The sequence below is a fragment of the Triturus cristatus genome, chromosome 7 (genome assembly GCF_964204655.1).
Source record: "Triturus cristatus chromosome 7, aTriCri1.1, whole genome shotgun sequence".
NCBI classification, from domain to species: domain Eukaryota; kingdom Metazoa; phylum Chordata; class Amphibia; order Caudata; family Salamandridae; genus Triturus; species Triturus cristatus.
The window spans coordinates 121,789,357-121,861,445 of record NC_140590.1 but is presented as its reverse complement, the minus strand read 5'-3'; the positions used below and the strand labels follow the sequence as shown (position 1 = coordinate 121,861,445).

At 47.2% G+C, this 72,089-nt stretch overlaps 1 long non-coding RNA gene across 1 annotated transcript; it reads left to right on the top strand.

Annotated features, from left to right (window-relative positions):
* The first annotated feature begins 21,096 nt into the window (after positions 1–21,096).
* LOC146809002 (uncharacterized) lies at positions 21,097–62,485 on the top strand. The gene is made up of 4 exons (XR_014965517.1): positions 21,097–21,159; positions 59,406–59,495; positions 60,941–61,066; positions 62,053–62,485. It is a non-coding gene; the product is annotated as an uncharacterized LOC146809002 (long non-coding RNA).
* The last annotated feature ends 9,604 nt before the right edge of the window (positions 62,486–72,089 follow it).

Here is a 72,089-nt window from a genome sequence, read left to right as displayed (position 1 = left end):
TGCTTCCTACGTACATATAAGTCTTTCACAAGCATGAAACGAACTGAACAACGACAAATGTCTTTAACTTCTTCTATCTGATCAAATTTTATTTTTAAACATTCAATTCCATCTTTTTTCTGATAATTAATAAAACCCACAACTCTTCCCATAGCTCCATTAACTAAACCTTTTTCAACATCCAAATTTCTCCTTAAAAATACTCTACAGTTCATGCAAACATATAGATTTTTTTCTAATCCAGCTGTTTTGGAAATGTTCTTCTCTAGTGAATCCAATTTATTTTTCAGTGTGCCTGTTAATTTGATAGTAATTCTTCCATCCTCAATTTTGTCCACTGCTTCCAATTTCCTGATATCTTCCTTTTCCAATTTCAAAAGCTCCTCATTGAATATTGAGCATTCACGTAGAGTTGGCATTAAGCAGATGACACTTTTCTTTTCTGCAATGTTCTTGTATATCTTCTCTGCAACTATTTCTTCCTTTGGAAATAAATTATGTAGCAACCGACTCTGTAATGCTTTTGTGCCAGCTTCAGTGAGTAGTCCAATTCTGATATCTTTCAGAATACTTCCATATTCTTCATCGTTTGCTTGCCTCATATTAGTAGTAAATTCCTTGTACTCAAAGAAGGACCAAATATTTGCATTACCAATGCTTCCCAATGACTTCTTTGTGTCTTCATGTGTCACAGTATTAAACACTGGTTGTCCTTTAACTGGAGTAAGCTGTAGAAGATCCCCAAAAACTATGACATGTTTTCCACCAAATAACACGTCATAGTCTGTCCTTAGAATTTGCTGCATTCTTAAATGCACAAAGGCAAGCATTAAGTTTGATACCATGCTCACCTCATCAATAATGAGAACTTGCATCTTCTTCAATACTCTTGAAACTTCCAAGCATGCTTCTCCAGTTAGCTTGTTGTATTGTATTTTGTTCTCATGCTCCACTGGTAACATTAGCAAACGATGTAAGGTGATTCCTTTTATGTTATAGGCTGCTAACCCAGTTGGAGCAGTAGCCACACAAGACAAAGTAGAATCCGTTTTTTGCTGTAGGTAGCTTCTGATGACTTTTATTAAGAAACTTTTTCCAGTTCCAGCTTGTCCACTTACATACATCCTGATTGGTTGAAATGATGTGCATGAGCACTCTTTTTTTTCATGTAGAAATCCGTGATCAATTTTGTTTCTGATCTCTTCATAAATTTGTTGCTGCTCTTCGTTCAGTTGTCTTTCCAAATTTTGTAAGTCTATAAATTCTTCTTGAGCTTGATTCATAGCCGTTTCCACTTCATTCATGGCTATTGATGCTTCATTTTCAACGATTGGTTGTCCTAGGGGATCTTGACTGAGTGTTCCTAAACTTTGGCTGTCCTGAGAACTGTCTCTAGCTACTTCTGCTGCAATTGTAGTTTCCTGTTCAATTTCTTCATTTAACATTTGCAGATAAGTTGAGAATGTACTGCATTGTATGCTGTCTTTGCAAGCATTAAAAGAATCTTCATAGCTTTGAAATTCTCCCAGTAGTTCATCCTCTGTACGCCATGGTTTAAACAGCTGTAAAAGAGCCAAGTAGTAAAATTCCTTTTTGTCAGTACTGTCGCAACTCAGCTTCCTGTGATTTATCAAACTTCCTTTTGTTTGCTTCACCAAACATCCTTCCTCACCAATGACTTTATATTTTCCATTGTTGATGTCTTCTGCGGCTTTCCGTGAATAAATGTAGTTCTGCAGCACTTCATAGAGACACATGTCCTCCAGATGATGACTTCTCTTGGGATAATATGTGTCCAACATGTTTGATTTCAAAATATCTGTACTTTCTGGGTCATTCTCGGCCAAATATTCAATTTCTCCAACAGATTTCAGTACCCGATTTCTCATTGCTGCAAGGCCTAAACTTGCCCAAATTATTCTTCTTGATTTCGAGTAGAGACTTGCAGAAGATAACCTATCTGAACATTCGTAGGATCCAATTTCTCGATGCGATAACATCTTTAAACTGAAACTGTACAGCTTCTTACTGACAGTTTTCTCGTGAGAAATCTCTTCCCACATTTCCTTCAATTCTGTTTTTTCTGATTTCGTAATGTAAGACGTTACATATCGAGCAACAGCAATGGAATTGTCAGCTACATACTGTATCTCCATGTTAGCATTCCACATGGATAAAATGACTGGGTTGTAGTCATTTATATGTTTTGATTCTTCTTTTCTTTTAAGGTTGTAGGTATTCTTAGGTGATTTTCTTGTGATAGTATGTCTCACAGATGACATAAAACTGTTTACTCTTCCATTTGAAAGAACAGGTCTAGGAAATCTAAATCGACATTTAGTGTAGTATTTATCTTTGCTCTTGTATTTCCGTCGACAGTATTTTCCACACCGATGACTTTGGAAACGTAAAACTTGCTCCTTTAACTTTTTCTCTTCTGTGCTTTTTGGTTTAGCACATGTTGCATATTCTTCAATGTAAGATAACACTGCTTCATCAGCATCTGTTCCAAACTTTGGGGCATCCTTGATCCACAACAGCATATGAATATGAGGAGCACCTCTTGCCTGGTACTCTTTTCTCCAAAAGAAATCCACTACTTCTCCTAGAGGTGGATTTTTTTTATTGCAGATGAAGGACATTATAGCCTCAAATCTATGATTGAAATATCTGCAAACATTAACCGGATCCAATGAGCACAGTTCTCCTGCTGTCTTGTATTCGATGTTTTTAATGTTTGAATTTGCCTCTCGTAGAAAATCCAGTAAATCATCCCAAGCGTACTCAGCACAGCTTAGGGTAAGGAACCATGTTGGTGTTCCTAAATTCCGTAACATGCATTTTAATTCACCATGGCGTCGGTACCAATATTCATTTGTCCCACGCTGACAAGCCATCAGATTGATCAGTTGTGTTTCCAAATGATCATCTCGGTGCTGCACTTTCTCCATAAAATCCTTAGCAGACACATTTTGTAAATGTACTCCACTTTTTAAAATGTGATTTACTGCATAAGACAGTGCAGACAAGTCGCTTTCAAATAAAAGATGGAACAAATAAGGAATACTTTGTCGAAATCTGGGATCTTCAGCATATAGTCTTGTAGTCCGATACTCAGATGCTGGAATCTGTTCTGGACGTTCAGCGTATCGTCCTCCTTTAGGAAACAGCTGGGGAAAACATCGAGCTTCCAAGCTCTCCTCCCATACACTCACGGGAGTTCCTTTTGCTTTCTTCATCTGAAACAGATCAATATTGTCTCCCATAACTTCTTTTGAATGAAGAGGATGTATGCTAAAATGTTCATAAATTTCTTCTTCCTTTGACTTGTCCACTTTTTCAATTTGTCCAGTTGGTGTTTCTGTGTCTTCTTGTAAATCTTCTTCTTCTTCTATATAAATTGATTCATACCATTTGTTATTCCTTTTCAAATACAAATTTGCTCTTTGTACTTTCCGTACATCTACCAGCTCCTGCCAAATCTTCTTATTCTTTGTAGGTACACCATTATCCAGAATAATTAATGGTTCAGTTTCCAAAGTATCCGCATCAATAGTTTCCATATTTTTTTTCAAATCCAAGGGCAAATACACCACTCTACCTTTTAAACCTCTCAGTAAATCTGAAGGAGGTAATTTACCAGTTTTGGGCTCCATACGTACTATGGTCTGGAACGGATGAACACATTAAATGAGTATAGACTCATATGTATTTAATTCAGAAAGTTCAGCAGGAATAGCATCCAATTCTAAATTATTATGTACAGCTCTGGTCGGCATTCTATTTTCCTCTAACGTGTTGTAACAGTATTTACAAATACGCTGATCTTCACCCAATTCAAAACAATTTTCAAGAAATATATATGTGGCAAAATCCTTCCACTTATAATTATCTTCATTTTCACTCTTTCTGTAGAGATCAACATTCCTAGTTTGTTTTCTATAATGAGTTCTGCGGCAACAAATACAAGTAATATTTGGTCTTTCATTAGAGATTATTGCAAATTTTGTTATGTGATCATTAAATGTCTTACTTACAGAGGGTTCTACATTCTCTTCCACTTCTTCCTCATTTACTGTGTCCTTTTCTGCATTGTTTTGTTCAGGACCAAAGTAACAAAACTGAATTTCATCAACAACCTTCTCTACATCTGATACCGATCCACGGAACAGAGCCATATTCAATTCATCTAACTTTATTGCTGGACTTTTAGCAAAATACAACCGTCTCACAAACTTTCTCATTTCAGTATGATGAACAGCCAGCATCCTAAAATATCGAAAACACTATTACACACTTTTCTAGATAGACAAGCCAGAGAATGACCCTGCAAACCAGTATTCTCTCTCACTCTGCATGGATCTAGACTTTGAAGCACCTTAATCTTCTGTTTTACACTTTTTTTACTATATTCTCTTAGAAACTCACGAAATTTATCAATAGATTCCTGACGCACAGTGCAAATACTACTACAATTCCAAGTGTACACTGGGGCTTTAGGACGTCTCCCCATAGCCTCATCCGCCATCACTTGTACCTCATCTCTTGGAACCATTATCTCCTTCTCCATTATGCAACCATTTTTCACTTCGTAAGCACGACCTCTGGTGTCAACTGCATGCAGCAAACTATTACTTTGAAAATAGCTCTCTTCCTTAAAAAAAGGTTCACTACTTGAACTATGCATCCATTTTCCTAAAAACACTTTACAAAAGTTTGTTCTGTTCACTACTCTTTTCCTTTTGCTTTGTGATTTCAGTACATTAACCATTTTATCTAATGTACGCATCCTATTCAAAATTAAAATGAATAGTTTCCTTTTTAATTCTAATGCCTTTGCTGCAATGGCTTCAATTTCTTTTTTTCTCTTGTAAAATGTTGCCTTTTGCTTATATTTCTTCACATCCTTTATCAAATTGGACATAACTCTTCTCTGAAACATTTTTCTACGTATCTCTTTAAACGCTGTTTTTCTGTTTAAGTTAATCTTTATAGTTACAGAAGGTATATTTGCATTAACTAAATTCTCAATTTTTTCCTGTCCTTTTCTATTGAAAACATTCTTTCCAGTACAGATATTTTGTACATTTTTCCTTTTTTTGAATATGTTCTTTAAAAAATCTTTTGTTTGCTTACCAGAAGATTTTTTCTTTTTCCCAACATGAGCATCTCCAACTAACTTAGGTCCTCCAGTTGTCTTCAAATATAGGTTTTTTTTTATGGTCTTTCTTTAGTCTGGATTTTGTAGGCATCCTAAATTTTGTTCACTGCTCTTCAGCAATACCTGAAAAAAACTACAAAAAAATTCCTTTATTTTATTTAAATATATTACTACATTTTTTATGTTCTTTAGAAATCTTAAAATACTATAAACCCCTTTCCTATAAATGAAAATCACAATAACACCTTCACAAATTAAATATCTAAAAATAATTCCTGTGTGCACACAAAGTCATGCTTTGAAATTAGACAGAAAACGAAATTTCTTTGCCAATTGCAAAGCATACTTTCTACTACTTTTTAGGCAAGTGAAAAGTATTTTACAGACTGACACATTTTTAATCCACTTTTCAGATTCTTAAAAAAGCACATGTCCAAACTGCTTTTTCAGACCAGCACCATCTGTAACCTGGGTGACTGACTACACTCCAGCAAGGGCAACCAGCCTTAGTGATGCTGAATGTATTTGCATTACTGACTGAAACCTCAAACCCCACTCGGTTGTGAATACTGTGCATGATTCCACAGGATAAGCAGCTGGGTGTGTGCTAAGAGTCTGTTTCTGCACAAAAAAATGGCTCCCCCTTTCCATCTAATGCAACTGTGAAATCACCAGAGCAATACGCAATAAATCTCTGCCTGTAATTCCTCTTTGCACACAGAGTCATGTTTTCATATTAGTCACAAAACGAAATTTCTTTGCCAATTTGAAAGCACACTTACTACTCTTTTTTTTGGCAAGTGATAAACACTTTTACAGACTGACACATTTTGAATCCACTTTTTAGATTCTTAAAAAAGCACATGTCCAAACTGCTTTTTCAGACCAGCACCATGTGTAACCTGGGTGACTGACTACACTCCAGCAAGGGCAACCAGCCTTAGTGATGCTGAATGTATTTGCATTACTGACTGAAACCTCAAACCCCACTCGGTTGTGAATACTGTGCATGATTCCACAGGATAAGCAGCTGGGTGTGTGCTAAGAGTCTGTTTCTGCACAAAAAAATGGCTCCCACTTTCCATCTAATGCAACTGTGAAATCACCAGAGCAATACGCAATAAATCTCTGCCTGTAATTCCTCTTTGCACACAGAGTCATGTTTTCATATTAGTCACAAAACGAAATTTCTTTGCCAATTTGAAAGCACACTTACTACTCTTTTTTTTGGCAAGTGATAAACACTTTTACAGACTGACACATTTTGAATCCACTTTTTAGATTCTTAAAAAAGCACATGTCCAAACTGCTTTTTCAGACCAGCACCATGTGTAACCTGGGTGACTGACTACACTCCAGCAAGGGCAACCAGCCTTAGTGATGCTGAATGTATTTGCATTACTGACTGAAACCTCAAACCCCACTCGGTTGTGAATACTGTGCATGATTCCACAGGATAAGCAGCTGGGTGTGTGCTAAGAGTCTGCTTCTGCACAAACAAATGGCTCCCCCTTTCCATCTAATGCAACTGTGAAATCACCAGAGCAATACGCAATAAATCTCTGCCTGTAATTCCTCTTTGCACACAGAGTCTTGTTTTCACATTAGTCACAAAACGAAATTTCTTTGCCAATTTGAAAGCACACTTACTAGTCTTTTTTTTGGCAAGTAATAAACACTTTTACAGACTGACACATTTTGAATCCACCTTTTAGATTCTTAACCCCTTCGATGCTGCGCAGATTCCGCCGCTGTGCTGACGGAATCTTGCGCGGGCGTGGTCATGACGGAACGGTTCCGTCATGAGCACAGCTCAACCGTGGCTCATGACGGAACCGTTCCGTCATGAGCACCGAAGGGGTTAAAAAAGCACATGTCCAAACTGCTTTTTCAGACCAGCACCATGTGTAACCTGGGTGACTGACTACACTCCAGCAAGGGAAACCAGCCTTAGTGATGCTGAATGTATTTGCATTACTGACTGAAACCTCAAACCCCACTCGGTTGTGAATATTGTGCATGATTCCACAGGATAAGCAGCTGGGTGTGTGCTAAGAGTCTGTTTCTGCACAAAAAAATGGCTCCCCCTTTCCATCTAATGCAACTGTGAAATCACCAGAGCAATACGCAATAAATCTCTGCCTGTAATTCCTCTTTGCACACAGAGTCATGTTTTCATATTAGTCACAAAACGAAATTTCTTTGCCAATTTGAAAGCACACTTACTACTCTTTTTTTTGGCAAGTGATAAACACTTTTACAGACTGACACATTTTGAATCCACTTTTTAGATTCTTAAAAAAGCACATGTCCAAACTGCTTTTTCAGACCAGCACCATGTGTAACCTGGGTGACTGACTACACTCCAGCAAGGGCAACCAGCCTTAGTGATGCTGAATGTATTTGCATTACTGACTGAAACCTCAAACCCCACTCGGTTGTGAATACTGTGCATGATTCCACAGGATAAGCAGCTGGGTGTGTGCTAAGAGTCTGCTTCTGCACAAAAAAATGGCTCCCCCTTTCCATCTAATGCAACTGTGAAATCACCAGAGCAATACGCAATAAATCTCTGCCTGTAATTCCTCTTTGCACACAGTCATGTTTTCATATTAGTCACAGAACGAAATTTCTTTGCCAATTTGAAAGCACACTTACTACTCTTTTTTTTGGCAAGTGATAAACACTTTTACAGACTGACACATTTTGAATCCACTTTTTAGATTCTTAAAAAAGCACATGTCCAAACTGCTTTTTCAGACCAGCACCATGTGTAACCTGGGTGACTGACTACACTCCAGCAAGGGCAACCAGCCTTAGTGATGCTGAATGTATTTGCATTACTGACTGAAACCTCAAACCCCACTCGGTTGTGAATACTGTGCATGATTCCACAGGATAAGCAGCTGGGTGTGTGCTAAGAGTCTGCTGCTGCACAAAAAAATGGCTCCCCCTTTCCATCTAATGCAACTGTGAAATCACCAGAGCAATACGCAATAAATCTCTGCCTGTAATTCCTCTTTGCACACAGAGTCATGTTTTCACATTAGTCACAAAACGAAATTTCTTTGCCAATTTGAAAGCACACTTACTTTTCTTTTTTTTGGCAAGTGATAAACACTTTTACAGACTGACACATCTTGAGTCCACTTTTCAGATTCTGAAAACAGCACATGTCCAAACTGCTTTTTCAAACCAGCACCATTTGTAACCTGGGTGACTGCCTACACTCCAGCAAGGGCAACCAGCCTTACTGATGCTGTATGTATTTGCATTACTGAGTGCAACCTCAAACCCTGAAAGTATTCCTTATTTTTACCAGTACACCTTAATTTATCATGAAAACATAGTCCATATTATTTTACATGTTCCTCACATTTAAGTTTCTCCCAAAACAGAAAATGATAAACACAACTTCAACAAAAGGAATTCCATTTCTATTATTCATTTCTTAATTTACCATATACATCCCCTCTCAAACTCTAAACTCACCTTTAAAATTAGTTAGCTGTGAAAGAAATGTGGCACCCAAACAGCAGATTATCAGAGCCAGGATCTCTGTTCTTTACAACTCTCTCCTCTCAGCAGAACCAGATAATGGCAAACTTTCCATCTCTTTTTCCACACATATACATGTTAATTTCAAATCTCAGTGCTTCCCCCTTTTTTTCAAATGTAATCACACATTTCTATTGGTTGAAAACCAACCCTTTTACAAAAGTACCCTTCCCCCAACTTGACTTCTGCCTAGTACCCTTCCCCCAACTTGACTTCTGCCTGCTACCATAGCAACAGCTCATGGAACACTGCTGTGTGGAGTTAGGTCAGAAGTTCACCAAACAATGTTTCAATTCCACAGAGCAAGAGTGCTTGACTTTTCAAACCTAACAGCAAATCCATAGTACTGTTCTTTGGTAACACATTTTTCTGTACCAATACAAAACATGCTTCTATTAATTTACACATACAGCCTAGTTTTTATTCTAGAATGGTATGAAACAGCCAATCAGTTCTTTTTTTTTATAAAAAAAATATGTATGCCTCCATTTCCAAACTGTCTTTCATTTCTTTTTTACCATTCTACTGAATTACACCTCCTGAGTGCATCCAGTTCTCCTTTGAAGATGTTCACAGTGTGGATTGTAGGGCACAGCTATGTCTTCTGGAGTGAAAAGTATGCAGAGAAAACAGATATGGTGAGAGACCTTGCTTTGCCAAATGTAGACATTAAATGGATTGGTCAGAGAGGGTTAAAGTGGCACCAATTGATGCCATTGGTGAAATCCTTCATGCAAATCCAACACCCTGACCTCATAATAGTGCACTGTGGTGGCAATGACCTAGGAACTTTGACTGGGGTAGGTCTGGAAATGCTTATGAAGGACACCTTTGCACAACTGTTTTCACTTTTCCCTAAAACTGCCTTTGTGTTTTCTAACATATGCCAAAGGCAAAAATGGAACTGGTCCAATCATTTCTGTCCGCAGATTGACAAAGCAAGAAAGCACGTCAACAAATCTGTTTCTGCTTTCCTCCGTGACTATGGTATGGGTTCCATTTACCACAACAACTTGCGCTACGACATGCAAGACATTTATAGAGGAGATGGTGTGCACTTCAATGATGAAGGGAACAGAGTCTTCCTCTTGAACCTTAGAATCTGCATCGGTACTTACTTGTAGGTACCACTAAAAAATCACTTAATAAACACAACGGCTCTTTTTAGAGCCCCCTAATATCTAAACTCTTAAATCTGCATTTCATTTCTTTTTTTATTTTTTTTTTCTACCGTACGCGTACGGTAAGCTTACCGTAAGCTTACCGTACGCGTACCCCGCGATTTTTTTTTAAAATCAATAAATGTTTTCTTTGTACTTTTCTGTCCTTCTTTGACCCCCTTACAAATGTTAGGGGGTCTGTAACTCTCTCCCTTGCCCCCTTTTCAAGATATCACTCTTTTTTTTCTGAGTGAAACACACGAAATGGCGGCCGCCGCTTCCTGGTTTCGACCGATTCGAATGTTTACTAAGATCTAACAGCCAATCAGAATCGCGCTCGCGCACGCCACCGTCCGCGTACGGTAAGCGCACCGTAAGCGCACCGTAAGCTGGCTCAGATATATATATTGATTTAAAGGCTATTTTCTCAGAATCTACTGAACAGATTTACACCAAACCTACAAAAGGCACTTCCTTGACCTGAGGACTACCTCTGCCAAATTTCAAGTAATTCTGTTCAGCCGTTCGGGCTGTAGCTGTGTCTAAAGGTCCTATGGAAAAATGCATGGGAAAAACGCGTTTTGGGACCCCCCTTTTATCTCAGCCCCCGCTTGACGAATCCCCTCAAGACTTTCAGGGTAGGAGCGGAGCGTAGCGCCCCACCTATTTTGAAAAATTCGCAAGGATTCGTCAACCGGCGCCAAAGTTATTCAAAATAGAATGTTGCGGATTTCCTATGGAAACACGGTCCTAACTATAACTACCTACTGGCGACCGCCAGTAGGTAATATATATATATATATATATATATATTCACTGAAAAAACCATAGGTTTCACACACGTTATAGTTAGGAATTAGCATTTAAAAAACCTTGCAAATTCACTGAAAAAACCATAGGTTTCACACAAGTTATAGTTAGCTGTACATTTCACTCGTAAAAAACCAATGAAATTCCACGTTATAGTTAGTGCAGGCAACTATAACTCACGCGACCGCAATCCTCTGCTGATGACATATGTGTCTTTATGAAAAAAAAATATTTGTAATATATGTATAGCTAAAATTTAATGGAAGAAGACATGGGCAAATAAGTGTCTAAATACAGTATTAGCATCAGCAGAGGATTGCGGTTGCGTGAGTTATAGTTGCCTGCACTAACTATAACGTGGAATTTCATTGGTTTTTTACGAGTGAAATGTACAGCTAACTATAACTTGTGTGAAACCTATGGTTTTTTCAGTGAATTTGCAAGGTTTTTTAAATGCTAATTCCTAACTATAACGTGTGTGAAACCTATGGTTTTTTCAGTGAATTTGTACGGTTTTTTAAATGCTAAGTTACTTTACGCCATTCGTGGCGTGCGTGCCCACTTCACGTAGTTCGTTCCGTGCGCGCACAGTGAGCACGGTCGCCAGTAGATAGTTATAGTTACAACCTAGTTTCCATAGGAAATCTCAAAAATCTATTTTGAATAACTTTGGCGCCGGTTGACGAATCCTCGCGAAATTTTCAAAACTAATGGGGCGCTCCGTTCAGCTCCTACCCTGAAAGTCTCGGGGCGATTCGTCAAGCGGGGGCTGAGAAAAAGGGGGGGTCCCAAAACACGTTTTCCCCATGCATTTTTCCATAGGACCTTTAGACACAGCTACAGCCCGAACGGCTGAACAGAATTACTGGAAATTTGGCAGAGAGGTAGCCATAAGGTCAAGGAAGTGCCTTTTGCAGGTCTGGTGTAAATATGTCCAGTAGTTCCTGAGAAAATCAAAAGTAAAATCATATATATATGTGGGCGGACAACTACAGCGCTAACAGTCCTACTTATGATAAACGTATGGCACACCTGAAGCCATCTTGCTTGAATTAAAGTGGTAACTCTTAAAACATTTAATTTAAAAAGGAACAAAATGAAGGGGTTCATTTTTCCATAAAAAGCATGATTAGTGCTGCAGAAAGAAAAATTAGGGCACATTTTGAGTGACTTCTCAAATTCTGACATGCAGACTGAAACATGCACTTTCAATACCAGCAGCAGTTTTCCCTGGTGAGCAGTAGCTTTACTACAGTGATCTAATGAGCAAAAAGAGTGCTAACATTCTGAATTTATGGCAAATGTGTGACACATCTGAATGCCTTCTTGATGGAATCAAAGTAAAAAACTGAAAGTATTTCCTACTGAGGAGACTGCAGTAAATGAGGAAATTAGGAAACTTCATAACAAATAAGTCTCCCAAGATGGCCACCAGAGACAAAAGAGCCCAAATGTAGCCCAAATATCACCCAGATGTAGCCCAAATATAGCCCAATGACAGAAGTGTGCAAAACATTATTTTGTGTTTTTGCAGTGTTATATAGTGCAGACTTGTCAGGTATTGGAGTGCTTTACATGAGCATTGGTTACATCACACAAGAACAAATTCATTTTGGTTGTAGACATGGGGAGACTAAGTGATTTGACCAGAATCACAGAATGTCGAGCTGAAGCAGAAACTCCAACCTGGTTCCCCAGTTGCAAAGTCTGCAGTTCTGGAAGTAACACCACATCCTCTCCCCTAAGTGCAACATTTAATCAAGTGGTCAACTGGATAAAAAAACATAAAGATAACAAATAATTTAAAAGTGCTTTGTCACTATTTGAAAACTCAGAAAATATGTCCTTATTTTAGTCTTTTAGAGCACTAACCATAATTTTGATGCCAATAAGACCCTCTCATATATGTAATTTCTAAAGGAAATGCTCTAGGTATTACAGTTTTGATTACATCAAGATGATGTCAGGCGTTCCACACTTTTGTAATAAATATAGAATGTTAGCAATCTAGTTGTTCATTAGGATACTGTTGAGAGGCAGAGGCCAGGAGCACAGACTCTGAAAATTGAAGGCAGGTAGGAGGGTGAAAGGCAACAATTTAACCACACTGAGCAGGCAGGAAGGGCCGTGGAAGCACAACAGACTATGGAGGGCAGTGGAAAGGGGGGCAGGGGCAACAAACCAACAATACAGGACGTGCAAGAGAGGCTGTGGCAATGTAATAGACCATTGTAGGCAGAAGGAAGAGGCAATGGTAGTACAACCATACATGCCAACAGACCCGATTCAGCCAGGGAACGTCCAATGTTTTTAAGCTCAAAATGGCTTTATTTGATCTGTCTCCTGTCTACAATCTCCTCTTTTTCAATGTAACTCAAAGGGGAAAATCAATACCCCAGTTTTTTTTCAAAATCTCCCTCTTACCAAGTTCAAAATGTTCGCAAGTATGGTACATTGGATCATGGAAGGAAATGGGGTAGGGACATGGACTTGGATAACAGAGGACAGGAGGGACATGGAGAGGTGCACCAAACTGACCCTGCAGAGCAGGCATCAGGGTTTGCAGCAGCACAATACACCACACAGGGCATGCGGGACGGGAGTGCAGCACAACAATCCATAGAAAGCAAGAGGGAGGGGACAGGACCATGCACATGGACAACAGAGAACAGAGGGGCAAGAGGCAATGGTAGCTAGCTGACCATAATGGACAGACAGGAGAGAAAGCTGCAGCATAACAGACCATAAAGGGCAGGAGGGACGGATCAGGGGCATTACAATGGAACAGACAAGCCAGGAGGGAGGGAGTAGGGGTCTGCACATGTAAACAGAGGGCTGGGGGCAAGGGGGCATGGCAGGAGCAGCAAGATAGCCATGGAGGTCAGGCAGGATGGGCACTAGAAGCAAGACACACCATGAAGAAAAACAGTGAGACTGTAATGGCATACACACAGACCATGGAGGGAAGGTGGGAGGGGGTCAGGGGCAGCTAACTGACCACACAGGGAAGGTGGGAGGGGCCATGGCAGCACAGAAAACCATGCATGGCAAGTGGGAGGGTTAGTGGCAGCACAATGGCTATGATGGGCAAGAAGGAGGGTGCAGGGGCATGCACAAAGGACGATGGAGGATAGAAGGGAGGGTCAGGACCTGTGCACAGACAAGAAAGTTCAGGGGAAGGGGCCTCACAACAGACCGCACGGGGCAGGCAGGAGGAGCAGTTGCAGCTCAACAGACCAGGGAGGGCAGAAGGGTGTGGCAGTACAATGGACCATGTAGGACAGGAGGAAGAGGATAGGGGCATGGCATGTGGACAGGCAGGGTAGAGGTGGCAGGGACAGGTTACAGTCATCTGACAATGCTAGGCAGGTGGGAGGGGAGTGGCAGCTCAACAGAACACTCAGAGTAGATAGGAGTGGCAGGTCCATGGAACATGGTGGGCAAAAAGGATGGAGCAGCGGCATGCACAAAGACATCGTAGGGCAGAGGGAAGGAGAATAGGGGCAGCAAGCTAAGCACAGAGTTTAAGCAGGAGGTCAAGATGGGGCATAGAATTGGGTAATGGAGGGCAGGAGGAGTGGACTGGTACATCATACTAAATTGAGGGCAGTGGCAGCACATCAGACCATGCATGGCAGGAGGGAGGAGGCTAGTCCATGGATTCACACAACAGAGGATAGGGAGGAGGGGGATGGGGCAGCAAGCTAACTGTTCAGAGAAGGCGGGTATTAGGAACTTTATTGTTTTTAAATCGTGTGTCTGTGCAAACTACTTAAAATATGAACAAGTATGCAGCATAATCTCACTTTTATTCAGGAAGAAGAGGACGTTTGTGACTGTGACTCCGGGCTCACTTGGCAGAAACACCCCCTGAGCCTCCACCCCCTATCGCAAAATGTAATGCCCGTGAAAAGGGTAGGTGAACACAGTGCTATATAGAACATAGTCCTGAGAGCACGATTGAAAATGAAAACTAGATATAGTGTATGGTATAAACTATGCACCAAAAAGTGTTATATAAGATGAACCGGGCGTGAAATATAATATGCAATACATTGTGCGCAATGACAGATTCATTGGAGAGCACGAGATAGCATAGGCACTAGCGTGTGCTATGCGATATGCGCCTTGGAGTGTAATATGCACACGGCAGTGTTGTGTAACCTAACTAGTCTCTAAAGTTGTAATATAAAATATGTGCTGGGGAGTGTAACGTTGCATATGCACTGTGACAAAGATATGGATCCCAGATTGTAATATGTATGGCATAGCACTGTGCGTTATAACATAGGCATCGAGGAAGGCATGTTAGATGGGGCAATATAACCCATGCGAAGACAAGTGTGGCATGACATATTCACGGGGTGGTGTTACAGTGCACATGGGCTAGAGAGTGTCATAGCATATGCACTAGCTAGTGGAATACAACACAGAGGTGTGTGGCACTCAGCAGGCAATGGTGGGTGTAACACAGCATTGGGCTCTGCCAGGAGCGCGCTGTGACTCTCAAGTGATGTTCGTCCCCTTCCAGAGAGTAAAATAAAAAGTATTACACATCCGGCAGTGGATGTGTGTTTTATTAACCGTGAGGGGGGTTTCTTGCATAGTTTTGGTCGAATTTTTGTCGAATTCCCTTTTGAATGGCTTGGTGTGCATATGTATTAAATGTGCCCGTCAATAGCTACCCATGTTTGTATAAATAAACGACAAGGGTGTCTACCGGGATTAGGCACGGTAGGGCATCAGACATGTCAGAGCTTCGCTAGTGGTGTAAATACATTCCACGTGGATTCATTGTATGCATAGTCGCCTTTTAATGAATATCACGCAAATCGTCATGGTGATAGGTACGTACGGTTTGTCCAGCATGTCCTAGGTGTGTCTATAAATATATATTTTTTAAAAATAATAAAAAAACAGTGGCCGGCCCTGGGGATTGGGGTCAAAAAAATATAATTAGGAGACAGGCCCTGGGGGATGGGGTCATCAGGGCCAATAAATTAGAATAAGAAGGGGAACCACACAGCCCCCCTTCTTAAAAATTAAAATAAATAAAAGACTGGCATCGTGCCGGAGGCCACGCCCCCTCCTTGCAGCACTCTGCAAACGCGCCCCCTGGCGAGTTGTAAGTTGGGGAATTAATTCCTCTTCAATACTGAGGGTCCCTGAGGGCCAACTAGCCAAACGGGCATCTCCAGTATGCGCCAGGGAGCTGCGCTGCAGACAGGTGTTCTGAGGCCAAGCCCCTTTTTACACCTCTCTGTAACGCAGCTCTGTGGCGCTTACTGGAGGTACCTAGTGGTCTAGTTTGACCCTAGGGACCCTTAGGATTCAAGGGGACTTAATCTCTCAACTTAGAACAGCCACAGGGCGCGTTTACACAGTGGTGAAGGGAGGGGACGGGGCCTGAGGTGACGTGGGGAAACACGCACTATGGCACGTTTTAAATTGGGAATATAATTTCCCTTCAAAACTGAGGGCCCCTGGGGGCTAACTAGCCGACCAAGTGCTTCCAGTAAGCGCCACTGAGCTGCATTGCAGAGAGGTGGTCCAGGCCGTGCCACTTTTTACATCTCTCTGCAATGCAGCTCTGTGGCACTTACTGGAGGTACCTAGTGGGCTAGTTGGACCCTAGGGACCCTCAGGATTCAAATGAACTTGTTCTCCCAACTAAAAACGGACACAGGGCATGTTTACACAGTGGTGAAGGGAGGGGACGGGGCCTGAGTTAACGTGTGCAAAAACGCCCTGTGGCCTGCTTTAAGAGGTAGTTTTAATCCCCCTGCCCTATTATATACTAGGGGCTTACAGAGGAGGTCATGCTAATCACAGGGGGACCCCAACGCAAAGTGTTCCCTAGTGTATTTAGGTGTTTTCACTGTATTCTAAGTGTCTTTTAACATAGCACTGGCTCTAGGACTGGTTAGTCAGACTCAGTTACCACCAGTATCCGTCTGAAAAAGTTGAGGGTACAGGATGATTTTGCAACAAGGCTTCTTTCAGCTCTTCTTTTTGTTCTTTCTGCACGTTATCCTTCTCCCTGCACTTTTCTTCGTCTTTGAGGACTTCTGTTGCTTCTTTCTGCACTTCTTTTTTTTCTTTCTGTGCATTTTTTCTTCTTTCTTCACATGTCCTATCTCTGTAGGCATAGTTAGAAATTAGCATTTAAAAAACCTTTGAAATTCACAGAAAAAACCATAGGTTTCAGGCACGTTATAGTTAGGAATTAGCATTTAAAAAACCTCAGAAATTCACTGAAAAAAACATAGGTTTCAGGGGTGTTATAGTTAGCTGGACTTTTCACTTGTACAAAACCATTGAAATTCTCCCGTTATAGTTAGTTCAGCTAACTATAACTCGCGCGCCCGCAATGCAATACTGATGACGTCACATATTACATCACTCATGACATGGTCAGTGACATCACTCATGACATCACTGATGGGACTCTTGCTGACAGCTGCGTCAGGCATTCGCTGCATACCACCTACCTGGGCGCCTGACTTGACCTGGCATACGTGGGTTCATTGCGCTGTATCTCCCCCGTGCCTAATGACATCAGAGGCTCCTGAAGGGGGAGACTACAGCTACCGGCATCCCCCGCAGCAACGCCCATTTCCGCCGGAAAGCGCACCCGGAGGCGCTATTTCACCTGCGGCTCCCTCGGTGGAGCGGGGGGACTCTTGCTGACAGCTGCGTCAGGCATTCGCTGCATACCACCTACCTGGGCGCCTGACTTGACCTGGCATACGTGGGTTCATTGCGCTGTATCTCCCCCGCGCCTAATGACATCAGAGGCTCCTGAAGGGGGAGACTACAGCTACCGACATCCCCCGCAGCAACGCCCATTTCCGCCGGAAAGCGCGCCCGGAGGCGCTATTTCACCTGCGGCTCCCTCGGTGGAGTGGGGGGACTCTTACTGACAGCTGCGTCAGGCATTCGCTGCATACCACCTACCTGGGCACCTGACTTGAGCTGGCATACGTGGGTTCATTGCGCTGTATCTCCCCAGCGCCTAACGACATCAGAGGCTCCTGAAGGGGGAGACTACAGCTACCGGCATCCCCCGCAGCAACGCCCATTTCCGCAGGAAAGCGCGCCCGGAGGCGCTATTTCACCTGTGGCTCCCTCGGTGGAGCGGGGGGACTCTTGCTGACAGCTGCATCAGGCATTCGCTGCATACCACCTACCTGGGCACCTGACTTGACCTGGCATACGTGGGTTCATTGCGCTGTATCTCCCCCGCGCCTAACGACATCAGAGGCTTCTGAAGGGGGAGACTACAGCTACCGGCATCCCCCGCAGCAACGCCCATTTCCGCCGGAAAGCGCGCCCGGAGGCGCTATTTCACCTGCGGCTCCCTCGGTGTAGCGGGGGGACTCTTACTGACAGCTGCGTCAGGCATTCGCTGCATACCACCTACCTGGGCACCTGACTTGAGCTGGCATACGTGGGTTCATTGCGCTGTATCTCCCCAGCGCCTAACGACATCAGAGGCTCCTGAAGGGGGAGACTACAGCTACCGGCATCCCCCGCAGCAACGCCCATTTCCGCAGGAAAGCGCGCCCGGAGGCGCTATTTCACCTGTGGCTCCCTCGGTGGAGCGGGGAGACTCTTGCTGACAGCTGCATCAGGCATTCGCTGCATACCACCTACCTGGGCACCTGACTTGACCTGGCATACGTGGGTTCATTGCGCTGTATCTCCCCCGCGCCTAACGACATCAGAGGCTTCTGAAGGGGGAGACTACAGCTACCGGCATCCCCCGCAGCAACGCCCATTTCCGCCGGAAAGCGCGCCCGGAGGCGCTATTTCACCTGCGGCTCCCTCGGCGGAGCGGGGGGACTCTTGCTGACAGCTGCGTCAGGCATTCGCTGCATACCACCTACCTGGGCACCTGACTTGACCTGGCATACGTGGGTTCATTGCGCTGTATCTCCCCCGCGCCTAACGACATCAGAGGCTCCTGAAGGGGGAGACTACAGCTACCGGCATCCCCCGCAGCAACGCCCATTTCCGCCGGAAAGCGCGCCCGGAGGCGCTATTTCACCTGCGGCTCCCTCAGTGGAGCGGGGGGACTCTTGCTGACAGCTGCGTCAGGCATTCGCTGCATACCACCTACCTGGGCGCCTGACTTGACCTGGCATACGTGGGTTCATTGCGCTGTATCTCCCCCGCGCCTAACAACATCAGAGGCTCCTGAAGGGGGAGACTACAGCTACCGGCATCCCCCGCAGCAACGCCCATTTCCGCCGGAAAGCGCGCCCGGAGGCGCTATTTCACCTGCGGCTCCCTCGGTGGAGCGGGGGGACTCTTGCTGACAGCTGCGTCAGGCATTCGCTGCATACCACCTACCTGGGCGCCTGACTTGACCTGGCATACGTGGGTTCATTGCGCTGTATCTCCCCCGCGCCTAACGACATCAGAGGCTCCTGAAGGGGGAGACTACAGCTACCGGCATCCCCTGCAGCAACACCCATTTCCGCCGGAAAGCGCGCCCGGAGGCGCTATTTCATCTGCGCCTCCCTCCGCGTCACGGGACGCGCGCGGGCGGCGCCGGGCTGAGCCCGGGCAGAGGGCGGGCCGTCTGTGGCCGTCCGGGGCCAAAGGAGGCCGGGCTGGGCCACGTCCCGTGAGTTTTATTACTGGCATACGTCTGTGTTGTAAGTCGATTGTGCGGACCCTTACATTGAAGACACTGACATTGAGACCCTTACTTTTGCTGCATTGTTACATGTGCTAGTGGCGACAGGGCTGGTGGGGCTAAAACTGATGTTATACAACGGTGGGTGAGGCTAGATTCGGGGCTGAAGGAGAGTGACCCATTCTCCCACCACAATTCTAAGGGTTGGGGTAACTTGGCATTGGGAGTATGGCAGGCAAAACGGTCAAACGCTCGACAAGGGCAAAATTGTCGTCGCCTCCTGTCTCCAAGGCGCATAAAGTTGTTACTAGTTCGCCATTCCCTGTCATCATGCAGCCCACAGCCATTGATCGCATGCTTAAAAGAGCACTAGGGGTGGTATCGAGTGAAATCGAGCGCACAGAAAGGCGTCTCTCCACAAACTCTGTACCTGACTCACACATAGGCACTCTTGATGATGATCAGGAGGTTATGTTAATCACATCTCCCATACTGCCAGAGCCAAATGAGCAGGATATCCCTTGTGCCCAACCGCCTATCATCAGGACGAGGGAGGCCACAGGCCCATCTAAAAGTGCCACCATACAAAAGAAAAAGAAAGGCTGCCCCAGAAAGCAGAAGACTAAAAAAAGTATTGATAGCCCCTTCCACCCTCTGAGTAGCATAAATGTTGGGGTTGAGCGAGCAGTACAGACAACCTCTCCCACAGAGCCACCAACATGGCTGTCGCAAATTATGTCTGATTTACAATCCCAATTAGAAACCTTCATCATAAATCAGTTAAAACCATTGACAAGCCGGTTGGATAAAATTATGAGCGAACTAAAAAATAGGGAGAAAAAAGCCTGTACAGGAGGGGAACTAAGCACTCCGATTAGTACCCTAGCTATTAACGCAGCCCCCCAATGGGAAACGAACACCAGCACTAAAGAGGTCGTTCACATAACAACTGCACAGATTCACAAAGCCCCGGTTTCGCACCCCCAAGGGAAGAAGGTCACTGATTCTAGCGATAGAGGTATAGATCCCCCTATTGAACTTAACGCACGCCTGCAGGAAAGGCTATCTCAATTGTCTGCGGTTCCCTCAAAGCGACCAGTACATAACATAGAGAGGGTTTCAACAACAAACACCAACAATGTACTACCCACAATAAACCTGCCACCTGAGTCATGTCCACTCGTGGTGGTGTTCGCTGGGACCCCGGAACTGAAACATGGTCAGAGCGAAACACACCAGGAGTTAAAAAACAAACTAATCCATTGGTTGACCTTAAATAGACCATTAGCACCTAAGCAAGATGGGGAAATCCTATTAGTCAGGAGAGTGAACTGGATAGGACGTAGACCAGGGGCGGATGGTGCATAGGGGCGAATGGGGCGTTGCCCCACCAGCCTCCGGACGACGAGGATCGGGGTTGGAGCGGAGGAAGACAAGACACTAAGACAGTCAGACACCTTGACACAGTGTACTTAGCACTGCAGTGCAGCCCAGCCTTGTTGTACAAACACACACACACCCTGCGCATGACGTGTGGTGGACGTTCGTTCGATTTCAATATCGCCCAAGTCACGCATGTGCAGAGTGTGTCTGTGAGGCAGTGGTGAGGGCAAGCAGGCGCTACCTGAAGCAGCTGGTTTTCCAGGACTTCGGTCGGATTTTCGGCTCACCCTGATCTGACGTAGTCACGTAGCTCAGCTCAGAGAACATTCTTCTAGTTGTAAGATCCCGCCTCCTCCCCTGACTGGATGACGCGAAGGCGCCAAAGCGGCGGCGGACCCCGGCACAGGAACACATAGCAGATGCGGCGCGGACCCGGCGGTCAGGTAAGTGTCCCCATTTTTTTTATTAACTGTATTTTTAACCCCACTCTCCCCCCGCGACCCCCCCCCTGCCTCACGCGACCCCCCCTGCACATATTGCGATTTGCGAGCCTCGAGATCTGGCAGTAATGAAAAAGGGAACACGCCATGTTGGTGGCTTGGCTGCCCCTCCCACTGCGAGGGAGTAAATGCCGCTGGCACCGACGGGCCTTAGACAGCACGGTCCGATTGCTGCTTGGCCTAGACAATGTGCCATCAGGCAGACGTCCCACGAGCTATTTATAGAGGCCAAGAATACGCAAGTTGTTTCTATCAACCCTCATGCTAATTAGCCCGGAGGCGCGCGGTGGCTGCACGCGGATGCCATGTAAGAGATTACCTGCCAGGTCATGTGGGGATGCTGTTGCTGGGAGAACGGGGTCACCGTAGTGATGCACTTGTGGAAACTGCACATCACTCGGTGTCGTCAGCCGGGCCTCGGAGTAACAGGGCGCACAGGCCAGAGAGGGAGAGGTTCTCCGCTACAAATGGCCTCTGTAATAACCCCTGGTGCCCTGGGGATGTCACACGAGATCTGGATCAGCCGGGACACCCACAGTCGGGATTAAACGGGGGCCTTGTTTATCCAATTTCACAATAAGGCACTAAGAATTCTGAGCGCGCGCACTGATGATACAGTGCATGAAGGATGCTCCCTTAAGGGTATATGATTAACTCAGAAGACGCTTGTCACTACGCCGCATCGTGGCTGTATAATTTTCGATTTCTCTTTTAACTCGATTTGAGTCACTTCTAAAGCTGAAAGTATTTACACAGAGCACTTCAGAGATCGGCAGAATTCAGCAAAGTCCCAGCCCCTGCCTCAGGGGTCTCACACACCTACATCCCACCCCATTTGTGATGCTCTGACTCCAGCATCCCCCTTGTAGGTAGCCCGAGGCGCTTCAGGGAGAAGCCCTGCGGTGCCCAGTCTTACCTGTCAATCAGGCTTCACCTGACCCGCTTCCAGCTCGTTTCAGGGTGGTGTGGGGCCAGGAACCTTACGGACCCCACCTCACTCTGACGAGACGGGAGGGATGAGGTGAAGAAGACTCAGGCTTAAAGCTGAAGCCTGCACAGTGCACAGTAATGTGCATTGCAGGCTTCACCTAGGATTCCTGCTCCAGTGCCTGAGGCAGGCTCAGCGGTGTGCCTGTTCTGAGGGCCCATGGACCAGTAGCCGAGGAGTTAAAATGCAGAGGCGCAGCCAGTTGAAAGTAAGTAAAAAAATGCATGTGTGTGTGAGTGGCTGTGAGTGTGTGAGTGTGTGCATGTGCACGTGTATGTGTGTGTACTTGCGAGCCTGATGCTTGCCAAGGCATACTAAAGATAATAATTGCCGTGTGGGTTATACATGGCAAAATGCTGGCGTTGGTATGGTATGTTAAGGTAATTCTTGACGTGTGGGACACTTATGGCAAAATGCTGGCATACTGGAGGAATTTCTTGCATATGGGGCATCCATAGGAAAATTCTGTCTCTGGCTTACTACAAGTAATTCTGGGCATGTGGTAAACTCGTGGCAAAACACTGGAGTGGGCACACTGGACATTATTCTTGGCATAAGAGCAACCCATGTCAAAATGCTGGAACTGGCCTATTGGTGGTAACTCTTAGCATGGGTACTACTCATGGCAAAATGCTAGAGCTAGTATATTAGAGGTCATTTATGACATAAGGGGCCCCACTGGCATAAGGCTGGCACACTAAAGGTAATTTTACACGACTAGCAACATGCTGGTGCTAGCATGCCGGACATCATTCTTGGCATGATTAATGTGGAGCGGGGCAGGGGCAGACAGCCATGGTAAAATGCTGGCACCGACATATTGCAGGTACATTTTGGACACAGGTCATCCATGGTATATGGATGGCGAGAATGGCAAAATTCTGGCACAGGCAGTAATCATTGCCATAAAGAGGCACCCATTTAATATGGGGTGGGGGCACCTAAGACAAAATGCTGTCCTTGGCACAATATGGGGAATTATGGGCTTTCAGGGGTGGGGAGAACCCACTGCACATTTGGGAAAAACTTAAGTTAATTTAGGAAGGCTCAGGCTTCCTTGGCTTGACACACTATAAAAGTACTTAAATATTTAATGAGTGGCCTTTTACAGCCTATGGCTTCTGAGCAAATTCAGGTGAAAAATGTTTGTAAAATAAATGCACTATCTGACAGTTTTTCCCAAAATTTGACAGGGAAAACAACCTCACCAATCCCCAACCTTATCTCTCTTTAACCACTCCCAGCCCTCCTAGTAGTCCAGCTGACTGGCTTAATTCACTTGCTGGAGTTCAAGGAAAAAAATACGCCCTACCACTTCCACAGATCACCAGCCGCCACTGACGTAGACACAAAAACATAGAAGGCAATTGCATTATCGCCAATTTTAGGAACAGAGGGGTGGTTGAGCATATCATTAGACAGGGACCATCTGGGCGCCCGAGTGATATAAAGCCGCTGCCTCTTAGTTATTTTTACCCAAGGCAGCAGGAAATTTATGAGGGGCCGTGTGAAATATGGAGAAGAGGGGAGGGTTTATACCGGACCCCAATGAGGGCCCCATATGGCACACGAGGAACGATAGGAACCCGGGAAGGCGGATACCCAGTTTGGGCAAATAGGTTTAATCCGCTAAGGTCCCTAGATTAAAACGATTGACTAATGACCCCATGTATCTCATTAAAACAGGTCGCCATTAACATTGTAAATGTTAACCCGGACACCTTGGTTGGGGAAGGTTTAGATAAAAGAGGGGGGACATCAGGTACTCCTCCTTTGACCAATAAGGTTAGTCTAGTGTCACCAGAGGTGGGTTGGCGTAGGAGCCTAATAAAGACCTCGGTAGCCTTTAATTACTCACCCAAGGAACGCTCGTATACACTTTCGGGACCAGGAGCTTTAGCCCCAAACCCAACAAAGCAGGGTAAGAATTCTCAGAAGTCTCCACCCAGGACTAAAATGGGGTTGCCTAGCATTATTCAAGGGGAGCCTGGGCTAGGGCTAGGGCTAGGGCCTGTTAATAGTGTGGAAGAGGGACTGAGAATATTTTCATGGAATATAGCTGGCCTGGCAGGTAAATTTGATAACGTGGACTGGCAGAAATATATGGCCCACTTCCACATAATTTGCCTGCAAGAAACCTGGGTAACAGACAACTCCCAATTTCACATGGCAGGATATAAATGCTTTTTTATCCCAGCACAAAAATCCTCCTCAGGTCGAGCCAAAGGAGGTTTGTCTATATATGTAGACTTAAAAATAGAAGGCAACTAGTCCAGTGTGGACGGGTTTGCTTGGAACATCCAAACTTTAAGGCTCAGAAGCAAAGGGTCAAGGCTAGTGTTGTTTAACGTGTATAACACTGGCCCTCTTGGAAATGATAGCCCCATTTTGGGGGAATTAGACCATAGATTGAGCCAAGAGTTGGCGCCCGCTAATGGCGCCCTGACCCCATTGACAATAGTTGTGGGTGACCTGAATTGTCATCTATGCCCCCTACTGTTTCCTATTAATGCAAATTGGTCGCAATGCCCAGTGGAAAAAGGCCCTCACTTTAGCCACTCACCGACGGGTACAGAAATGGGAAAGCTCCTTTTATCTTACGACCTGGAACACATGATTGATATGATCCCAGTGGGGTCAGACGGCACTCTCCCACCTACTTTTAAAGGGAGAGGGTGCTCTTCTTACATAGATTATATTTTTGTTTCCAGATGCTTAAAGCACCGAATTACTGAAGTAGGAATTGAGTGGAGTCCCTTTAGTGACCATAATCCTCTGGTTATGGAGTTCTTCCACCTGGCTAAAAAAAAGTCGACTGAAGTCGAGGGTACTTCCGAGAGAGTAACGGACCAAGGCAGGAGACTTAGGTGGGCGAAATTAGATGGCGAAAGATTTTACAGGTACCTAATGGACAAAGGCAAATCATTTATAGATAAGTGTTTAGATTTTTCAGTTGAGGGGGCCAGTTTAATACACGCTTTTGGCGAAGTAACCAAACTGGTGGATGGTCTATTGCGGAGTAAGACCACAATAAAATCCAACTCAAATTTACCGAGATGGTTTGATGGGGGTTGCACACGAGCCCTGAGGAAGTTAAAAAAAGCCCTCAGTAGTAAACCTAGGGATCTATCAAAAGTCCACATGTACAGACTAAATTGTAGGGAGGAACTAAAAAAAAGGAAAGCAGTGCTGCAGGGGGAAGCGTAGGCGGCCTTGAGGGAGGCCTCTGAAAAAATGGACATAACGGAATTTTGGAAAATAATAAATACCCCTCGGCTGCCACAAATATTTTACCGGAGCAGTGGACAGCGCATTTTGAGGGCTTGTATAACCATGGGGAGGCGGATAGCATAGAGGAGAGGAGGGTGGTTATGCAGGGTCAGACCCTGGAGTTCACCCTGGAAGAAATAGCCCTGGGCATCGAGGGATTAACCAAAAACAAAGCCCCGGACCCATATGGGACCCCCCCGGATCTGTTCCTGAGTAACGTGGAATTATGGGCTCCCATTTTAACTAGAGTATTAAATGCGGCAATTGTGGAAGGTCTGCCTAGGTCCTGGTCGTTGGCCATTATAGTACCCATTTTTAAAAAGGGCAATAGAGACAACCCCCAATGCTATCGCCCAATTTCCTTGATAGACGTCTCAGCTAAAATTTTAGGAAGAGCTATCCTGAACCGCCTGACCGATTGGGCCGAGGACAACAATATCATCTCGGATGTTCAGTATGGCTTCCGGTCCGGTAGGTCCACTAGCGACCAGTGCTTGAACCTTTATATGTTGGTCGCCAAGTACACGAAAACTAGTAAAGAAGCCATTTACTTAGGATTCATGGACTTGGCCGCGGCATTTGACCACGTAAACAGGAACAAGCTCTGGGCGATGTTGAGTCATCTAGGTATTGACCCGGCTATAATTTGCACTCTGAGGGAATTGCATAGAGAGACCTCCGCCAGAGTACGTTATAACATGGATGGGGGGTTGACTGATTCTTTTAAATGTACTAGCGGTGTCAGGCAAGGCTGCATACTGGCCCCTTTTTTATTCTTGTTATATATTAACAGTTTAGAACAGTCTCTCATCAACCTAAAAACAGATTGCCCAAGGGTAGGAACACGCAACATTCCGGTGCTACTGTACGCAGATGATGCGGTTCTTCTGGCGCGCACCCCCAAAAGCCTCCAGATTTTAATTGATGGGTTTGTTGAATTCATGGGTTCGCTAGACCTGTCCGTCAACTTAAAAAAATCCTATGTCATGACAGCAGGTCATAAACCACGGACCAGTTTTGCTTATAGAATTGGGAACTATACGCTAGATAGGGTGCAATCCTTTTCATATTTAGGTGTGCTGTTTGATGAGTCTCTGAAATTTGCCCCTTTGGTACAGGAAAGGTGTGGCAAATTGGTGGCATCAACTGGGGCAATAGCAGGCTATGGTAGGAGAGTTGGCCGCTGGTCCCCGGAACAATCAATGAACCTTTATGGCTCTATGTGTTGCCCCAAAGCCATGTATGGTTCAGAAGTGTGGGGTTTTACAAACCTCGACCTATTGCAAAGGGAAGAAAACAAAATTTTCCGTTCAATTTTGAAAGTTCCCAATTGCACAGCTGCCGCCATAGTCCACAGAGAACTAGGACGACCCTATTTAGAGGACTTAATTAAATTTAGACCAATTCTGGCCTGGCTGAGAATTTGGCTTAACCCTGAAGCCGCACTAAGCAGGCAGATCCTAACAGATTGCCTAGGGAGGGATAAAAGTTCGAATATCCCATGGCTCACCTATGTGAAATCCAGTCTGGATAGCATTGGTCGCAAGGATTTGTACTTAAACCATTCGGGGATTACCCCACAGGATAAGCAGACTCTCAAAAGAATTTTTTTGGACCAAAGATCGCTTGTCAGATCTTCAGTGGAAGGGGCCAAACCCTCAGTGAGCATCTACAGTAGACTTGAAACTAATGACGGGATGGAACCTTACCTCTGAGTTGTGCATAATGCCCAAGAAAGGTTTTTAATGTCACATTTTAGGCTCAATTTTTTACCTTTTTTGTTAGCTGAACCAGCTGGTTTCAGACATTCAATTGAGCAGAAGGGTGCCTGCGGCTGCGACAATAAGTCTCCGCAGGACACCCTTCATTTTGTACTTCTATGTCCTCTGTATGCAATTCCAAGACGTAGATTTTTAAAGGAAATTCTAAAAAAGGCCAGGTTCACTCGAGCCAAAGATGCACTGATCTTCCTACAAAGGGCCAGCGACCCGCTAACCTTGTGTTCCGTTATTAGTTTTTTTAAATTTGCATTAAGACTAAGGGTAACCAGAGGGTAGCCCTAGTCATGAACCCTGTAGGACCCCCCACCTGTAATCGTGATCCTGTTTTTTTTATGATGTCTGTATTGTGAATAATGAATTATTTTATGTTAATAGACACAGTCAATGTTCTTGTATAATGATTTAATACTTTTTTAACTTGTATATATATATGTATTCTTTTATGATGGTTTTTAACCACCGAATAAAGAACTATTGAATTGAACTGAATTGAGTAGTGCGCTATACAAGTATCAATTTACAAAAAGAGGCAAGATAGGTGGAGAAAGAGGCAAGAGAAGTGCAGAAAGAAGTAACAGACATGCAGAAAGGGGGAAGAGGGGGTCGAGAAAGGGGCAAGAGAGGTGTAGAAAGTAGAGGAGATATGCAGAAAGAGGAAAGAGAAGTGCAGAAAAAGAAAGAAAGGTACAGAAAGAAGCAACAGAAATGCAGAAAGAGCCAAGAGAGGTGCAGAAGTAGCAAGAGTAGCTTACACACCATTAGTACCAATTTTACACCCACATTTAGCAGTAAGTAACAAGTGACCATTCCAGCTTTGCAAAGGGCCTTCCACCACGCTGTAACACTTGTCGCTGCATTTTTGGTAGCATTTGATGCATTTGAGATAAAAACAATGCTTTTTTTGTTCAAATCTGCAGATTAGGCAGCAGATGATGAATTATGTGGCTAATGCGGAAAATGTATAATTGTGTAAAAGTTGGTGCAGCCAAACCGTCGCATAATTCCAGTGGCCCTGCTCATACCTCTAACTAGGTCCAGAAGTACTCCTCAGTGATTCCTTCTTTTTTTGTCTCATTGAGTTCATAGTTTAGCTTCTATGGAATTGAGAAAGACTAAAGCTGAGGTTACCACTCCACAACACAGATTACCATACCACATAATTACTCTCCATAACACATAATTCCACTCTACATAATTCCTATAAAATAAATACCACATACTTTATATCCACATAATTCCACTACACACAACGTACATCCACTCCACTCCGAAAAACATTATTAAAATAATTTACATTTACATCGCCAATAGCTCTAACTCTCGCAAATGCAAAACCTATTACATTGCAAACACTTCTTTAACTAGTAGTCACGTTTGCAGAGTGCTGGAGAAAGGGTGCTGGGCCTCCAACCAGCGCTCAGGAATTACGCTGAGTAGGACTTACAGGAGGTACCAGAAGAGCTTCTTGGCCCCCAAAGTCGCTCAGGAGTAAATTGGACTTCATCCCCCATCCTGTAGTCTGCCAGGAGGCGCGTTTGCAGAGTGGTGGAGAAAGGGGAGCATGGCCTCGGAAGGCATTTTAGCAATCCCACTGTGTGGGACTTACTGGAGGTAACAAGAGGGGTAGTTGGCCACCAAGGACATCCTTGGGGGCCAACTACTCCTCCTATTACCTCCAGTGAGTCCCACACAGTGTTGTCACAGCAGGCCACGCCCCCATTCCCCACCACTCTGCAAACGCACCTGGCACGCTCTTGGATGGGGATTAAAGTCCCCTTCACTGCTGGGGGTCCTTAGGGGCCAACTAGCCTACCTGATACCTCCAGTATGTCCCAGATAGTGTCCCAGATAGTGGGAATGCTGAAAGCTGGACATAGCCCATGCCCCGTTTCTCCATCACTCTGCCAACACCCTTCCTGGCAGGTTCTAAATTGGGGGTTTAAGTCCCACACAGCTGGTTTGCTGAGAGTGGTCCGAGGCCAAGCCCCCTTTTTACACCACTCTGCAAACATGCCTCCTGGTGCACTGCTATTTGGGGGATGAAGTCCACTGTAGTCCTGAGGTCTTCAGGTCACAAGAGGACCTCATCACCCCAGCAGCAGTGCACTAAGAGGCGCGTTTGCAGAATGGTGTAAAAAGGGGTGTGGCCTTGGACCACCTCTCAATCCAGCGGTGCGGACCTTATTGGATGTACCTGGTGGGCTAGTTGGCCCCTAGGGACCCTGGGTATTCAAGGGTACTTTATTCCTCAACTTAGAACGTTCCAGGGGGGCGTGCTTGCTGAGTGGTGCTGTGTAGCCCCCCCTTCTTTAAATATGTTTTGGACCTCAGGGACCCCATCCCCCGGGGCATGGCCAATAATAGATTTATGTTAGTGTTTTAATGTAGGGAGGCCGAGTGGCCCTCCTCCTGAGCCATTTATCTGCCCCGGGGACCCCATCCACTGGGACAAAGCCTAATTTTTTTATTACGAAGGGGATCTGCGTGACCTCCCTCTCCTGGGCCAGTTCTGGCCCGGGGGACCCCATCCCCTGGGGCATGCCCAATGCCTTTTTCTTTTTCTTTTTTAAGGGGAGAAAGGCCGAGTGGCCCCATTCCCGGGACATTTTTGGCCTCAGGACCCCATCCCCTGGGGCACGGCCTCTCATTGGGGACCATGGGGGGAGCCACAATGCCCCCACAGTCCCGCCGGCTCCCCGCCTCCTGCAGAATCCGGCATTGCTTTTGGGCAAGGGGAGCTGCTAACATACAGCTCCCCTTGCTCAAAAGCAATCTGCTTTGCTTCATTGAAGCAAGTGCAGGTTTCCTGCTCTCGCTTAAACGAAGCAAAGCAGGAGTTTGCTATGGCAGGGTGGGAGCCGTGCTCCCAGCCTGCCATAGCTAACGGAAACGTCCTGGGGTGGGCACCCCGGGACATTGCAGGAGCTGGCTGTGGGGGGGTGGTGGTCCTTAGTGCCATCAAGGGCCCTCCCAGCTTTTCAAAGCCCCGGGGAGGAGTTGGTCCCACAACAGACCCCCATATTTAAATAATTAGTTTCCCGGGGAGGTGGCGTTTCCTGTGGCAGTGTGGGGGGGGGCAGGAGCCCCCCCACAGTTGTTTATTTTCATTTAAGCCCCGGGAAGGTAGCTGTCCCTGGGACTGTGGGGGGGTGCGTGCCCACCAACACATACCGACTAAAGCCCCGGGAGGTGGCAGTCCACGGGGCTGCGGGTGCCCCCGCTATTTAACTTTGCATTGACCCGGGACCTGGCTGACCCGGGGGCTTATACAAAACTAAGCGCTGGAGTCAGCGCTTTGTTTTGTTTTAATTTTCTCATCTGGACTTTTAAAAAACCGAAAAAAGGCTTTTTCTGGGCCTGGGGGTCCTTTTGAGACCCCCTGAGCAGGCATAGGGGGTCAGGGTGTTTCTAACCTGCCCCCTTTTCAAATTTTTCAATTTTTTTCCACTGTTTTGTTTGACTCAGTTACCGAGTCACAAAATGGGTGTCAACGCTTCCTGATTTGGAGTGTTGGCAGCCAATCAGAAGTCAGCTCATGCTCGGAAGGAGTCACGACTCCTCCTCGGTGTTCAGATATATACATTTTTATTTTTTTAATTTCTCAGGAACTACTGAACGGATTTACACCATTTGAAAAAAAGGTTGCTTTCTGAACCAATAGCTACCTTTTTACCAAATGTGCTATAATTCCGTTCAGCAGTTCAGGCTGTTGCCTGTTCCAAAATTTTCTTTAGAAATCTGCCCCCTTCTTGATCAATCACCCCGAAACTTTCAACAGGAGCTGACCGGAGCGCCCCATTAGTTTTATAAAATTTGCAAAGACTCATCAAACGGTGCCAAAGATATTGGCAAAAGAAAAAAACGCTTTTTGAATAGAAACGAGGTCATAACTATTACTACCTACTGGTGACCGCCAGTAGGTATAATGTGCATTTTATATCAGTTTTTTACTAATAATGTTATGTTAAATATATGTTTATGTAATTTTATATATATATACATATTATAAAATGTTACTTAAGTTTATGCATTTTACATTATAGTTATGTTATATATTAAAATATTTGATATTTAATATTTACTAATTTAACCTATATATTTCTTTTAAAAATCAACATTTGTCTTTTTTTAACAATATTAGTTTGAAACAATATGTTTTTTTCTCTACATTTTTGTACCAACCTTTATATGTAGAGGAAAACAATATATTCGATCAGATAGTTATGCATCATGACATTTGTGTTCTTGATAATATGTCACTGATCCTTAGGGGCAGTACATGGCCACAGGTCAGGCCCTGCTTCCAACCCTTGCTATATAGAAGGCCATGTTCAGAGGTTGTTGAGCATCATGTGGTAAACCCCCAATGTTCATGGCTGAAGGCTGTGCACTGTGAGGTTTGGCCAACTCCTTTGGTGGCTTCTCACAGCGGTTAGTCCCTCTCTGGCTTTGGGTGCAGGACTTAACTGCAGGACGGTCTGTGCACCAAACCACTACCAGAAACATCCAAAAAGCATGCACAGATTGGGTTTGGCATCTCGTGGCATTTAGGCCACAGGTTGGGCATTACACTGCAGGAAATGTGCTGGTCCTAACTTTGGGCCAGGCCCTGCACCCAACCCATTCTGTGCAGAAGGCCATGTGCAGTGGGTTTTTGACGTCATGTCAGGGGGGAAGGGCACAGGACCTTGCTGCAGGAGATGCCCAGTGCGCAACCACTGTAGCACACAGCAGAATTCATTGCGCAGTCGGTGTTGCTGGCTCCAAGAAGGTTTGGTAGCATGACCTGGCTCTGCGTCCATTCTCTGCATAGTGTAGACTCTGTGCAGTGGGGTTAAGCTGCTCCCTGGGTTGTGGGCATGGAGCCTGGAAGCCGTCCTCTTTGTCCAATCCCTGTGTCGCACCACTAGGCATAGAGAAGTTGGATTTGATCACACCTAAGGCCATGCTTAGTAGTTGTTGGGTAACCCATTATGGTAAGACTCAAGATCTTACCACAGGCTGTATGTGCCACTACCAATGTGAAACTGTTTTCTTATCTTTGATATGTTGATGAGGGGCATATTCCTACATCCAAGTTAGTGAGAACTTGAACAGGCAGGTGCCAATTATCGATTGAGATAAGCAGGAGCGGCCAGACAGAAAGAAGTTGGCACAGCTATAATATGCAAACTCAATTGGGAAGTCTTTGACAGTGAAGTTCAGTGACTGGGTGAGAGTAGAATTGTCTTGTATAGAGCCAAAAGGGAACTCAATGTTTTCAAGGCCAAAGAAAGATGTGGTTGACATAACATCAGTGGTGAAGCTGGAGGATGGAAAGTGGTTGAATACTAGAAAATTGTCAATTCTTCATGAGGGCAGTGCAGTGGTGAAAACATGTGAACAAGAGTAAACTAGAAGTGTGCAAGTGTTGGCCAGTGAAATGTGGGTAGGTGTGTTGAAGGAAGGATAACGCAACAACATAATCGTCACCCGCCATATAGATTTCACCATTTTATAATACATTGGGTGTAGCCCAATGGTCAACATCAATGCTTCACTTTAGGTTTGGATAGGTCTTGTGTTATGATAAATATCCTGGGCCCAATTCACAGAACTAACTTAAGACAAAATCCTAAACTTACTACCATTTTGGTATTCACAGAAGGCACTTACTCATTTTGGTAGTCACAGAAGGCACTTACTCATTTCGGTATTCACAGACGTTAGGAGTCCTAACTTTAGGACTACTAAATGCCTTCTGTGAATACCGAAAGTCTTAAAGTTAGGATTTTTCTCAGTTTAGGAGTAGTAAAGTTAGGACTCCTAACTTCTGTGAATACCAAAATTAGTAAGTGCCTTCTGTGAATATCAAAATGGTAGTAAGTTTAGGAGTTTGTCTTAAGTTAGTTCTGTGAATCGGGCCTAGAGGTATTTCACTTTTTCTATTGAGAGTACAACAGTGGTAGATGTTCTCCTGAATGCCGGTAACCTACTGGATTGTTGGATGGAAATAGACTCAATGTGCAGTGAGCCTCCCTATATCAACCAGGAGTTACACGTACAAAATGTAGAATATGTTTTTTTAAAAACTGTAAATTCACTGAAAAGCAAAGATTAAAGTGACATTACAGTGGAGTTAAAGTGAATTGTTGGGGACAGAATGAGATAAAAGATAACATTTAAAAAACAAAGAAACTCTCAAATCCATCAGTTATAGCTTAGTAAACTAACTGTAACTGATTATGCACTGCTTACGACCTTACATATTACATCACTTACAATATGACAAATGGCATTATTGGTGACATCACTGATGACATCAAAAATGACAACATTGATGACATCAAGTTACAGTTATATCAGCATAGAGTTACTGAGCACACAGGAACGGACTCATAGGATAGAAATAGTGTGAGCCCCGGAAGTAAGCATGATGGTTCATGTTGAAAGTTAAGTGGTACACCGTTTACAAATCACTAAAGGTTGGGTTGCAAGTATTACACCCTGTTCAGCAAGATAAAGGCTGAGCACACTAAATGTGGGTTGTAGAGGTATGTTTGAAAGTAGGTTGAGGCTTAAAGCGAAAAAATTATAAGGCATCTGAGATTGTTGAATAATGTAAAGTGGAGAGATGTCCACTTAGAGGTGGTTTATCTCTCACTGGTGTTGAAATAATGTGCCCAACTCAGCACCATATGTGGAGTATTTTGCTAAACTACGGAGTGGTGTGCATAGGGCATGGAAGAAAGTGCCTTTAGAGTGGCAAAGGTATACCTGTCTACCTCTTGACTTAAAACTGTAAGTCGTGTGAAGTCTTTAAGTCTGTAACACCATTAAGGCTAATTGAACATTTTCCACAGCTGTAGTGTGTTGAATTACTTCAAGGCCACAAATCCTATTAGATGGTTTCACAATGATTGTTTAATGTCTACAATTATGTTTTTTTATGTGAGGTCCTAAACAGATAATGGTGGGGGAGTAAGTTGTAGTTAGCTCAATAAACAATAACTTGTGAATTTCAGTATTTTCAATTCATTTTAATTTTTTTAACATTCGTTTTTGTTTTAATTTAATAGCTAATATAACTCTTTTTTTGCAATACCGCAGTACTGTAACTCAAGTGTCAACTTAGGCACCCCAAGACTAGGAAGGCTTCAGATATTGAATATTGCACAGTTTTACTGTATCACAGCTCCCACAGGAGTCCCTCAGTGCTTCACAGGGGCTGTGCCGAGGGTATTACCGGAGCCATGGTGCATTTTTAGTTTTTAGTTTTTGGCCTGATATGGGTCCCTTTGGGTCCCCCCATGAGCACAAGTTCAAAAGACAGGGACCAAGCCTCCATATCCCTTCAGCTCTTTCAATGATGTGGAAGGACCTCTCAGCCAATCAGATCACTCTATTTTTTAATTTGGCATCCCACAGGAGTCATCAACTATGTCATTTTAGATGCTATTAATGATGCCTTTAAAAAAGTAATGAGTGATCGAGTATGTGTGGTTATACAAAGTGCATAGCAGGGGAGCAAGTTGTAGTTTGTTTTGTATTATTTCAACATCTAACTACGACCACTTAACCTTATTTGTTTCAGTGAATTTGTCGTGTTTTTTTAAAGTAAAGATGTTATTACCAAACCTAGCTATTATGCCACCTTTACTTTTGTTATTTGCACTGAACTGAATTCTTTATCATATTCACCCACCACCCCTGCTTATTGGGTTGGCCTCTGACAAGGCCATATGTCCAACACCCTGAAGATGCCCAAACTCCTGTCACACACTGCACTGCATTTGCCTGTGCATGGTGGGGGGTGAGAGCAGGACCAATACCTGCCACTGACTCCCAATCCATATATTTCACAATTACTCATTTTTTTCATTTTATAGCAGTACCACTGTGCTCTAAGAGTACCGCAGCCCAAGCTTCACCCGAATGGTCCTGCAGGACAATGCAAACTTCACTTTCTGAAAACGTTGCCCGTCCTGGGGAACTATGGGGCGCTGCTTGTATGACGGCTCCCATGGAAGCATAGTACCTCACTGAAGGGCTGCACTGGATCCCGTCTAAATACAGTGGTCCATGAAATTAGTTTTTGTTTTTGCCCTGGGTGGGGATCTGAGTCATAGTTAGTAGTGCCAAGTGTTCAGGGTATACTTACCTGCCCACTTATATATTGTTTTTCACTGAACTTCAGAACATGGGGACAGATTTCTGCTGAACTCTCAACCACCCAATCACATAGCTCATAGTTGACTGACAGAGCGCACACCAATCCACCATCCGTCATGACAATGAGAGAGTGGGAGGAGAAGGGAACCTCCTTCGGGCAGCAATATCTCATTTTGCGACCATAAGAGCCGTCCCTAAGAATGTTAGTTCTTTAGTTGGTTACTGGAAAAGTACTTGGAATCTGCAGTAGAACCCCGAAGAATCAAATGACAGATTTCTGTTGCTATTGGAAGTTCACATTTTACTCAGAATATCAGACCTTAAGAGGTTAATACAGCCATGTTACTTAGTGCATCTAAGCTCATGAAGTGATTCCGGATTCCAGGATTTGACCTGCTGACATTTTTTTCTCTCTTCATAAAGTTTCTAAGTGCTGAGGTGAACACAATTAGAGAAACCAACCTCAAACTTTTGCCCTGCTATGGACTATCAAGGTTTGGCTGCAAGAAGTGCCTTTGTTCTGGTCAACTACATGGAAAACATCTTGACATGAGACTCTTACAATGCCCTTCTATGTGGAGGGCTGTGATGGGATTATTTGTATTCCTTCATGCATGTTTTCATTTTTATCATATTATCTTCTTAACCACTAAGGTGCCGATTCTGATCCTGGAAAAACCGGGTACGAACCGTTGGTCGGAGCGTTTTCTCCGTCCGACTCGTACCCGGGAAAAAAACATTACAAACATGGAAGTATGATTCGCACGGAAACACCATTTCCGTACGAGTCGTACAAAACACCAACCAACGAAAATATACATACAAATGTGATCCGGGGAAAGCGCCGACGTGACGTCGGGACGCTTTCAGGCAGCGTTTCACGAACCAGGAAGTACGAACCGCACCGACGTCACCCCGCACGGATAAAATTCTCCGCCTGCCAAAAACTGCCGGGAAATCAGGACGACGCGCGCAAGGAGCACATGTACGCGACGGACAGCCATGGACCCGAACCTACGTGTCATCCCAGCCCTCATAGCAGTCCACCTGCTCTACAGGAACCGACGCAGACGCCGCAGATGGTCAGAACAACACCCAGGGGCAAAGGGGGGGGGCAGGGGCAGGACACAAAACCCCCACCCAAGTCACAAATCATACATGCCCTGGACATACCTGACCTTCAGGGCCTGGTCACTTCGAGGGGGTGGGGGCGTGTTCAGCAATGGAAGTGGATGTACACGCGAACCGGCAACACAACAAGTCCGGTACGTACCGTACCCACGCCTTAAGAGCGTGGGTACGAGTCGTACCACGCCCACCCCTACGTCACCCCAATAATGGCAGTACGGCCCGTACCCATGTTCCAAACGCATGGGTACGGGCCGCACCCCCACCCGTGCATGTACGGCACGTACCAACACCCCAACAGTGCATGTATGGACCGTACCCCCACCCGTGTATGTAGGGACCGTACCCACACCCGTGTATGTATGGAGCATACCCCCACCCCAACAGTGTATGTACGGACCGTACCCCCACCCGTGTATGCATGGAGCGTACCCACACCCGCGTACGTATGGAGCGTACCCCCACCCGAGTATGTACGGACCGTACCCCCACCTGTGTATGCATGGAGCGTACCCACACCCACGTACGTATGGAGCGTACCCCCACCCCAACAGTGTATGTATGGACCGTACCCCCACCCGTGTATGCATGGAGCGTACCTACACCCGCGTACGTATGGAGCGTACCCCCACCCCAACAGTGTATGTATGGACCGTACCCCCACCCATGTATGCATGGACCATACCCACACCTGCGTACGTATGGAGCGTACCCCCACCCCAACAGTGTATTTACCGACCGTACCCCCACCCGTGTATGCATGGAGCGTACCCACACCCGTGTATGTATGGAACGTACATGGCCAGACACAGGAGGGGTGTGTGCAGAGTCCTCCCAGCAGTGCCCAGACACAGGAGGGGTGTGTGCAGAGTCCTCCCAGCACTGCCCAGACACAGGAGGGGTGGGTGTAGAGTCCCCCCAGCAGTGCCCAGACACAGGAGGGGTGTGTGCAGAGTCTTCCCAGCAGTGCCCAGACACAGGAGGGGTGGGTGCCTATCACTTCCAGCAGTGCCCAGACGCAGGAGGGGTGGGTGCAGAGTCCTCCCAGCAGTGCCCAGACACAGGAGGGGTGGGTGCAGAGTCCTCCCAGCAGTGCCCAGACACAGGAGGGGTGGGTGTAGAGTCCCCCCAGCAGTGCCCAGACACAGGAGGGGTGTGTGCAGAGTCCTCCCAGCACTGCCCAGACACAGGAGGGGTGGGTGTAGAGTCCCCCAGCAGTGCCCAGACACAGGAGGGGTGTGTGCAGAGTCCTCCCAGCACTGCCCAGACACAGGAGGGGTGGGTGCCTAACACTTCCAGCAGTGCCCAGACGCAGGAGGGGTGGGTGCAGAGTCCTCCCAGCAGTGCCCAGACACAGGAGGGGTGGGTGCCTATCACTTCCAGCAGTGCCCAGACGCAGGAGGGGTGGGTGCAGAGTCCTCCCAGCAGTGCCCAGACACAGGAGGGGTGGGTGTAGAGTCCCCCCAGCAGTGCCCAGACACAGGAGGGGTGTGTGCAGAGTCCTCCCAGCAGTGCCCAGACACAGGAGGGGTGGGTGCCTATCACTTCCAGCAGTGCCCAGACGCAGGAGGGGTGGGTGCAGAGGCCCCCAGCAGTGCCCATGGAAAAAAAAGGGTGGAGTACCCACAGATCCAATTGCCACAATTGTCAGTCAGGTGCAAAAAGAGCCTGCAGTACATGTAAAACATGTGTGCGAGGCTGGGAGTACACACATGCATACAGCCTAAAAGGGAACATGTCCACATGAAGTCATGTCAACAGACTATATACACAAGTACAGTGATCACCAAGGATGCCACGAATGATGCAGGTGGAGACATCGCTCTGCATGCATGGCCAAAGTTGAAGGGGTCCATCACACACCCAGCTAATGTAGACACAACTCAGCACAACATATTGGGAACACCCTGCAGGGAAGATGTCAGGGTACACAGAGGAAGGAACACACCTTGGGACAATTTCACCATGCAGTATCTGCTTACATGAACAGAGAAACTTAGCTAACACCTTGTGATGGCACACAGATACCAGGGTACCCCCTATGACCAGCACACTACTACATTTCCCACACACCCAACACATGATCACCATCCAAAATCATGTAGCAGCCCCACCAACAGCAATACCACAAAAGCAGTAGTGTTCTAAGGAAAAAAAAAAGGCTTTATTCAGCATTTTTAAATAAAGTGTGTGTGGATAAAGTTCAATATTTACAAAGCCCATAGGGCAGTCCATGAGTCACAGCTGGATGGGGGACACAGTGGGACGCGTGTCCCCTAGCTGGCCTGCATGGTTCAGACCACCCTGTCTTCCACAAGGGGGGGGCATCATGTGGGGGGGAAGGAGGGGCAAGGGCAGGCGTTGTGGGTGCAGGGACGGAGGACTCCACCACAGGGGGTGGGGCAGCGCCAAAGGAGGTGGTGAGGATGGCGCTGCAAACGTCAGCAAGGTTCCCCAGCATATCCCCTGCACCCGAAGGAACGTCAGGCCCCAAGGAGGGGGGGGGGCGGAGGAATGGGTCGCAGCGCCACTGGGGGAGGGTGTGGACAGGGGGGGCACTCAACTACCCTGACCCGGGACTCCTTTGCCCGCTTGCTGGGTGGTGTCACTGTTGGGCTCAGGGACAGAGCGGCCATGAAGGAATCCTTGCTGGATTCGTGGCCAGGAGAGCTGAGGGGAGTGGATTTGGATAGAGTGGATTTTGCGGAATGCGGACTCCCACTCTGGCTGCGTGACTTACGTTTGCCCCCCCACCCAGTGGGTGTGCCTACCTCACCCTGTGTGTGCGTGCCAGGAGGTGTGCGCTTGCCCTGCCCTGCTGGTGTGGTGCCTGTGTCTGGTGGTGTGCGTGCATGCTGACGTCTGGGTGTACGTGGGACAGGCATGGGAGTGGGAAGTGTGGATGGGGCAGGGGTAGGGGGTGGGACGTAGCGCTGCAGGAGACCCACTGCTGCAGTCAGTGTCGAGTCGATGGACCTCAGCAAGTTGCGTTGGTCAGACTGCGCGGCAGAAATGCCCTCCAAGTATGCCTCCATCTGGTTCAGCACTTGGCTGTGGCCATGGAGGACATTAAGCGTCGCAGTCTGACCAACCCGCAACTTCCGCAGGATGTCCACAGACTCGGCATTGGTGGCAGCAGTGGAGACAGGGGCAGGGGGTGCGGTGCCTGTCAAGAAGGAGACTCACGCTGACCGAGCACAGCGGGAAGGGACATGAGCAAGTGGGAGGCCGGTGATCGGAATGGAGGGGGCGGGTAGTGATGGAGTGCTGATGTCAGCTGTGGGACCAGCCTCCGCCCCCTCGGAGTGCTCAGCCTCGGACCCGTCTGCGTCATAGTCGGTGGTGGATTGACTGGACAGGTCCTCCGCTGCACTCCCGTCGGCCTCCGTGCCACTCGATGTGCCAGACAACTCTGCACTGATGGCACTGGTGCTCGATCCCTCCTCACGGTCCGTGCCAGTGTCTCCCTCGGTGTCCCCCGACAATGCTGTGAGCAAGGTGAAGAGACAGGAAATAATCAGACACCTGTATACATATGTCACATGAGTCAAATCCACATAGGTCAAAGTGCATAGCCTGAAAAGCAACATGAGTAACATCTACAATACAAGGCACATATGTAGGCCCTGCAACACACAGTTGGTTGACCCACCATGCCACTGAACAACTATGGAGAGCATGACACAATAGCAAATAACATGATATGGATTTGGACAGAGGAGCCAGGCACTGGGGACAATCCAGCACACCATCTGCAGCACACAGCGCTGGCGTAAAAAGGGATGAGCAGGAACCATGTCTATTAACTGTAGGCACATGCTGCAAAGGCAATACTTACAAAAATGCCCAACATTAATGGGTCACTGCACCTTGAGTGTATGTCCACACAAACATCACACACTGGCCAGACCTAGCAAGGAGACTTCAGGTCTAGACATGTAGGCCGTGCCCGCACCAACCACCCCCTACATGAGAAAATGTATTGAGACACAGGAAGCACTTACATCTCTTAGTCTGGAATAAAAACACATGGCCTGCAAGAAATCCTGATTGGACACAAAATACCCCTGGTGCGCCCATACAAATACATCATCTACAAATGGCCATCATCAGATCATTTTACCATTACACACAGGCACTGGCCCCCGTGAGTATGAACAAGGGACATTTGGTCAGCCTGTACAGTGGGCACATGTAGCCGAGTTTACGTAGACCCAAATGGTGCCAGGGTACAATGGCACAGAGCACAACCTATGCTGGAGACACAGGGATTGTCTAGATTTTTGGATTACACACATGATACCTAGGAAAAGATGCTCCAGGGGACAGTAGTGGCCACACTACTCCACGGTCCTGAATGGTACTGACTGCAACACAAGCCACCATCTCTGCACTCTGCATATCTCACACTCATGCACATCATGTCACAGGCCACAAAATCGGATATGCATGCTGTAAAGCAATACACTTTAGAGACACACTCCTATGTCTGGACTCAGCATCAGTGACAACTGACATGGACCCCACAAGTACTGAACTGGACAGGGCCCAAAACCTGTTACACATCACCCCCACACATGAAGCTGCAAGCATTGGGCACATCGATAAACTGGCAGCCTAGATAACCTTGTGCAAGTGTGACTACACACAGACCAGGGTACACATGCCAAGGAGGGGAAGGGAGGAAGGACAGCACCGCTACACTTTGGGGACCAGGAACTGCACTGCACATGTAAACCCTGGCAGTGTATCCATGCAACTGTGCACTTACAAATGCTGGTGACACACAACAAACACACATGTACCTACCCCCTTCCTGCTGCTGCTTTTCCCGTAAGCGCCTGTCCATGTCAGGGAAGATGACCGCCAGCACACGCTTGTGGATGTGGGTCAGATGGCGGCGCCCATGGTTCTTTTGGCTCACAGGTGAGTCCCCCAGCAGGACCCGTGCGATCCTCCGCTTCCAGCACCGGATATCCTGCCAGCGTTTCCTCACCTGGGCTAGGCGTCTCTTCCGACCATCCGTCTGTCTCATGGCACTGACGGCGTCCTTCCAGATCTGCTCCTTGGCACAGGCGCCTACATGTGAGGGTAAAAAAGTGAGACAACATCAATACACCTGCGACATGTCATAGAGACACACATTAGAACAATTTGGCTGGTTTTAACAGGGCATAGAATGCATGAAACTCATTACACCTGTGTCATAGGGACACTTTCCTCTGTGGAAGGCAAAAAGCACTAGGTGGCATTGTAGAGTACACAGGTGGCATGAGGGGTACGACACAATCAATCATCCAGGCTCACATTGTGCATCACAAGCGACACCAGGATTATGTGCAGCACCTCAAAGCAGTCACAGGCCACTGACGCGCCCTCAGCCGAGTACACAGCCACACACAGCCACAGGACAATCACCTGCCATTGACAACTGCAGCTACACACCTCACTCTGCACATGTGCCACTAGACTGGGGGGTGTCACAGGTGTGGGGCTGGCCCATCACCGCAGACACACAGCACTGCTCCCTGCTCACATCAGATGGGCAGGGTATATCCATCCCTCATGCAGCTGGGGTGCTACACTCCACATATGCACTCACCCACATGACAGGGGACTTACACACACACACCAATGTCCAGGGGACAAACACATCTTTTGGACACTCTCAGCACATGTACACTAAACAAACACACATCTGTGGGTACTGCCACCTGTCACACTGGGGGGACCACAGATTCACATGAGGACTGTAGTAACAACATTCCCAGGAGGATTAGACAGGCAGAATGTGTAATGCCACATGCAGTGATTGTCACAGTACACACAATGCAAGTGAGGAGAGCAGACATGCACCACAGCATGCTCTGGCTGGGAGACATTAGGCATTCCCCCACCCGGGACCCACCCTACAGTACATTGCATGTGTGTTACACCTGGACACAATGGCAGAAGTCACAGTCACAAAAAAGGGGCACAGTGTTTGCTAGTGGACTCAGCACTCACCTGAACCCCTGGTCGACCGTACAGCATTGGGTACTGTGGGAGGATCACATCCAGCAGGGCTTGGTTCTCCTCCTGGGTGAAAGGCTGGGCCCTCTCCACAGACCTGGACATGGTGCCAGAGGATTCACGAGCAGCAGCAGTGTAGTTGAATTAAAGGATGTGCAGGCAAGTGCTCTCTCATGGGACCTGGCTGCCTTATATCTACCTTGCTGCCCTGTTTCATTCACAGGAGTACAGAGTGATTGGTCACTCACATTTGCATCCTATGTTTCCTCCAATCCCTTTAAACCTACCACAGTCAGTGGCTTTGCTTTTTTTTTTAATTGAGCATGATGTAAACTCAACAGCCACTTTGCAACAATGTAGATTCTTTCAAACCGACTTTAGCTGGGCACCTGATGAAAAAAATTCAAACTTTAAACTCAGTCTCCATGACAACCAGCATGCATGTAGGGCTTTATACATGTCCCTCATGTGTCCCTTATGTAATTTGGACATTCACACACAGGTATGGTGAGTTCCAGGGCCCTAGGGCACCCCACATGCATAGAAACGGGCCGTACACGCACATGTACGGGGCGTATCACTATGGGTATGCATACGCAAGCAAAGCCATAGTGAAACGGGCCGTACACGCGCGTGTACGGGCCGTTTCACTATGGCTTTGCTTGCGTATGCGTACCCATAGTGATACGCCCCGTACACGCGCGTGTACGGGCCGTTTCACTATGGCTTTGCTCGCGTATGCGTACCCATAGTGATACGCCCCGTACACACGCGTGTACGGGCCGTTTCACTATGGCTTTGCTCGCGTATGCGTACCCATAGTGATACACCCCGTACGCACGCGTGTACGGGCCGTTTCACTATGGGTAGGCCTACGGCAGCACTCCCATAGTGATGGGGAACGTACACACGCCCCCAGAGCGCATGTACGGTGCATTTCACACCTGACAGTGGTGACAGGCAGCACACAGAAAGGAATAGAGCTGACATACATGTCAAAGGCTGGACATCAAGGCATTACTACATGTGTCGAGCACAGGTGTGTCAGGCTGTAATGTGGCACATTACTCCTGAGTTGTGAAGGCAATAGATGTATGATGAGATGTGTACAGGTGTCATGTGTGATGGTGGAGTATGTGCCAGACATCCCCTTCACTCCTTTGACATGTGTGCATGTAGTACAGAACACTTGTGAAAAGTGTCACCGCCATGGCACAGTCAACAACACACGCAACTGTCCCCTGATTCCAGCTACAGGGGTTTTCACACCTGACATGTGACTACCCGCGTTGCACGATGTGACTATGTCATGTATGTGTTGTGTGTTCCCATGGGCTTGCTGTAGGTGTTTGGTCAAATGCATCTGCAGTTGCTGCAACCAACATGTGTCTGTGTGTAGATGGCCATGGCACAGTGTTACGCATACCACGCCACATGCGGAATCCGACGTAATGTGTGTGTGTATGCATCGACACGGAGTTTCACAATAAGGGCATATCTGCATACTCTCAATGTATGTGGGATCATTCTTGAAATGTAATCCTTAATGGCAAGGTGTGTGGTGTGTCATTTTTCTAGTACATGTGACCTGTGCCTCTAGTGTTCCGCAACCTGTCTGTACAATAAACATCCTTCCTCTGCACATATTTGGTTGTCTGTAACTCCTGTAATGCGTCTGCCTGCTCACTTACACTGGCCCACAGCTAGTTTTATGGCATGGCATTATGAGGTTGAGAATGAACGTTTGGAGCTGTCTCTTGGTAGGAGTGTCACATGGCTGCCATACGTGTCCAGGGCATATTGCACAGACCTGACTCTGTATGTAGCATATGTGTATTGCCTGTTGACCATGTGCTGAGTACATTGACATAGGTGGTGTACTGTACTCACTCTTCGTTGTCCCTTCTAATTCACTGCAGGGCTCCGCCTCTCCCTCGAGCAATTCCGGACTTGGCTGACATGCGTGAGAATGACTGTATACGCCGCTACCGCTTCCCCCAACGTTTGATTGAGGACTTGACGACACGGCTGGCAGCACACCTCCAACCGCTACACAGGTATCCTGGTGCACTGACACCCAAGGTGAAGGTGATGGCAGCCCTACATTTCTTGGCCACGGGTACCTTTCAACATACCATTGCCCATGTGGGTGGGATGTCTAAAACCATGTTGAGCCGTGCTCTGCATGATTTTTTTAGAGGCCATGTTGGAGCACCTTGATGAGTTCATTAAATTCCCAACTCCTGAGCAGTTGACAGCTGTCAAGCGTGAGTTCTATGCCCTGGGAGGGATGCCCCATGTCATTGGGTCCATAGATGGAATACATGTTGCTTTGGTACCACCACAGGCACAGGAGGTAGCCTTCCGTAACTGCAAGCATTTCCACTCCATTAATGCCCTTGCGGTGTGTCTTGCCAACATGGTGATTTCACATGTCTGTGCTCGTTTTCCAGGATCAGCACACGATGCGTACATCATGAGGCGTAGCAGGGTGCCTGAAATGATGCTGCAGCTGCGCAACGAACGAGCATGCATTGTTGGTGGGTATACTCTGCCAGTCCTGTATTTAACGTCATCTTCCTGTCTTACTGCTTCTCTGACCCACTCTTGTCCATGATGTTTCCATGTAGGGGACGCTGGCAATCCCAACATGCCATGGCTGATCACGCCTCTCCGCAACCCCAGAACGGCTGCCGATCACCGCTACAACAACGCCCATGGGTGGACCAGGCGAGTGATAGAGAGGACGTTTGGCCTCCTGAAGAGCCGATTCCGTTGCCTCCACAAGACCGGTGGCGCACTCCCATATGCACCGGTGAAGGTCTGCAAGATATTCCTCGTGTGCTGCATGCTGCACAACATGGCAGTGGAGAAAGCTGTGCCACTCATCCTGGATCCAGATGAGCAGGACCATCCACCCGTGGAGGATGAAGGGCTTGAGCATGAGGCAAGTGATGTGGAGGAGGAGGAGGCGGTGGAGGACATGCGGAGTCGGCTCATACGCGACTTCTTTGCGTGGTGAATTCCAGTGTCTGAGTGTGCACGCATTGGGCTGTGTGTGGCATGTGTTGCAATGTGTGTGTCCATCTGCATGTCTTCCAAGTGAGTCTGAGGTGTGTTTGGATGTGTCACTCGAGTGATGGTGCAATAGTAGAATGTCTTTCCTGAGTCATCATTGTCACCTAGCATGTTGACAACCTAATACGTGTCGAGTACATGCACATGCATGCGGATGTACTTCTTTTGGCTGACTTCTGGTGTGTCTCCCATCCACAGGTACTTGCGCATGCTGTCTGCTGGTGGCATTATTGTGCTCCTGCTATTCCTCATGATCACAGCAACATGTGCAGAATCAGCGTTACATGCACGGACCTGTTCGAAAATCTCCTTCGGGTAAGGGATGCAGCACGGCTTTTTGGGAGTGGTATTTGTTTTGCATGTGTGTGCACTGCTCCTGTTCATGTTTGGTTACTTGGCATACATGTAGAATCACCATGGGGCACATGACCTGGAGCAGAATTCACCTGAATTGATGGTCAGACTTGGTGACAGTCATCTGGAATGGGATTGTCAGGTCCCGCGTAGGCCTCTCAGGATCGGTTCGTTGCTCAATGGGGGCCCCCCTATTGACAACCCTAATTCCGAATAGCCGTAAAGGCACAGAAGCTTAAGGGGGTCAATCGAGGGGAAGGAAAGGATGGGAACAGCGGGGAGGAAGATCTGTAAAGGAAGCACAGGTTTGGTTAGCCGGATTGCCTGTAGCTGAATTGGCTTTACACCCACTTGACTTACATAAACAATTCAGTCTACCTGTAAAGAAAAATAACCAGTTCTAGCTGTGACAGCAGAAGGGCGATTAAATATCGTCAAGGCCGCTTCAACGCCAGCTAGCTGCAGTGTGCACCGGGACGTCGCTATTCTGTATAGGTACTCACAGGGCGCGACTGTAGATACACAAACAATACATAAGAACCCCCCCCTTGTATTATACCAGCAGCAGAATATACCTTTTTGCCAATATAGGGTAACACCATATACCCACCAAAGAGGGTGTGCAGGTAGGCCTCACTGAGGAAGGAAGGTCTTACGCTGTAGCCTAGCTGCCCCTCTACAAACCCCCAGCTAGAAGACAACACAACACACACACAGTTCATAAATACATGTTCAGCGGTGACTTCAGGAAAGGCAAAACATTGGTGTAAAAAGAATTCACAGCGTGGTATTTAGGGTCATACCACCTGGTAAAGGTCAAGCGTGAATGTCGAGCGCTCCACGCACTCACTCCGGTTCTCTTAAATGCCTGTTAATAAGTCTCACAAGCGTATTCGTTTTTTGGCAGTCTTTGATATCACCAGCACGGAAACACAAACGGAAGCACAAACGTGTGCCCTAAAGGACTCTTGGCGGTGTCACTGACACCCTTACCGCACCCGGGGAACTCCACAATGAGATCTGCAACACGGTCAGGTCAGGCTCCAGGATAATCTGCGAGCAGTTCTCCGCGGTTCCTGGCTATATGGATTCCCGTCTATTGTGCCGCGTCACTTCCTGTGCGCGCGCGTCGGGCCTAGAGGCTGCTGGGAAGCGTAGTCCCTTGGCCGCTTTGGTAGTCTCCCATAAGCCCCGCATTGCGCGGATATGGTTCGCGGCCTGATTCCAACAGCCCGCTTCTTCCCTGAGGGACGGCGAGAGGGCAGAGGTCAGGTGAGTTTTCATGACAGCACATCCCTCTCCCCGCGACCTCTGCCAGGAGCCAGGTTTGTCGGGATATTTCGCATGGAAGGCTTTTACACACCGAGGAGCATGTACCCCCCTGGCAGGTTCCCAAGAATCTTCTTCCCGTCCGTATCCTTTCCAAGATACCAGGTACCAGAGTTTGGACCCCCGCATTTTTGAGTCGAGGATGGCCCTGACTTCGTACTCCGGTTCATTGTCTACCCAGACAGGAGCAGGATTCTTCTTCACCGGGGTGTAGGAAGGTTTCAGCAGCGACACGTGAAATACTGGATGTATTTTTAGAGATTTTGGTAGCGCTAGCATCATAGCCCTAGGGGAGATAACTTTCTTTATCTTGTATGGCCCGATGTACCTTGGGTTGAATATGCTGTATTTCCGGAACCGTATGTTTCTGGTTGATAACCATACTACATCATCCTTCTGATAAGGAGGATTAGGTTTCCGGTGTTTATCTGCCTGGTCTTTGTACACTATTTTAGCTTTAGCCAAGTTTTTGTATGTACTCAGAAGGATTTTTCGAATGTGTTTGGTTCGGGTACCAACTTCCGGGACCCCCGGCCCGCTCACTGGTTGGATCAAAGAGGTAAAACGAGGATGGAAGCCATAGTTGCTATAGTAGGGTGAGTACTGTGTAGATTGATGTGTGGCCCTATTGTAAGCCACTTCGGCCAAACAGAGCCATTCAACCCAAGAATCCGAATTGTCTGCCACATAGCAACGTAGGTACTGCTTAAGATTCTGGTTGAGTCGCTCCGTCTGCCCATCCGACTGGGGATGGAAGCTAGTTGATTTGGATGACTTCATGTGTAACGCCTTACACCACTCCTTCCAAAACTTAGCTGTAAATTGAGGGCCTCGGTCCGAAACGATATTGGCCGGGAGTCCGTGTACTCTTATAATGTGGACCAGGAGTAACTGGGCTAACTGCCCTGCCGTGGGTTCTTTGGCACATGCGATAAAATGTCCCATCTTGGTGAGGCTGTCTACCACTACTACGATGGTTGTACAGCCTTGGTCCTTTGGAAGACCCACTATAAAATTAATAGAGATGGTTTCCCATGGTTTCAACGGTGTGGGTAGAGGTTGCAAGAGACCCTGCGTCTTCCCATGGTCCGTTTTGACTTTAGCGCAAGTTTCACAGTGCCTTACCATGTTTGTGGTGTCTTTCACCACTGATGGCCACCAGAATTGTCTTGCTATTCTGTCAAGAGTTTTTCTGACCCCATTATGGCCAGCGCTGGGCGTGGAGTGACACATCTGCCATACTTCCTCCCGCAATGACTTCGTTGGTACCAGCAATTGATTGCCTTTCATCGGCAGACCTTGGTGTAGCTTCCATTGCGGATGTGCTTTCAACCATTGTCTCCAGTAAGTGGTCTTGATTCCTACGAGTATCCTTTGAAGGAAGTCATCCGTATGTAAAACTCCAATGACCTTCTTTGGGTCCAAAATAGCCTGCTGTTCTTCTGTCGTATGTTCAAGGGGGGCAGTCTGCCTGGATAAGGCATCTGCCTTTCTGTTCTCTGTCCCGGGTCGATATGTCACTATAAAGTGGAATTCCGAGAAAAACAACATCCATCGCAACTGCCTAGGAGATAACATGCGAGTTGAGCGCATGAACTGCAGATTGCGATGATCAGTATAGACCGTGACTACATGTTTGGCTCCTAATAACCAGTGCCTCCAATCCATGAAGGCTTCTTTAATGGCTAAGAGCTCTTTTTCCGCTATAGTGTATCTGGTCTCAGCAGGGTTTAACTTCCTGGATAGGTAGGCAACTGGATGTAATTGCCCAGTAACCGCATGTCTCTGTGAAAGAATAGCACCTATGGCTACATCAGAGGCGTCCGCCTCTACAATGTAAGGACGCTCAGGGTCAGGGTGAGCCAACACCGGAGCGGTCACAAAGGCATCTTTCAAACATTGAAAGGAATGTTCGGCTTCAGCCGACCAACTAAACTTTACGTTCTTTCGTAATAGGGCTGTGATGGGTGCCACCATGTTTGAGAATCCGTTAATAAACCTGCGATAAAAGTTCGCGAATCCCAGGAAACATTGCACGTCCCTCACTGTGGCAGGTTGGGGCCAGGTTTTTACCGCCAAGATTTTCCTGTCAGACATTTCTTGCCCATTGGGTGTCAGTATAACTCCTAGAAACTGCACCTTATCCACGTGGAACTCGCATTTGCTGAGTTTACAGTACAAGTTGTTTCTTCGTAACGCCTCAAATACTTGACAGACATGCGCCCGATGCTCCTCAACCGAGGAAGAGTAAATGAGGATGTCATCTATGTATGCTACCACAAACCTGTCCAAGAACTCCCGCAACACCTCATTCACGAAGTATTGAAATGCAGCGGGAGCGTTGCACAGGCCGAAGGGCATTACGGTATATTCATACAGCCCATACCGTGTCCTAAAGGCTGTCTTCCATTCGTCCCCCTCTCTTACCCTTACTAGGTGATATGCCCCCTTTAAATCAAGCCGCGTGTATATGACTGCTGTTTTGACTTGTTCTAAAAGTACAGGGATTAAGGGTAAGGGGTATCTATTTTTTATGGTGATATCGTTTAGGGCGCGAAAGTCTATACAAGCCCTCTTTTCTCCGTTGGCTTTAGGGATAAAAAAGAGGGGAGAGGCAGCCGGAGATCTGGAAGGACGGATAAAGCCATTCTCTAGGTAATTGTCCAAGTATTCACGTAAGTGGGTGTTCTCGGCTTCGGTCAAAGCGTACAAGCGCCCACAGGGGATCAAGGCCCCCGGAACCAGATCTATGCGGCAATCGTAATGCCTATGAGGGGGTAATGTGTCTGCCATCTTTTCACAAAAAACGTCCTGATATTCCGAATACCAAGACGGAAGCTGTACATCCGTTTCTGCTGCCGTCGCTACACTATAGGACGAAATCAAGGCCCCCTCCTTGTCCGTACCCCGGCCTGTACAATGAGCTTTGCACCAGGCCCCACTAAACCTCACCTTTCCTTCTTTCCAATCTATATCAGGGTTATGCTTTCTTAACCAGGGGAGCCCCAATATTACTCCGTATTGCGGAGCTTGGAGGATGTTGAACTGTGCCGTCTCGGTATGGTCCTGCTCGCACTGCATGAGCAAAGGTTTAGTATTAGATTCAATGGGGCCAGTACTTAATTTCTTTCCATCTACCGCCAGAACCTCTTCAGGATGGTCTTTCCTTACTAACACAAGTCCCAAGCTTAAAGCCACTTCCCGATCCATGAATAGCCCGGTGGCACCGGAATCAACCATGGCTTCTATAGGTTGCCATCCCTTGGGGGTCTTGAGGTGTATGGGAAGAAAAACATGGTGAGTAGTATACTCCGTCGGTTTAGATAACGAAGGGACATGAATACCACTCAAGGAGTTCCCTTCAGCGTTCCCTGAGTGTATTAGTTTCCCTGTTTATCTTCCGTTGTGCGTCCGGAGGTTTTAGCCGCTCCAAATCCAGTCTTGGGTTTGGCCAAACACTCCCTAACAAAGTGGCCTTTTTTACCACAGTACATGCAAAGCCCCTCTTTGCGTCTATTGTCTCTCTCAGCTGGTGTGAGCGGTGCCCGTACGGCCCCTATATCCATAGGTTCTACGTGAGCTCCAGCCCCCACACCTAGGCCTCTGTTGCGGTCAAAGCGCAGAGGGGGTCTGTCTACTTTTTTCCTATCCCCTCTACGTTCTCCTAGCCTATAGTCTAATCTCAAGGCCAGATTTATTAAGTCTCTGCACGTGGAGGGTTGGGGGTCAATTTGAGCTATTACGTCCTTCAGGTCGTCTTTTAACCCTTGATAGAATAGCGCCCCTTTCTTGTCCTCGGGCCACTGAGTTTCGGCCACTAGTCTCTGAAAGGTGTTAACATAGGTAACTATATCCTTGGTACCCTGTCTTAGTTCTAGCAGCTCTCTATCTGCTGTGAATGATGCCGCTCGGCGATCAAAGACTGTTTCGAACTCTTTCTTAAACTCATCCCAATCATATAACAGGGGGTCATCTCTCCGAACATACGGCACGGCCCATTGAGCGGCTTCCCCCGTTAAGTATGATATCATAAAGGCCACTCTGGCCTGATTTGTGGGAAAGGCCTTCGGCTTGCACGAAAAATGCAGCAATACCTGTGTCATAAAGACCTGGACCTTAGTGGCATCACCCTGAAAACGTTCAGGGGCGGCCAAGGGAATGGGAGTAGGCAGTTCTACGGTTACTGGCGTGGTTGTAGAGGGGGTTCCAAACTGGAACATACCCCCGACTGCTCCACGCCCTACCTGGGCATCAAAGGGGTTTCGCAGTAACCTGTTTACTGAGTCCTGTAGAGCGGCCGTCTCAGCCCTAGAGGCTGCTACCGCATGTCGGGAATCAGCTACCTCTTGTTGAAGATTTACTAAGGTGGCCAATACATCCTCTAGGGTGGTCATAGTGACAATGAACCGACCGGGAGAGGTATATTAAGTTTAAGGCAGATTATTCTGTCAGGTCCCGTGTAGGCCTCTCAGGATCGGTTCGTTGCTCAATGGGGGCCCCCCTATTGACAACCCTAATTCCGAATAGCCGTAAAGGCACGGAAGCTTAAGGGGGTCAATCGAGGGGAAGGAAAGGATGGGAACAGCGGGGAGGGAGATCTGTAAAGGAAGCACAGGTTTGGTTAGCCGGATTGCCTGTAGCTGAATTGGCTTTACACCCACTTGACTCACATAAACAATTCAGTCTACCTGTAAAGAAAAATAACCAGTTCTAGCTGTGACAGCAGAAGGGCGATTAAATATCGTCAAGGCCGCTTCAACGCCAGCTAGCTGCAGTGTGCACCGGGACGTCGCTATTCTGTATAGGTACTCACAGGGCGCGACTGTAGATACACAAACAATACATAAGAACCCCCCCCTTGTATTATACCAGCAGCAGAATATACCTTTTTGCCAATATAGGGTAACACCATATACCCACCAAAGAGGGTGTGCAGGTAGGCCTCTCTGAGGAAGGAAGGTCTTACGCTGTAGCCTAGCTGCCCCTCTACAAACCCCCAGCTAGAAGACAACACAACACACACGCAGTTCATAAATACATGTTCAGCGGTGACTTCAGGAAAGGCAAAACATTGGTGTAAAAAGAATTCACAGCGTGGTATTTAGGGTCATACCACCTGGTAAAGGTCAAGCGTGAATGTCGAGCGCTCCACGCACTCACTCCGGTTCTCTTAAATGCCTGTTAATAAGTCTCACAAGCGTATTCGTTTTTTGGCAGTCTTTGATATCACCAGCACGGAAACACAAACGGAAGCACAAACGTGTGCCCTAAAGGACTCTTGGCGGTGTCACTGACACCCTTACCGCACCCGGGGAACTCCACAATGAGATCTGCAACACGGTCAGGTCAGGCTCCAGGATAATCTGCGAGCAGTTCTCCGCGGTTCCTGGCTATATGGATTCCCGTCTATTGTGCCGCGTCACTTCCTGTGCGCGCGCGTCGGGCCTAGAGGCAGCTTTGGTAGTCTCCCATAAGCCCCGCATTGCGCGGATATGGTTCGCGGCCTGATTCCAACGGCCCGCTTCTTCCCTGAGGGACGGCGAGAGGGCAGAGGTCAGGTGAGTTTTCATGACAGGGATTGTGATGGAGCCATCAATGTGTGTGACACTGGCCTCGGAAACATACGGGTTGCACCGGGTTGACATGGTGTGTGAATTCCCCATTAGGGGCTCAATGGTATATAGCAGGCTCTCCGTGAGCAGCAGGGGGTGTTTAGCTGTCACCCGTCACTTGTGTGCCAGTGCCATGGATTTCCAGAATCTGTGGTGCTAAGGGGGGTGCCAGTGTTGGTCCCACGTCTTCATCCACATGAACTGTGTATGTGTAGACAGAGTTGCATTAGCATTCCGACACACATGACTAATAAAGGTGTCCCTCTGCCTCCAAGGTGCCTCATCTCTGTCAATGGTGGTCTGTTGCCAATGTGCATGCAGCATGTCTGGCATTGTTCTCAGAGTTGGTGCATATGTGTAGAGTAGCAAGATGCAAGCTGTTTGTCAGGGATTAGATTCTGTATTGTGCATGATGTCCATGGCTGTGTAGGTTTTGTGGCCTGTCAGTCTCCACAACGGCCACTGTGCCGCATGTGAATCCATTGTGTGTGTGTGTGCCATGTTGAACCAGACATTCCTTACTTGACATGCACCTTTTGCATGGTTCCTTCCTGAGATCCTTGTCTTTGGGTGCTACTTGTGGCATTGTTTCCTTGACATGGCGCATGCTGCTGCAGGCCCTGCTGCAAGGGCACCCAGTGTCCACGCAAACGAGCTGGTGTCCATCATGGATTGCTTGCTGACATGTGCCATGCTGATCAGCAGCATCTGTGCCTCATGCGGCAGCACACTCTGCATTATGCACAAGATCCCCAGTTCCATCCACCTCAGGGCAAGAGGGAGACCATCCCCCAGGTCAATTATGACATCCGTGTCTACTCCTACCCTGCACTCTACAGATATGTGCGTTAGGAATCCCATGATACTTGTCCACTTCCAGGGTGCATCATTCTGCACAGCTCTGCTACTACATCCGGCGACCAGGCCACATCAACGTCAAACAGAGATAGGGGGAGTGGATCACTGCCAGCTGCAGGATGACCTTCTCAATCCACGCACATCCTCAGGATGCAGCCCACACCCACAACACAACCTTGTGGCACTGTGATCCAACACCCTATTGTGCCATCTCCATGCATCCAACCTTGGCTGGCCCACCATTCGCCACATCCACCTGACTCAAGCATGCAGGACATGGTTCTGCCACGTGTCTACACATACCTGGGACTCCCACCCCAGGACACTCCACATGATCCCTGACCTCTGCGCATGACTGTTGCTCTTCTAAATAGGTCTGTGGGCACAGTTGTGTGGGCACCCCCTCAGCTGGTTGGGCCCATCACGGGTGAGTATGGTGCTCCATGTCTGTCTTGGATGGTACGTTGTGACCCATGTGTGTCCTGTGCCAGACTCAGACCCCAGGGTATGGTGGTTCGGAGTTAATTCAGAAATCAGGCATGGTTTGACTTTACAACACACACATGTAGTGGAATAAAGCAAAATGAAGGCATCATCTTGTGATTGTGATGAATTTTATTAGTGCTGGGGTACGTGTTTGGGGGGGTGACAAGAGGTGCTTGGCGGGAGTGTAGAATCCAAAGTTCACAGGGGGAGTTGGTGTCCTTGCCATTGACAGTCATCAGAGTCTGTGCCACAGTCTTTGTCAACATTGGTCAGACAGTGACCAGCAAGGCCAATTGGCAGAGAATGTCCTTTGCTGCTGTGCTGCTGTTGGGCCATAGGGCCTGGTGCCAGGCCAGGTGACCTGTGAGATGGTGATGTTCCACTGACTCTCACGTTTTCTTGAGTGGACGACCCACCTTCCTGCAGGGACCCTCAGACGCCTGGCTTGACGGTGCAAGGGACGCTCCGTCAGATGATTCCTCCTCCTCCTCCCTCCCTGGGGCTGGTGCTGCTCTACGCCTGCTGGCACAGGGAGGGTTTGCCAGGCTTTGGGCGATCTGACGGAGGGATTGGCTCAGGTCCCTCTGCACCGCCAAGTGCTCTGCATGTCTTGCCTCCATCCTGGCATGATGGTCAACCTGCAGGGCCTTCATCGCATTGAGGGTCTCCACTACCTGGGCGATGCCTCTGGAGTCACGCCGGTATGCATCCAGGATGGTTCTGACGTGTGCCATAGCCGGGTCCTGAGCCAACTGGGCAGGTTCGGGCCTCCGCCGTCCTCCACTCCCACCACCCCTGCCCACTTGCGCCTGGCCTGCCGTTGTGGGCACATCGAGTCTCCGGGACCCCTGAGGGATGGCATTTGCGGGGTCGCCTGCCTCCTCCTGGGTGCCCGAAGAACCTTGTCCCTCCTGGACAGACTGGCTGCGTTGTTGTGTGCGGGCAGGGCTCCTGGGTGTCTCCTGGGATGTGGCAGGAATGGGGGTGGTGGTTGGCACAGTTGTACCTGACGCAGGTGCTGCAGGTGGTTGGACACCAGAGGGGCCAGGTTGGTCTGGGTCATCCACGGAGTGGTGAGAGTCGTCGCTGGCGTTGGGGTCCTCTTCACGCAGAGCCTGGTCCTGGGAGTCTTCCCCCCCAGTGTTGGGGGGAGATTGACGACGTTGACCTGTGTGTGAGAGAGACAGTGTTAATTGTGTTACATGCGACATCCATGTTTCATTCTTTTTTGATTTGGCACAGTTCCTCTGGGTGGTTTGATTTGGCTAGCATTCCTCACACAGTGCACTTGTGCATGGGTATGTCCCTTGGCCACAGCTTTCAACACTTTACCTATGTGTGACACAATCTTAGTTGATGCATATTTTGTCAACGCAGTCAGCAGTGTAGTGAGCGGGCGTAGCAAGCCATGCAGAGCCGCCTTACGTGTTGCACTGTACGTGGCCAAATGGTGTTTTTTCCATGCTATTTGAGAATGCAGGTAGGTAACAATTTGTGACAGGGTTCTGACGAACACAGAGGGTAGGTATACTGGGTGTACGGTTCTGTTTGTGCCTGCAGCACGGATGTACTCGTGCACAGATTGACACATGGCCTAGTGTTTATCAAAGGTTGAAGGGGGGGTTAAGGCACTGCCAAACCTTGTCTACATGCACACAGTACACCTGCTGATGAGCGAACATGGCCACACCACCCAAGGGTGATTTGGTCTCCCTCTGTCTCCCTTACTCCCTCCCTCTGTCAGCCTCCTCCCACTGTCCGTCTCCCTATATCTCCTTTTCTCCCTCCCTCTATCAGCCTCCTCCCTCTGTCCATCTCCCTTTCTCCCTCCCTCTGTCAGCCTCCTCCCTCTGTCCGTCTCCCTTTCTCTCTCCCTCTGTCAGCCTCCTCCCTCCCTCTGTCTGTCTCCCTGTGTCCACCTCTGTCTCTGTCCCTCTCTCTGCCCCTCTCCCTCCCTCTGTGTGTCACCCTCTGTCACCTCAGCCCAGCTTCCTGGGCACACAAAGTTTGCAGGTCTTGCAAAGGCCATTGGCTTGTTCATGTGGGTTTGTTTCTTCTCTGCGGGCACCCATTGGGTGGAGTGTGTGAGTCTGCACTGCTTCTGTGGCGGTGTGTGCTGACACTCTTTCAGTGTGCTGCGTCTTCATTGGCTGCTGTTATGTGCAAATTGTGCCTTCATACCCATGTCGTCCTGCAATGCGGCCACCATTAGCAGGCAAAACAGTACTGTGTGGGGACACACTGTTGGTATGGCTGTGCCCTAAGCCATATGGGCTGAGGGCATTGTTGTGTGCTTCAGAGTTGCTCTATGTTAGTTTTGCGGCCCACCCTCCCGGCATCGGGGACATCCTGTCTTGTGTTTGTGTTTTGTGTGGCCTGTGACTTGGCCTGGCCTTGCTTGGGGCATGGTGCATGGAGGCGCTAGTGGCATGTGTGTGTTTTTGTAGTGTGGTTGTGTCCGGTGCTGGCTTTGTGGGGGTTGCGTGCATGATTGGTATTTGGGTTGTATATGGCGTTCCCCCCATGTGAGGTGAGTTGTTTGTGTACTCACCAGGCTCTCGGAGTCCTTCTAGTCCGTCACATGCCAACGGCTCCAGCGTGGTCATCACCTTCTCCTCCCAGGGATGGTAGTGTACCGGTCTGCGGGATGGCCCTCCTCCAGTGATGTTGGCCTGGTTGTGCTCGTCCGTCATTTTGCGGCGGACCGTCCTCCGCAGATCGTACCACTTGGCTTGGCACTCATGCCTGGTCCTTCTGGTGGACCCAACAGCATTCACGGAATTGACTATCCTCTCCCACATGGCAGTTTTTCTGACATGCTGGTCCGTCTGATCAATGTTCCGAAGAGCTGTGGCTCGACTCTGATGATTTCGTCGACAAGGGACTCCAGCTCGTCCTTTGTGAACTTTGGATTCTTGTTGGTGGGCATGGTGTGGGGTGTGGGTGTGGATGGGTGTGGGGGTGGGGGGGTGGATGGGTGTGGTGGTGGATGGTTGTGGGTGTGCAGGTGTGTGTGTGTGAATGTGATGAGGGTGTGTTTGTGATGGTGGTTGTGTGAAGGAGTGCAAGTGTAAGGTGTATTGATGTTTCAAGTATGGTGCTGTGCGTTGTCTCTGGGGTCTGGCAGCAGTGGATCTGTTGCAAAGGATCATGGTTTGTGTGTATTGGGCCTTTTTATTGGTCCATTTGTGGGTGTGGCTGTGTTTGAACTTTGGGTGGGTGTGTTATAAGTAGGGGTGGGCGGAATTTGCGGAATTAACTTCCGCAAATTATCGCGAAAATGCAGAAAATCTCCGCAAACACGCCGGAAATATCGCAAAGACGCGGAAGTTTTTTTGCTGCCTGTTCGCGGTATTTTTTGCGTGATCGCGGGTCGCCAACTTACCCATGCGGTTGCTCACGGGCGCGGCCATCTTGTTTTCACTTGTCCCGCCCTCTCGCGATGCTTACTTCCTGTTCCGGGTCGCGCAATGCATGTTCGCGCCTGTTCGCGGTCGATATTTCCTGTTCGCGACCGCTTTTACTTGATCGCGTTGCTTTTTGCTTGCTCGGGGAGAAAATATCGCGCGAACTTGCGCACGTGGTCGTAATGGGCGCGGCCATCTTGTTTTTCACTCTATTGCATGGTTCTGGGGCCTGATTTTCAATCCTCCCTAAATCTTTTCGATCCTTTGTTTATAGCCACTTTTTTTGGATCTTTATTACTTATTATTTCTCTAACTATTTTCCTGCTTCTATATTTTTGTTTTTTGTCTACTTTTTTTTTTGTTTTTTAGCTACTTTTTCACTCTTTCTATTGCCTATTTATTTCCTTTACTTACTTTTTAAATGTTATTACCTTTTCTTTCCCACCCCGTCTCTCATCCCCAGAACCATGTCAAAGGGTAGGGCTCGCCGCAGCCAGAGCCGCGACCGCCTTCCATGTGGAAGGTGGCGCCCACAAGGGGTGCAGGCACGGGCCTTATTTGGGGAGGTGGAGTTGGCTGCACTCATTTTCTTTGTGCAGCGCCACCTCCCCTCAACCCCGGCAGCAGGTGGCAGGCCTGGGTCCGGGTACGGCCTCCGGGAGCATCGGCAGCGGTGGGGGAAGGTGCGCCGGGCAGTGTCGCGCATCTCTGGGGTCCGGCGCACCCAGGCACAGCTGACGCACCGGTGGTCCGACATCCTGGACCGTGAGCAGGACCTGCTGGACCTGCTAGGAGTGGAGGTCCCGGGGCTTGGTGAGTACCTATTTAATTATTACAACTTTGTGTCTGTTCTTCTGCTCTATGTTATATATTGCGAATATCTTTTTTTCCTTCCAACCAGCTAGAATGTTGCTGCTTACAATACATTCCAGGTTAATAACGTTTAAAAGTCTTCTGTGATTATTATGACACAGGTGCTCTTCTGCGCTACTACTAATCTTACTTGTTTGCAGCTTTGCGTTTGCGCTTGCTTAGCGTGATTCTTTACGAGTTTATTTTAGAGAAATTAAGTTACGTAATGCTACAGTGACTCACGTCCATTCCTTACTTTGTCCTGTCACTAATAGAGAGGGGCGGATTGATACTTAGGTTTAGGGACTTTGTAGTTGTATGAGCTTCTAATTGGTTAGTGGTATGCGTGATGCCCCCCCTCACTCAGTTACGTGACGTGCTGCTATTACGGCAGTCTTTAGAACCTTTTCTAGTTTGTTCAATGAGTGGAGGTAGGCTTAGCAGTTACTTAGCAGTAGCAGATCAGCATCAATCAAACCAAAATTTGGTGTATACAAAAAATGTAGTCATGTTCATGTGTCCTCCATGATTGGACCATACGCATTGTTGAGGAATACAGTGGAAATGCATACTTAATGTACAATTGGCATGCCTGGAATAGGTGGGCTAGGTTGGGTGGTACGTTGTACTACTACTTAGGCTTAGTTGTAACTTAGTTTTCTGGAATCAGAATGGAAGACTGGATTACTGTTGATAAATAGTAACTTAAGTAGTCGAACTGCGAATCCCCCGATATTACATGTTGACCAGATGAGATCGGTCAATGTAGTTATTGCAATTGTTGTTTACATAAGTGTTTTTTTACCGTTGTTGAAAAATATTGAATTTGTTTGACACCATCCATCAATGTTTGTCTCTTTCTTATATCTTTCCTGTTCATTAGCACCCAGGGGCAGACGGGCAGGGACTGGGCAGTCGGCGGGACAGGAACACCACCAGGAGGACACCGCTGAGGGCTCCTCTGCTGGCCCCAGTAAGTCTTCTTGTTTTTAATAATATTTCTTATTCCATAACTTTTACTGCCCCATTTCTCCCGAACTATAGTGTGTTTCCAAATGCTATTTTTTTACCACCAATTATCCTTCGATCTGTACGGTTTCAAAAATCTTATCCCTGCCTCCGCTATGATGACTCTGAGTACTACTACATCCTATCAATCTGTCTGTACTGTAGTAGCTAGTCTTGCCCAGTTGGCCAGTGCCACTCTTTGTGAAAGGTTGTAATATAAAACTCATATTCACCAGTAGCACGTACAATCCGTTGGGTCGTTGTCTTGTACTACTTTTACTCTTATTGATGTTGAGGCTTTGAAAATTCACAGCAACAGCCCTACCTGATTTCTTAATATTTTGATATGATACCCTATAGGACATACCACTGTTGTAGGGATCTTGCACATACATTTGCACCAGAAAATAGGATGTTGGTGATGGTAGGTTGGACCTTCCTTGCACACCTCAATCAGAAATTCCGCACCCACCACAATTCCACTGCTTGACTATAGTACTGTCTTGTCATACCTATTAGGTCTCGGAACCCTCCCCCCAAGATACCAACAAGCAGACAACCCAGAACATAACACACCCAACCTCTGTCGTGGAAGCAATTCACATGCACACCCTTACTTTCATTTGCTCACTCGTGTAACTTAGTCCACTCCACACCAAATACCACGAAGTCTATGTAAGTTTAAAATGTTTATTTCAATTTGAGAAGGTCTGTACACTGTTTTCTTAGCAGCACCAACCGGCAAATCAATAACATTAAAACAATATACATTGTTACACTTATACAGTTGGGAATTAAATCATGATAACTGAACAGTGGTGGAAGGCAGAACCACCATCCCATAGCAATTTAGTTTATATACATTTATAAATGAAGATGTGAGTGAATGGACCCCTCACCTCAGAAGAACCTAGTACTGGTAGTTTGTGCATCGTTCAGAAGCTCTGGTTCGTAGAAGGGAATCTTGCGTCTAATGCGAAAAAAGAAATGGTGTGCGTTAGTATATTGCAACTTGCAAGCATTTCTCAGCCGTGCCAAAAAGTGTAGCATCTATGGATAAGCAATATGGACTAACAGTAACAGTAGTACACCAGTTCTTCTTAAAAAAGTGGTTTGTTAATGTTTGTTTACCGCTTGTACGCAGCGCGTAGACTAGACAGTAGCAGTGTGAGGCAGGTCATGTGGCCTCAAAGGTGTCTTAAGAAGCTGCAAGGTAAAGGTAGCGTCACATGTGCATGGCTAGGGCTAATCAAGCAAAGGCTACAATGATCATATAACTATTAGTGTCTACTCTACTACTACCTGATTTATACTAGTGATGTGTGTTAGTATTAACTCATTTTTCAACCTTGCTACTGATCAATAGGGGGAGGTGTATATGACGCCTAATAAATGTGTAATGTTTTCTAGGCGCACTACCGACCACCAGTGCTGGGGCCAGTGAACAAGGCGACGCGGAGGGAGAGGATGCGGCAGTTGCTGCCGATACCGACGATGGAGCGGTAGGGGGAGTGGCAGCACCAGTGGCAGGCGGTGGTAAGTTAGATTCATAATCTTTAACTATTGTTGAACTTGACAGCACACTCACTGCAAGGGTGTACTGTATGTATATGTATACTGTACAGTTGTGACTTAGGGCCCCCATTAGGATGGTGGGCGTATTGCCTCCGCCGGGCCGGCTGGAACTGCCGTCACTGCAGGGGCAAACCTCCCGCCATCCCTGTAGAAAATATTCAGACATGTCCAGGCGGAAAAGGGTTCAATATGGCGGTGGTGTCTCTCTCACCACACCGCCAGCCATATAATCTGCATTTTGGAATGCCTTTGCGTGGCGGCATTGCCGTCCGCCACGGAAAGGCATGCACACATTGCAGAGTATGCTTGGGGGCCCCCATGGAGGGTACCTACCGATGCTATGGTACCCCCCCGACTTTCAAAGCAAAACGTGACAGGCTCCGTGCGGGGCCCGTCATGTTGTGCTTGGAAAAGCAGCACAACATTTTAGCATTGCTTTCAGCAAAGCCAACCAGAATTTAAATTTAAAAAAACAGGGTGCGCCCGCCACTGTGCCGGGCGCATCATCCTAATTAATTGTCCCCACGGGACCCCCACCCTTTTTAGCAGTCGGATGGCGGGCGGACAAAGTCCGCCTGCTATCCGATGTCGTAAGTAAGTATGAGTTCTTGGGGACATTTGAAGAGTGAACTAGAAGACCAGAATTCCCTTTAATTGGTATAGGACTAGGAGCCGGAGTATTGAGTAACCAATGGCCTCATCTATCTGATTTGAACTCCGTTTTGAAAGTTTTATGGAGTAGAGCACCTGGTGCACTGTTCAACTAAAAAGTGTAAGACAGGTGGAAGGAAGAAGGACGGGCGACTTTTAAAATGTTATGTACTACTGTGCTTTATTTTATAGTGCTACTCTACCATGCCACTATGTGTATAAATAATTACCTTGTCCTACTGTTTTATTAAGACTATATTTTACAATTGTCTTGTTTTTTTCTTTTTGATACACAGCAACTCCGAAAGTCAACCGTAAGGAGTTGGCCGCCAAGGCACGGTGCCAGAAGCTGGAGGCAATCCAGCAGGAATACCGGCGGCTGGTGGTCCTAGCTGAGGAGGAGGAGGAAACTGCAGCAGCTATTGAAGCCTCCTCCAGTGCCCCGGGCCCCAGCCACTGCCCTCCAGCGTTACGGCGCCACTGCCTGGCGGCTGCCCGCCGCCACCGTGTCATCTCCGGTGCCCCCCCCCCACTGTGGCTGCAACTGCCGCGGCCTTAGACGCCGCGTCGCCCATTTAGAGGAGGAGATGCGCCAGATGCGTGTCCTCCTCCAGTCCCGCCCCACCAGTTAGTCCCTGTCACTGCCCCTTTTTTAATTCTTGTTCGTTTGGGCGTTCCAGACTTTTTTCTATGGACAGTGGTTGGGGTTAGGGAGGGGGGTGGGTCAGCTTTTGTGGGTTTAGTTTATTTGTTAGGGTAAATTAAATATATTTTTCTATGTTACATGCAATGTTGTTAATGTTTTGTAGGTGGGGTAACTGTTTTACATCACACTGTTTCCTTGCTGGTGCATGGCCGCCCATAGCCTGTGTTTGATTTCAATAATTTACTGACTGTATAAGACACAAACAGATAGATGCGACACACCTCACTCATTGACTGGTCCTTCTAGTACTTTCAGTCTGTCCTCTAGTCTATGCATTCTTTGGAGTGGTGTTTGAAAATGAAATCATTGACAACATGTCCATTATTAATTCTGCCTCCCCCAAACTTCTCTCTTACCGGTGCTTGATGTTTATGTCCAACTGTGGCACAGCACTGGCTGCATGGTGAAGATGGTTTCCTTTTTCATACATGCCATGATTGGGGTGGTGGTGGTGGTAGTATAGTAGTAGTAGTATACACTGGCAGGGTGGCAGCATTTCCAAAAAAAGAAAAGGAGATAGTCAATCGTCTTTGAGAGACTGTTAGAGGAGTAGTTGAATGAAGTACATCACAGAATTTACCGAGCAACAATTATATGCTCAAATATTTGACAAAAAAACTGAATGGTGGTTATTAGGAGGATAGCCTACTAGACAGAGTTACAAACTATAGTTTTGTCGACTCGAGTCACTTGACTATGCCTACAGTCTAACAGTTAGTGCTGTATATGAGGAATGACAACAAACAAATCCAATCAATGCCGGCAATTCATGCTGAGGTATATGTTCCTTTGTTAAATAAAATAACTTCTGAAATATCCTACTCATGGGTGGGCAAGCAGAAGAAGATCATCGCTCTGCATTGAAATTGAAGTAGTGTTGCTTTCACCACATCCGCCCCAGCAAGTGTGTGATTAGGTATTGGTGTACATTTAATTTAGTTACACCTCGAAAATAAGTTACACAGCCCGGGGGAAGAGGGTTAGGGTTTGTTGAATGGATGGGAAGGGGGATTTTGGGAAAGGTTTGACATAGAAAAACAGTATGCATACATAGACAAACAAACGACAATCATTGAAGACTACCATACCATATCCATTCCATATGTTAAGGGAGAAAAAGGCAATGCATGCATGATGATGAGACCCGGATTACATACACTTCTATTTCTTGTTCTGTTCCGGCCTTAATACTTCAACAGATAGCAAATAGAAATTTTAAATATTGGTAGTGAAGAATCGTAAACACAGAGCAAATGTAATGATGATTGATAATAACAACTCCAAGAACACACTGTTGTAAAGATTGTATACAAGATAGTAATCAAATTATTTAAAAGAAGTTAAGTGGATACTGTTACTGTCTTATCCTGGTCAAAAAGGTGGACTGGTTTTGCGCATCTCGGCATTCCTCTTGATCCTCTCGTCCATCAATCTTGGGTGTGTCGCCTCGCCACTCGCCACTGCCCGGCTGGAAAAAAAAGGTGATTGATTGGTAAGGTAATTAATATGCATTGTAATATTTTACAAAGTTTTGGCCAAGGCCCGGCCTGTAATTTTAGATTGAAAACCAAAGGGGATATTGAGAAAGAAAGTGAAAACAAATGCACAAGTGATGGTGTAGTGCAACAAGAACACTTTCCGAGGTGGCATGTATGCATATGCATCATCTCTACTCTAGTCTGTTTCCAGCATTGACCTTCAACAGTAACAGGAGAGATCAGGCCCACAGTGCTTACCATTAGCACATCCTACGTTAACACTTTAGAGTCCTTTTTTTTTCTCTCAAAGAGTTGGACAAACGCAAAGCACATTATCCATTCCAAACATAGCATTTTACAGTTAAAGTTAGTAAAATCAATGCACTGCAGTCATCCCACCGCTACACTCTATTCAACTTCTACACAGACATTTGGGTCTGCTGTGGTTGTTGTTGACGTGTTTACCTTTAGGCTTTTCCGTTGCCACTCCTGAAACATCCTCCTCCTGACTTCATCATCATCTCTGAATCGATACTTTTACTGACTGAAGATCGGCCTGCAGTATAAGTATAATTTTTATGAATCACCCAGAGTAGAAATATAAATATTACTGACTTGAGTCATTCTTTATTGTGTACAGAAAGATAGATTACTACTAGTACACTTTGACATCACTTTGTGCACAACAAACAACGCAAACACCAAGACCAATAGCTCAGAGTCAGGTGTCCAATGCATGCCATTAATTGTCATTCATTACATGTTCCTTCTCATCTTAAGTTAACGGGCCGTCTCTTTCGCCATCATCATGAGGGACGGTGCTGTTAAGTCAGTCATTTGCATTGCGCAGATTGAGTGAGTCCCCTTCCTGTATTGAATTAAAAGCAATGTATCACCAAGATGCAGGAGAAGTACACATTTCTTGTTTGCAAGAAGGGGAAAATTAGTGTGTTCTGTAGAATGTTGATTAGTGGCAGTGCACAATTACATCAATTCATTCATGCGCAACACACACAACAAAATCTACATGATTCAGTCTGCTATTCTGCGGCCAATGCATGGCATCAATCATTACCTGTTGCATCTTATTTTCAGTTAATGGCCAGTCTCTCTCGGCTCTGAAGGAGGATAGCTATAGAAGTCATCAGATTCATGGTCCACTTGTTTTGGAAGGACGAGGAAAGTTTGAATTTGTTGTTACCATCATCCAATCATCATTCATGAGGGAAATGGAATTGAGCAGGAGATGCAGTATGATCGAGCGGAGGAGCTGAATTCTGAGGACTGTAGTGTCAAATGGCAGACACCTGAAACTTGTATCTTAAATTAGAAGAGTAGAAGACGGTGATAATGCATTTGTTGCGATTCACAAGTTTATAACCGGAACGACAGACACAAACAAAGGGGGAAAAAAGGGAGGAAGACAGTAAGTGCGAGCCTAATTGTCAGGGAAGTATAGCTCGTCCTCAAACTCTGGGGGATCTTCCAGTAGTAGGTAATCATCTGACACAATACTTCCGTCACCTGAGCCGCTGTCCTCCTCTTCCTCTGTTGATTCATGCATTGTGTAATTCGGTGGTATGAAGTGCTGATTCATTTTGATCATTGTTAACCTCTCCACGTTTTTGGGAGATAGACTGGTCCTTCTCAAGGTTACAATGGAACCAGCAGCACTGAAAACACGTTCAGAAGAGACACTTGCGACAGGGCAAGCCAGATAGCTTATCGCCAGCCTGCTGAGCTGTGGCCATTCAGACCTTTTCCTATACCAATACTGCACTGGGTTTTGATCAACGTACACCTCTGTTGGGTCGTCCAGATAGGCCTGGACCATCCGCTCAATGTTCAGGGTTGCTGCTGGTAAGCTTTTGTGCTGTTTTTTCTGTGCATCAGCACTGTGCTTAAGGCCCATCTTTACATACCAATCTGATAATGATTGTACTCGGCCGAATGATCCAGTTATTGTTTTTGTAGTCGATGGTGATGGTGAGTGTTGCGATTGTGAGCCAACCGCACTGCCCTCAGCCGACGAAGTTGCACTTGATTCTGCATGGCCTGCTTCAGTATCAGTACTTGTTGTGGGTTGATGTGGCGGGCTTTTAATTAGCAGCCCTTCGTTTTCAAACTTGATGGCTAATTCAGCTATACAACTTTTGTAGCGGGCAACATCATTGTCGGAAAAAGAAAGGAATAGTCCTAATTTGGCACGTGGATCCAGAATTGTGGCACAAATGTAATGTTCTTGTGACTAAATTTTATTTTGTATCCTTACATTTTCTGATAAGCGCCTGGATAAGCTCTCCACCAAGTCATGGGCTTGCCTTCTGTCCTCTACACCTTTGTAGGATTCAGACACATTATTCAGCTCATGCTCTAGCATTTGCAACAATGGGATAGCTTGGCCCATTGTACAGTCCTCCTTGCTGACTTCACGTGTGAAGACCTCAAAAGGAGACAGCATCTCAGTCAGGCATTGAATTAGGGTCCATTGCTCCCTCTGAAGGGTCATGCCTTTAACACTAGCATCACTGCTTCTGTACCAGACATATTCATTGAGTGACCTGTGCTGTTCGTACAGACGATCAAGCATGTAATACGTTGAGTTCCAACGTGTTGCCACCTCCTGGATGAGTGCCTTGACTGGCATCCTACGGTCACGTTGGATGATCCTCAGCTGCTTCCGAGCTTTAAAAGAATGGCTGAAATAAGTGCATATTCTTCGGCAGATGGCCAGTAAATTGCTTACTATGGGTTCTTTTTTCAGAAAGTCTTGCACTATAATGTTTATGCAGTGTGCCAAACACGGAACCCTGAAATAGGAACCAAGTTCCATGGCCTTAAGTACATTACTGCCATTGTCTGTGGCAACAAAACCAATACCAAGCCCTCTGGGCCACAGCCATACCAAAACCTTGGTGCGAAACTCTTCTAAAATGTTTTCAGCCGTATGAGATTTCTCCATGGCGAACATGGCTACAGTTGCATGTTTCCGAGTACCTTCAAAAATCGCAGCTGTGTCAACAACACCTCGTGCAGATAGTTGATCTCTAACCCCCACAAAAGAGATCCAGTGTGCAGTGATGCACATGTAATCTGTGGCTTGACAACTGGTCCACATGTCTGTTGTCAGGTGGATATTGTGCACAGCACTCTGCTGCAAACCGTGACCAACCAATTCCAGCACATCATGATGTAGTGCCGGAACAGCAATTCTTGCGAAATAGGACCGGCTGGGAACTTTCCATTTCGGGCAGATGGCAGACACAAATTCAAGGAAACCCACCCCTTCCACAAATGAAAAAGGAAGAAGGTCCAGCGCTAACATTTTAGCCAGCTTTGCATTGTACAATCGTGCCGTTGGGTGGTTGCGTTGGAACTGCCCCTCCAACCTAAACATGCTCTCAATGGTAGGCTGGCTTACTTTCCTTAGTGGTGCTGTTTTCATTAACCCACTAAGGCTCAACGACACAGATTGTCTCATTGAGGTACTCGCCGGTCGCCTTGGTGTCTCACCCACACTCTGAGTATGGCTCTTACTGCGGTGCCACTCTGATGTTACTGAGGAGGATGTGGGCGTTACCACTGCAGTGACTGCACTACTGGAGACAGGGCTAGAAATGCCTCCCTGTTCTTCACCTGCCACCACAATAATATCGCTCCCTGATTCCTGACCAACTTCAAAGGGTTTAGTTTTCCTACTTTCTTTTAACTTACGTAGGTGATCCTCCCACACGATATCGTGGTGTATTTTTAGATGACTTGCTTGTCCTCCGGTACCATAGTTTGTACCAAGCTTACCACGCCGAACACCTTGCCGACAAATTGAGCATATAGCAACGTTCTCCTCCTTGGCGCTAACAGAAAAGAAGTCCCAAACTGGGGAGGAGAACTTTCTGGCACTGCTGGATGTGCCACTTTCAACACCAGATGAACTTGAGGGGGTGCTTGAAAATATGTGACCCTGTCCACCTACACTGTGACTTTTACTACCACTTCCTACTGAGATGGTTGAGCTTGATGTAGGTCCCTGCCGGCCCTTGGAAAATATGGCAGCTGGAGGTAGTGGTGGTGTAACCTGTGTTGGTGAGATCCGTGCTACATCCCGCTCAGTAGCAGCCTTTCTGGATAGGGTGAGAATGTCGGTCTCCAATCCCTTTGGGGCGGGAGTAATGTGCGTGATGACTGGCTCGTCTTCATCAACATATTCACCCCCCTCTTCTACATCTACCTCCATAACTCTAAGTTTTTCTGGGACCTTAATTTTCAGAAGCAATGTCTTGTGGTGTACTTCACTCTCAGACCGAGCTGGTGGGACCCAAGTGTCATCACGATCATCGGAAGCGGGGCTTGAAGAAGAAGATGATGGACTAAGCCTCCTTTTCCTTGCTGGTGGTCTGGAAGACAATTGATCTTCTGAAACAGTGGTTTGACTTCGCTCCACTTTGTCTGCAGGAAGCTCGATTTCCTGAAATGCCCCTACGTCAGGAGCAACAACTACTATGGTGGGCTGTTGCGGCGGCTGCTGCTGTTCTGGTTGCGGCGGCTGCTGCTGTTCTGGTTGCGGCGGCTGCTGCTGTTCTGGTTGCGGCGGCTGCTGCTGTTCTGGTTGCGGCGGCTGCTGCTGTTCTGGTTGCGGCGGCTGCTGCTGTTCTGGTTGCGGCGGCTTGACACTGATCTGCTGAGTTTGCGCCTGCGTTGAACTTGATTGTGTACTACTTTGCGGTAATGACATTTCTTCAACATCGCTGCTCGTTAGTAGACTGGCTACCTCTGCGAAAGTAAAGCCCTTGGGCCTAGGTTGGTGGGGTTGCTGGACCGCTGTGCTGCTCCCAGCTTGGTTCCCGGACAACGCTTTGGTGCCAAAAAAAACCTTGGCCGGCACACCACCAGTCATGGTTAATGGCACTTCCTTTTTCTGTTCCTTCTTCTCACCAGCAACTTTCTTGGTACTGGACCTGGTACCTTTCTTTGGGGCCATCTTCTTCCGATGTCAGGCAGGAGGCAGATGCACAACAAGTTCTGGTCACACGTGGGCGTGATGCGCAGCAGGACTTCTGTCTGGCTGGCAGTACAACGGGTAGCCAGGTGATGCCGATGACACCTCCTACTCTGTCTTTTGTGCACCTAAAAGCAAAGAAGACAGGAGAAGAACATCAGTGAAATGTTGCATTTGTTTTTGTGGTTCAGTTACTTAGTACTGTACTAGTGCAAACAAAAGATAGTCTAGCCATTTATGACTTTTTTTTAACTAGAGCTATGTTATACTACTAGTACTGTGTACAGCGACACACTACACTCTCAGGAAGGTGATGTCTAAAAATTCAACAGATCACATAGAAAACACTTGATCAATAAAGCTGTGGCTACCTGCTCTGATCCTAGTGGATGAAAAAGCAGGCCTGTTGGCAGACAAGGCCAGGCAAGCTTGCAGGCCTAGGCCTCAAAATGGCCACCAGCCACATGGCCAGGCCCAACAACATCAGCATGGCCACCCCCAAAAACACACTTCCCCAACTCAATCCAATGCCATCCATGCCCTAAATGATGTCTAAATTCAACAGATCACATAGAAAACACTTGATCAATAAAGCTGTGGCTACCTGCTCTGATCCTAGTGGATGAAAAAGCAGGCCTGTTGGCAGACAAGGCCAGGCAAGCTTGCAGGCCTAGGCCTCAAAATGGCCACCAGCCACATGGCCAGGCCCAACAACATCAGCAAGGCCACCCCAGAAAACACACTTCCCCAACTCAATCCAATGCCATCCATGCCCTAAATGATGTCTAAATTCAACAGAGCACACAGAAAACAGTAGATTAATAAAGCTGTGGCTACCTGCTCTGGTCCTAGTGGATGAAAGCAGGCCTGTTGGCAGACAAGGCCAGGCAAGCTTGCAGGCCTAGGCCTCAAAATGGCCACCAGCCACATGGCCAGGCCCAACAACATCAGCAAGGCCACCCCCAAAAACACACTTCCCCAACTCAATCCAATGCCATCCATGCCCTAAATGATGTCTAAATTCAACAGATCACATAGAAAACACTTGATCAATAAAGCTGTGGCTACCTGCTCTGATCCTAGTGGATGAAAAGGCAGGCCTGTTGGCAGACAAGGCCAGGCAAGCTTGCAGGCCTAGGCCTCAAAATGGCTTCCAGCCACATGGCCAGGCCCAACAACATCAGCAAGGCCACCCCCAAAAACACACTTCCCCAACTCAATCCAATGCCATCCATGCCCTAAATGATGTCTAAATTCAACAGAGCACACAGAAAACAGTAGATTAATAAAGCTGTGGCTACCTGCTCTGGTCCTAGTGGATGAAAGTATGCCTGTTGGCAGACAAGGCCAGGCAAGCTTGCAGGCCTAGGCCTCAAAATGGCCACCAGCCACATGGCCAGGCCCAACAACATCAGCATGGCCACCCCCAAAAACACAATTCCCCAACTCAATCCAATGCCATCCATGCCCTAAATGATGTCTAAATTCAACAGATCACATAGAAAACACTTGATCAATAAAGCTGTGGCTACCTGCTCTGATCCTAGTGGATGAAAAAGCAGGCCTGTTGGCAGACAAGGCCAGGCAAGCTTGCAGGCCTAGGCCTCACAATGGCCACCAGCCACATGGCCAGGCCCAGCAACATCAGCAAGGCCACCCCCAAAAACACACTTCCCCAACTCAATCCAATGCCATCCATGCCCTAAATGATGTCTAAATTCAACAGAGCACACAGAAAACAGTAGATTAATAAAGCTGTGGCTACCTGCTCTGGTCCTAGTGGATGAAAGCAGGCCTGTTGGCAGACAAGGCCAGGCAAGCTTGCAGGCCTAGGCCTCAAAATGGCCACCAGCCACATGGCCAGGCCCAACAACATCAGCATGGCCACCCCCAAAAACACACTTCCTCAACTCAATCCAATGCCATCCATGCCCTAAATGATGTCTAAATTCAACAGATCACATAGAAAACACTTGCTCAATAAAGCTGTGGCTACCTGCTCTGATCCTAGTGGATGAAAAAGCAGGCCTGTTGGCAGACAAGGCCAGGCAAGCTTGCAGGCCTAGGCCTCAAAATGGCCACCAGCCACATGGCCAGGCCCAACAACATCACAAAGGCCACCCCAAAAAACACACTTCCCCAACTCAATCCAATGCCATTCATGCCCTAAATGTGCTTGAAAATGAAATCCATTCAAAAAACAAAAGGAACAGTTGCTTCATCATGCACACACACCCATGAGGCCATGCCCATGGCTAGCTCGGGCCTACTACTACAACCCACAACATTTAAAAAACAAAAAAAGGAATGATGATAATTAATTAATTAACAAAAATAAATTGTAGTTACAACAACTGCAATGCCCACAATCAAACACAACAACCACTTACTTGTAAAATATCCTATTCCAAAAATCCTGAAATCCAATGGCAATGCAGACAAAAAGAGTGATCTTTCCAGCTCCAAATCCAAAGACAGAATGAGCAGGAGATGGACAAAGCACTGGGAGGAGCCTGCTGGACAGGAACAGGAAGTTGGAGATTCTGTGTCACTTCCTCCCTCTCTCCACCTTTAAAAAAAATGACTCCTTGCACAAAAATGTCAATGTAAGGAGTTCTTTTCATCCAAAATCAGCATTTGCAGATGGTTTCATGCTGCTAGAGCCGATATTCCTCTCCAAATTGTAAATTTTACGTTGTTGAGTTCTCGAGCTTCACATTACTTCCGCCGGCGTGTCGAAAACGATATGATCGCGTTCTCTTCTTTGTCCCTGTCGCTTTGGATATGACGTGTTCGTGGTCTCTTTCTCCTGTTCGCGTTCGATTACACGTGCCCGCGTCCTCATCCTCTGGCTCGCGATGTAGAATGACATGTTCGAGATCTCAATCTTCTCATACTCGCGCGGTGCATGATCGCGAGAAGAAAGACGTGATCGCGCGACAAATGACGTGATCGCGTGACAAATGACGTTAATGCGGCCGCGAACTCTCGCAAGACATCGCAAAATGGCTATCAAAATCCAACATCTCGTGGAGAACGCGACCGGGTCAAGAAAACGTGTCGGAGAACGCAGGGATTCAGGTAAGGCGATCGCGCGAGAATGTATTATTTTACAGCGCGAGCAAGAAACAAATTATCGCTAAGCTGCGGAAT